The 70903-nt window shown below is 35.0% G+C and overlaps 6 protein-coding genes and 1 pseudogene across 7 annotated transcripts in view; 2 read left to right on the top strand and 5 right to left on the bottom strand.

Moving 5' to 3' along the window:
- The window catches only part of LOC132633467 (protein ROOT HAIR DEFECTIVE 3-like), a 12023-nt gene extending 2455 nt beyond the window's left edge, over positions 1-9568 (bottom strand). Inside the window, exons 1-18 of the mRNA XM_060349902.1 lie at positions 9409-9568; positions 8999-9065; positions 8820-8922; positions 8020-8090; positions 7855-7918; positions 7710-7775; positions 7561-7608; positions 7405-7467; positions 7257-7313; positions 6933-7091; positions 6778-6846; positions 6580-6671; positions 3252-3330; positions 2743-2908; positions 1940-2064; positions 517-779; positions 329-425; positions 96-245 (exon numbers count right to left, since the gene is read on the bottom strand). Coding sequence (XP_060205885.1) covers positions 96-245; positions 329-425; positions 517-779; positions 1940-2064; positions 2743-2908; positions 3252-3330; positions 6580-6671; positions 6778-6846; positions 6933-7091; positions 7257-7313; positions 7405-7467; positions 7561-7608; positions 7710-7775; positions 7855-7918; positions 8020-8090; positions 8820-8922; positions 8999-9065; positions 9409-9568 — 1899 coding nt within the window. The remainder of the gene's footprint in view (positions 1-95; positions 246-328; positions 426-516; positions 780-1939; positions 2065-2742; positions 2909-3251; positions 3331-6579; positions 6672-6777; positions 6847-6932; positions 7092-7256; positions 7314-7404; positions 7468-7560; positions 7609-7709; positions 7776-7854; positions 7919-8019; positions 8091-8819; positions 8923-8998; positions 9066-9408) is intronic.
- A 22228-nt stretch (positions 9569-31796) lies between these two features.
- Positions 31797-32408, bottom strand: LOC132631534 (uncharacterized). Its single transcript, XM_060347104.1, has one exon. The coding sequence runs from the start codon at positions 32406-32408 to the stop codon at positions 31797-31799; it is 612 nt and encodes a 203-aa protein (XP_060203087.1).
- A 2833-nt stretch (positions 32409-35241) lies between these two features.
- On the top strand, positions 35242-48102 carry LOC132633465 (WD-40 repeat-containing protein MSI4-like). Its single transcript, XM_060349901.1, has 15 exons — positions 35242-35615; positions 37662-37725; positions 38310-38396; positions 38494-38556; positions 39929-39994; positions 40150-40224; positions 40306-40381; positions 41136-41331; positions 41746-41827; positions 44191-44264; positions 44472-44583; positions 44701-44775; positions 45211-45290; positions 47188-47290; positions 47673-48102. Exons 1-15 carry the CDS (start codon positions 35488-35490, stop codon positions 47763-47765), a joined length of 1374 nt encoding a protein of 457 aa, XP_060205884.1. The 5' UTR covers positions 35242-35487; the 3' UTR covers positions 47766-48102.
- LOC132633466 (5-amino-6-(5-phospho-D-ribitylamino)uracil phosphatase, chloroplastic-like) lies at positions 45302-46638 on the bottom strand (annotated as a pseudogene).
- A 912-nt stretch (positions 48103-49014) lies between the features above and the next one.
- LOC132633464 (transmembrane 9 superfamily member 7-like) lies at positions 49015-53212 on the top strand. The gene is made up of 7 exons (XM_060349900.1): positions 49015-49257; positions 50248-50412; positions 50517-50626; positions 51158-51266; positions 51351-51463; positions 51536-51686; positions 51783-53212. The coding sequence occupies exons 1-7, from the start codon at positions 49150-49152 to the stop codon at positions 52938-52940; spliced, it is 1914 nt and encodes a 637-aa protein (XP_060205883.1). The 5' UTR covers positions 49015-49149; the 3' UTR covers positions 52941-53212.
- Positions 53213-54527: 1315 nt separating this feature from the next.
- LOC132633463 (uncharacterized) lies at positions 54528-59597 on the bottom strand. Of its 2 annotated transcripts, XM_060349897.1 has the most exons (7): positions 58848-59597; positions 56146-56198; positions 55433-55520; positions 55236-55334; positions 54922-55049; positions 54753-54833; positions 54528-54633 (listed from the first exon to the last, which is right to left on the bottom strand). In XM_060349897.1, exons 1-6 carry the CDS (start codon positions 59490-59492, stop codon positions 54797-54799), a joined length of 1050 nt encoding a protein of 349 aa, XP_060205880.1. In that variant the 5' UTR covers positions 59493-59597; the 3' UTR covers positions 54528-54633; positions 54753-54796. The 2 variants fall into 2 exon arrangements, with proteins under 2 accessions (XP_060205880.1, XP_060205879.1); XM_060349896.1 differs by having other exon boundaries at positions 54528-54833; positions 58848-59596.
- Positions 59598-61523: 1926 nt separating this feature from the next.
- On the bottom strand, positions 61524-68514 carry LOC132633462 (beta-galactosidase). The gene is made up of 19 exons (XM_060349895.1): positions 68126-68514; positions 67723-67818; positions 67528-67640; positions 67361-67427; positions 67155-67247; positions 66868-67011; positions 66229-66317; positions 65996-66101; positions 65816-65903; positions 65368-65486; positions 65116-65280; positions 64577-64749; positions 64344-64453; positions 64003-64112; positions 63800-63910; positions 63604-63714; positions 62901-63106; positions 62484-62820; positions 61524-62200 (listed from the first exon to the last, which is right to left on the bottom strand). The coding sequence occupies exons 1-19, from the start codon at positions 68288-68290 to the stop codon at positions 62090-62092; spliced, it is 2514 nt and encodes an 837-aa protein (XP_060205878.1). The 5' UTR covers positions 68291-68514; the 3' UTR covers positions 61524-62089.
- Positions 68515-70903: the final 2389 nt, after the last annotated feature.

Genomic DNA, 70903 nt, shown 5'->3' with positions numbered 1-70903 from the left:
TTCAATGGAAAGAATCTTGTCTTCCCCTTTTCATCGACCAAATCCTTTTGCTTGCAAATAGCTTCCAAGACAAACCACATAAGTAAATCAATTACCTCATCCCAAGTGCTAGACGCCAGAGGATCAACTGATGAAACGCTCTTTGCGGAGGAAGAATCCACAAGAGCAAGGATAAGTGTTTTGTCTATACTGTCACCCTCATCTTCCAAGCGAACTGCAGCCATAACTGATAGGAGCTTCAGAGACTGGGAGAAAATTGAGAGTAGTCAGTAATGAATTATTGAAACGTGAGATCACACCAAAAAAAGGGTTTTGCAGTCAATCATACAGCTGATCGTGCAGTTTTAGTAATTGCTCGAATATCTTCCTTGCCAGTCCAAATTCGTGGCATAGAATCCTGATCATGGCTGAACAATGTTGAAAACCTGCCAATAATTTTCAGGTCATCAGCATATTCTTTTGTATTATAAGCATTGTATGTCAGAGCTGTAGAACAAGATCAACTCATGTCCATACCTGTCCTTCATGCGACTTAACACCCTTCCAGCTTCTTCCTTTGTCTTTGCTTCAACTACTCCACGTGCATAATCTTTCAACCGCAAAACCATACTATCCCTACTTTCTTCATCCATTTCAAAACCAGAGAGTGCAGAAGCAAAACCAGAGACTGCTGTGTCAGTCTCACGCTGAAGCAGTTTTCTTATTGCTGGCCATGTATCATCACCCGCTCCATCTAAAAGGGCCTCAACTGGTCCAGCCAATGCCTCGTTCAGTTTTGTCTAAACAAAGAATTTCTCTTCAGTTCCAGCATAATTACATCTAAAATTAAAATCAAATGGTCCTCACACTTGTTTGATATCAAGCAGGAGTCACTACCAACAACAAATAGTTACTAATATATATGCATGTTGGACCAGCCATTCAGCTATCAGATGCAACCAAGTGATGGCATATTCCCTTAATTAGGGAGATAATATTAAACATCCCAAGTATGCCCAACGCACATTATTTTTACCTCAAAATCCTAGAACAAAACACTACAAAAAATTGAAGTACAACAACAACAACATACCCAGTGAAATCCCACAAAGTGGAGTCTGGGGAGGGTAGAGTGCACGCAAACCTTACCCCTACCTTGGGTGTACAGGCTGTTTCCGATAGACCCTCGGCATAAGAACAATCAAGTCAAAGCAGGATGAAAAAGAATTCTGAAAGTTAATATTAAGATAGTAAACTTTGGCCCTAACGCAACCTCAAAAGTTAAATGAGGAGGTGAGGATTATCTGAGACCCAAGTAAGGAGATGACATCCCATACACTTGCCCACTGTGGGACTCTTAACACCTCTAGCACAACCAGTCTGGACATTTGGAGGTGAATAACATAAGGGTCTATCATTGGATAACACAAACACGTGTAAAGGTTTGGTATGTCTTTGATATCGTGTTAAGAAAAACATACTAGGCATGTGGAGCTTAGGCCTTTTAGCGTTCAACTTTTGGTTTCAGGAATTGGTGTTGACCATCTCGAGGCACACGGTTAGGACTGCTCCACACGCCATTCAGTTGGATACTTTTGGTGAGACTCCACTTACTTTTCGTGGAGCTTGAATAGTTTTATTCTTTGAGTCACCGGAACCTGTTTCAGTTCACTAATCTATTCATTGTTGTAAGATTAATTATTTTCAGGTTGTAATCTATGACTACTCGTATGGCATGCATGAACGAAACTATATTACTTTATGAGATTTTCATTATAACGAAATATGTTGATTTAAAGGTTGTGAGTATGCATGGTTTTCATTATTGAAGTATTTATGTTGGACCTCGGGCCTTGTTCAATCTCAAAGGTAAGCATCCTCCAAAATGTAAGGAGACAACAGCTAGTCAGCTACAGCGTGAGACTTAATGGTAAACTATAAAGGCTGTCAAATTTCATACCTCGTAGAGGGTTGTCACTTCAGCAAGCTTGGCACTACGAACTTCAGCAATATGAGCATCTACATCACGCCTCAGCTTATCCCTCACTCTAGATGAGTCCCATTTTGCTTGGTCAATAATAGCATCTACAAAATGATGCATCAGCTGTCAGATTTCAAATAGCTAGCTGTCACGCTGCTGACACTACGCTCAACATTTTATGTCCCAAACAAAATATCACCTATTAAAGTTTTCCAGTCTAGGGGCATTTCATTAACTACAAGTGCAGCAAGATCTTGGAAGAAAAATATTAAGGAGCACTAATTTCCTACAAATGCTGAAAGTCAGCACGTGATACAGCAATCTCTTTGCGAAAATTCTTTTCTAATTTGGTATTTCCAGCTAGAAAAGTTGCTATTTTTCTAAGAGCAGTGAAGAAGAATATGACAACAGTTGTTGCAACTCTCATCACATGCATCCAAAAAGGCATAGAACTGGATACCCTATAGCAACCAAAAACATCAGAAATTTACCCTGCAAACTCAAGTGAACATTTCAAGAAATAATCATTAGTAATAAGCAACTACTTCAACTAACTGACATTTAATAGAAGCTTAGTCAGCTCTACAAGTTTATTCCCAGAGTAAGAACACTGTTTATAACTAGGCCCCTACATAGAGATAGGGTATCAATTCCTCGATCCTTTTTTTTTAAGACCTGGGGAATAAGGGTTGCTCATGAAGGATAATATGCCCTTGTCAGAAGAAAAGATATAAATCAAGTGCGGTAAACCAGTAACAGAAATGGCAGATTGCATCCTGTACCTGTGCTTTCTTCGTCAAAATGGGACATAAAAGACTCAGTACATTCACGAGCGGCCAGAGCAAACCCTTTACCCCCCTTCAATGCCTTCTCAAATGCTTCTTTGAATCTTTCAAAAGTATCAGATCGAATGTGTCCCAGCATAGATTGGTAGGCTGGTTGGACAAGCTACAACAAAAGACGGGATAAATCAGAAGAGGATTGCAATAAAAAAATGGCCCTTCGTTTTGAGAAAAAAAAAGGGTAAAAAAGTAGTGTTTTACTAGTGGGAGAGAGAAAATGCATTTACATCATTGGTTGAAAGAGTGCCACTAAGATAGAAATTTTAGCATGTAAATTTATTTGGTTGACTGTAAAAAGGCCAAAGAGTTCTCATTAAGACACACAGGAACCCAGCAAGTTTGGTTGGTCAATCATCAAAACTAGAATTGGTTAATGCAGGGAATATAACAAAAGGATTCTGTGTATGCAGTAAAACAGGTTTAGGAGAGAGCGGAGCCTAGCCCGTTACCTGAAGCAATTTCTCTTCCAACTGTTTTCGCTTTGAGGATCTAACCCCTTCGTCAAAGAAGGTAGCCTCGGCATCATACCTGAGAACAAAAAATCTTATTATCCATGTGCACCCTTCTTATAATGTATACATGCATAAATGAAAACAATAATTACATACCATGGAGCAAAATGGTAAGAAGAAATGAATCCAACAGAAAATAAAAATAAAAAGAATCTCCAGTTCAAACTATATGATACTTTCTATTTCGGGACATCAGGAACTTCCCTGCTAATCTTATACATAAAGCTTATTAAAAGTTTTAAAAGATCACATTCATTTAACTGATCAAAGTTACATATTAGAAATGATCACATCTGATAAAATATGCCATCCGTAGGTGTGACTATGATGAATAAAGGTGCTAAAATAGAAAGACATACAACCTAAAATCACATGGAGAGAAGTCTCAAAACAGCTATATTCTCATGGAATCAATGGAGATTTAGCAAAAAACAAATACAATAGATGCAAAGTACTAATATAATAGATACCAACTAGTTGTGGTTAAGGCTCAGTAGTTGTTATATCTATGAGCCTGTTTGGATGGGCTTATGCCTATAAGCTGAAAACAGCTTATAAGCTAAAAAAAATAAGTTGGGGTAGTCTAACTTATTTTTTTTGGCTTATAAGCTGTATTCAGCTTATAAGCTGCTTTAGATAAGTTAAGTCAAATGGGCCCAATTATTTTTTTGAGCTTATTTTAAGCACAAAATGACTTTAAGCTGGCCAACTAAACACTCAAAAAAGCTGAAAACAGCTTATAAGCATCTTATAAGCAACTTATAAGCGAATCCAAACGGGCTCTATATCAGATCTGGTGTTTGCCAGTAGTGTTTCTAGCCTTACTAGAGACTTGTCTATCAGTACAGCGATAAAAGTGCAACTCAGAAAATTCCTAATTTTCCTTTTAAAAAAAATATTTTTTATAACCGTGGTGTCCGAGCCTGATTGTGCACACTTCAACTAATTCCACAGGATACCTGCCACCTCCCACTAGCAACAGGTACCAGGTAACTCAGTCCACCAAGACTAAAACAGATGGGAAGAAATTTTTTGTCCCTATTTGGATTTGAACCTAAGACCTCAGTGTTCACAATCCACTTCACTAACCACTAGGCCACACCCTTGGAGTCTTAAAATCACATTATTATTATTATTATTATTATTATTATTATTATTACTACTTATTAGAATAAGAAGAGCCTAATCAAAGGGATGGATACAAAGAGTTCGAATGGCAGGACACCAACAAATTAATATTTTATTTTTTTTTTGTATAAGGTAACATTTTCACCAATAAATTAAGAATTGCAGAATAGTTGATTGATTGTTTAGAAATAGAAAAGCAAGGAAGAAAGCACAACATGAAAAGAACAAGAGAAAAAAAGGTGGACCAGCGCAACGGCAGGTAGGGCAGCAGCGGTATTACTTAGCCATCATGATTAGTCTAGGGGTACAATGGAAGAAAAAAGGTAGAAAATTCAACAAATTAGGGGGACACAAAGTGGAGACTTTTTGGGTTTGAGATTTAGAAGAGGTTTTCAAGATTGGAAGTGAGTGAGTTTCAAATATTGATAGACTTACTTTCTAGGCAAGTCAATCCGGTGGATAATCCCGACGTGCGGTGGTGGGGCCTGGGAAATAATGGAGTGTTCTTTGTGAAGTCTTTTTATGAGAAACTTTTGGTTAGGGAGGAGGTTGATTTCCCATGAATGCAATATGGATTCCAAGTGTGCCGAAGGAGATGTGTTTCTTCACCTGCCTAGCCACGGGGGGTGATTTTGACAGCGAAAAATCTTAGAAAGTGGAAGATTGTCTGTGTCAGTTGGTGTTACATGTGCAAGGAGGCGGGCAAGGACGTGGACCGTCTTCTTCTACATTGCGGGTTTACCATGAGATTATGGTGGGGTATGTTTAAGTGGTTTCAAACTCCTTGGGCAATGCCAAGAAGTGTGAAAGAGTTGATGTTCAGTTGGAAGAGTGGAGGAGGAGGAGGAGAAGAAGAAGGGCTTGGAACGTGGTTCCGCTTGCATTAATGTGGGGTGGTTTGGAGAGAGAGAAACAGGAAAGCTTTTGACATAGTAGAGTCGAGTTTCTCTCAGTTGAGGAGTAGTCTCCGCTCCCTTATTTTCTTTTGGTGCGAACAGAAAGTTCCTTGTAGCGTAGATGACTAGGCGGAGCTTGTAGAGAGTCATGTTGTGTAGATGCTTTACCTTTTAGTATATCCCTTGTATACGGCTAGTTTGGCCATGTTTATTATGAATGAAAATACCTTTACTTGGTAAAAAAAGAAAGGAAAAACAGTAGAGGAGTTTTTTTTTTTTTTTGGGGAGGGGGGGGGGGGGGGGAGGGGGGTTGTGGGAGGTTAAGTTGGGTGTGAGGGAGAAGAAAAAGAAAGACTAGTTTTTCCGAAACTCGAGAACAATGAGCCCGACCTTCCACCCTTCTCCACTTAAATATCAAAGTTAGTTCGCTTGGCGGAAGGCTGGAACGGCCAAACCTATGACCAAAGGCACAAATTCCTCAGCTAGCCCTCGAGGGCGAAAAGAACTAGTTTAAGGACAAGAAGATGGATGGAAGGAGGAATGCTGAGAGAAGGGTTTGCTTCCTTTATTTGTACCCTAGTAATCATTTTTGTTAAAATATCCAGAGGGATATTAGGCACACAAATTCCATTCCACTCAAAGAGTAAATCCAGAGACAAAAACACAGTGAGAAGGTGGATCATCCACAGTGGGCCACAACAACCACATACCTAATACTGTAACACCCTATCTTTTATCACTTTAGCAAGATATAGAGAAGATTTTTTTATTTTTTTTTTGATAAGGTAGCAGGATATAGAGAAGATACTGTACAGAGTAGCCATATAAATCTCTTTGCTTTCCTACATTGATGCTAAACCAAAATAAGGTCCGACCCACGCTCAACCATAGTTCTTGTGTATCATCATCCTAAACACCATGCTCCACCAGCATTTCTGACACTGTTAAAATTCAGAGAAACCAGTCAGCCTTTCCTTTGTCCTCAAGGCTCAACTCTCTTTATGTTATACTCTTCTAGCAGCGTTCATAATACCATAAGCTTTATCAAATATAATGAAAACGCAGTGATTAATTATATTCCTCTGTTCTCCTTGCTCTAACCACAAGAAAGGCAAGAAACATCACATTAAGAACATCCGCAACAGATGAGTTTCACACAAGAAAATTACTAGCTTTCCAACATTCTTTGTGTGTTACTAGAAGCACACCCATGCTATACCGCATGAAAGTTGTGTTCTTACTCTGATAAACAAGCGTCCAAAATTGAGCTGAGCTTCCTTCCAAAGCCCCGTACAGAATGAGAATTAACTGCCTCTTCTAATTGACGCCATTCCTACAAGAAGGTCAATCAATTTAAAATTAATTGTGATATTTAAGATAGTAGATAAAACAGAACAACGTATAACTTCTTAAATAAACCTCCAAACAATTCTATGTACCTCATTTTCAGTGAAAGCAACATATTTTTCATTGGCAATCTCTTCACAGCGCACCGTAGCTACCATAACCTGTAATTATATCAAAATAGAGTATGTCAAAAATACATGGATAACTAACTGATAATTTCAAATGCAGTAGATATTTAGGTTATAACCTTATGGGCAGGCAGGTCAAGGTCCTTGTTCTCCTTTATAACCCTCCATATCTCTTGTGAACTAAATGAAAAGCCTGAAGCAGGAACAACAGCCCGCCTATCTCCAGCAAGCCCACCAGGTGCAATAGAATGAAAGAACCGCTGTCTTAGACTAGCCACCTTAACAAAGAAACGAACACAAAAAATTAAACCAGAGTCAACTAAGCAAAAAAGTAGCTTTTCTGAGCTGATCATTGGCTACAACATATACAAGACAACCATATATGATAGGAGTAGATAGGAACATATAACCAACGAATGCTCAAAAAAATATTTCTCGCGTACCTGCTCTTTGAATTGTTCTTCCTTCTCCTCGAAACTAGAAAGAGCCACGACCTCGACCTGGACATTCAATCAATTTCACTAAATCTGTGAGCACAGATATAAACAGACAACAAGAAAGTAAAGCAGATCAAACTTTACTGTGACTCACATTAAAAAACTCACTTAACGGTGTTTCCTTGTGAGCTTGTGGCTTTGGGACAGAATCCCATATCTACAAAGCCCAGAACAGGTATGATAAATTCAATAATATAGAGTTTAGAAGGGAACATAAAATAAGAAAACTCAAAAACCATGAACATGTTACCTTCTGAATGTCTTCCCTTAGAACAGGTTCCAAATTTTCAAGGGGAGTCTACAAATGAAAGTGAAAAAACAACCTGCTCAAACATTGTTTTCACAGGACATGCAGATATTATAAATGGCAGAAAAACACTCGTGAGAGAAGGCACCTACCCTTGTTTTGTCACGAATAACAAACATCAATGTCGTTTTACGTGGACTAAATAAACGCATCATAACCTGTTCAAAATAAAGTAAGTCGTAAAATATCCGGAAGGAATATTCCAACAAACAAAAAAAAGGCCTCTATGTACTTTACCTGGAAGACAGTCTTCAAAAGAGGCTTATTGGCAGCCTGCTCACGACCAATATCATGACACCACCTGAATAGTTAAACTTTTGAGCCACTCATACATAAATTTTTTTTAATTTCAATTTATTAGAAGTTCATGTACTATATGTTTCACATAATAGAGGAACTTACATGTTGATAAGCACTATATCAGAAACAGCAAGTGCGAATAGAGCACTTTGCTTTTCAAACGCGGTGTCATCCTAAAAAAAACAAAAAAACAAAAAAAGCAAATCCTGAATGAGAAACAATCTGCTCAATTACTAGTTATCCCACCTCAACAACAACATACCCAGTGTAATCCGACAAGTGGGGTCTGTGGAGGGTAGAGTGTACACAGACCTTACCCCTACCTTAAGAGGTAGAGAGGCTGTTTCCGATAAACCCTCAGCTCAAGGAAAAGCATTTTAAAACTAGTTATCCCACCTCATGACCAAGTATAGGCAAGGATCACCTCAAATTGTTAGCTCCAAATTAATCACAGAATAGATTATGGTTCCCAGTATATCTAGCAGAAATATCCATAGACATCTTTTGACACAGTGCAACTACATTAACACAAAGAACAGTGAGGTAAAAGATATCAGAGACCGGGAATCTACTAAAATCTGTTCAAAAATTATTCAGTGAGCTCATCATAGGATTACAATTTGCAAAGGATTACTATTTGCAAAGAGGAAGCTACAACGATTTTGAAATTATTTTTTATGGGCAAAAAGTAGGGATGTGAAATAACTAATGATCCATACTTTATTTTTCAACAAAGTAACAAACAGCTGTCCATGATGGTATCTGTCATTTGCACCCTTATCAAAGGGGTACAGCACTTGGGGAAAATGCATTAAGGATAACGTGCATCTGGTCACGCGAAAATAAATTATGCAACAGCAAAAGGAAAGTACATTGTCATCTAAAAAGTACTTTCAACACACCTCTCCTCGTTCTCTACCATCTGTGCCTTCTAAATCCATGACTAGGGTGCAAGGCTCAATCCCAGCACATCGAGCCATCCAAATACCTTTTGTGGTTTGTGACCTAGAAAATACTTAATTCTATCAGCTCACCTACAATGAAACAGCAGACATCTGGCAAATAAAACATTCATACATACCTTCCCTTGTAGGCATCCATCTCTCTGAAGTTAGTATGAAAAAGATGATTTAACAGTGTACTCTTCCCTGCATTATCACACAATTAAATTTAGCCACTATTGGAAAACAATATAATAGCATTGGTTTCACAAAGAGCATTAGGATGATTTGTGTAGTCAAGCAGCAAGGATGCAATAAGGAAACGCTGACAAAAAGGAGGCGATAAGACTTGACGCCTTCAAAGACATGGACATAAAGATCTTAATCAGCTCCAGTGTTCGTCAACAACATGAGCCATTCACAGACGAGGACATAAAGATATGACAAGGACCTACTATTCGTCAAGCTTCACCAAACTAATATGAAGTCATGATATTCCAAAGTGGTAAATGAATGATCGCTGTTATCATTTTTGAGAGAGAATTCATACCGCTACTTTGCGGGCCCATAATGGACACTACGGCATATGAAAGACCACATTCCGCCAGTTTAACTTCCTTCATAAAGTTCTCGACTCCGACAACATTGAACACCCCATCGCCGTCAATGAGGTGAGTTGAACAACACTCATCCTTATTATCTGAAAGCATTAGCATATACAGTTAACAAAAACCCAACTTCCGTACATGAACAGAACTAACAACCTTCAATAAACTATCATAATAATTCATAATTAGATGGAAAAAAGGAGAAGCTACACTTGACCCAGAAAAGCTGAAAGTCCCACGGTCAGGCTATTAAGTGGGTAAAATCTACTCCTATTACTGCACTCAGCACATTTACAGTGTGCACTAATCTGATTCAGGCCAAGAACAACCAAAAATACAAAAAACACTTCTAAGAAAATTATTCCTAGAGTACCTTTTTTTTTTCAGCAACCACACTAATCCAACTTGAAAAACATGTGTTAGGAGAAAACACAATTACATAGACTAAATCACCAAATCAAAGGTAACTCAATTTCAGTCCATCTCTTAGCCAAACAGCAGTATTAATCAAATGCAATCAACAAGGACCAATGAATCAAGATCAGTAATTAGGAAGAACTCACAGACCCAAGAAACAAATACTAACCAATCTTAATTACCTTACTTAAAAAAACAATCTTTCTGAATAAACCCCAAGAAAAGGGCTAAACCGTGAAAACCCCATTAATGAATACCATTCGATTATACAAAATCAGTAAATGAATCATTAAATTTGGGGTTGGGATTATACATATGCTCAAGTACTCCTAAAGTACTTTAACTTCAGCAACCAAACTATTCCAACTTGTAAACATGCATTAGCTGCAAAGCCAGTTACATCTACTAAATCCTCAAATCAAAGGTAATTCAATTTCAGTGCATCTCTTAGCCAAACAGCAGCATTAATCAAATGCAATCAACAAGGACCAATAAATCAAGATCAAGATTTAGAAGAACTCAAAGACCCAAGAGTCAAAAAAAAAAAAAACAATCTTTCTGAATAAACCCCAAGAGAAAAGGGCTAAACCGTGAAACCCCATTAATAAATATCATTCGGTTATACAAAATCATTAAATTTTGGGGGGGTTTAAGATCAAGAAGAGTAGTAATAAGATTGAAAATGGATCGGAAAATAAGAAAGTAAAACATACCCATCTGAGAAGTAGAGAGTTAAATCAAAGGACCCAATCGAAGATCGCCAAGACTTGTTGAAACTTGAAAAGGTTGAACGAATGAATGAATATTAGACAAAGTGCGATCTAGCAGAGTAGTAGTCCCTTTTTTTTGTGTCTTAAAAAGTGCGCTGGTACTATCCGATGATCAGGAGGACACCACAGGTGAAATATAAAGGAAAAACAAAAAGAACCCAATTGCAATACCACTAGTATTTTTTAAATTTTTACACAGACGTGAAAGAAATCAAATGGTGTTTTTAAGGTTTTTTTGCTTTTTCAGGGTTGAAAATTCAAGTATAGATAAGAACATTAATGTACTGCTACTCTAAAGAAAGAGTAATTTCTTTCTTTTTGGGTTTAGTTTTTTTTGACAAGATAAAAAGAAAGAAGGAATTTAAAGGCATAGGAGTTTTTGAGGCTAAAAATATGTCATGGATGAGATAATGAAGATTAAATTTTAAAAATTTGAGCAATTATCACATTATTTTCTTCTTAGTTTGTTGTAGGTATTTATGGACGTGTTAAGACGATAACGATATAAATTCAAATGTGATATGCGTGCATAATATGCAACTCTTTTAAATAAAGTATGTGTATTACTGTTGAATTTAAGTAAAATATTTGATAAGTAATACGAGAAAAAAAACAGTCTGGTGCACTCAGTTCTCTCACGAGGTCTTATTTCTGAAGAAGGGTCCGGCCATAAAGGACTATAAGTAATACGAAATATAATAAAATTAGTGTACTATTATATAAAATTATTCATAATCTAACAATTTACGTGCCTTTAAAAGTCAAAGTCAATAATCATAAGCGTGGTAAATAGCTTAAATCTTTTTTTTATGAATATGATTATCATCGAAATTTCTAATAAATTATACATTTATGAATTTTAATAAGATTGCCTATTATTTCTGAGTTCAATCTCTGCTAACAATTTCTTTTACTCGTGGAATCGTGGACTCAAAAATGATTTTTCTTAGAACAGGAAAAAAAAACAATGTTACATTTATAGCAAACACAAGTAGTGAATTTTCCTGAAATGTATTACTATTTCGATTTTCAGGTCAATCATGAGAATCGAATTTGTTCATCATTTCACTTATTGGGAAAGCTGAAGAACTGAAAAAAAAAAAAAAACGAATCGGTGACAGCTTTTACCGCCACGTACTAATTACCATGCCTTACTGTATCATAATACTAATTTGAATACCTTGAAGAGTATACTCTATAATATAAGAATATTATAGTACTATAGTTTAAGAATTAAAAAGACAACAAAAAAAAACGAAATTAGCATGATTCAGTCTAAAAACAATGACCGACATGTGGCCCACCAACCGCCCATCTAAGCTTTTTAGAAAAAGAACGACGCCGTCCAATGGCGCGTGTGGGCGCACGCCACTTAATGATTCGGAAAATGCTGTCACACTTTTTTTACGTCCCGCGTGGATCCGACGTATAATATATAAAATCAACTTTTTAAAAGTTTGGACCAAAACATTCCCTCAATTTTGTAAAGATTTGAGTAATATAAAAGTTTTATATTTTCTCAATGACTTGTTAATCTGTACTTGTTATCTCCCTTTGATTTTAAATGGTTCGATCGAAAGTGATTAACTCAAATTAGACCTCTATGACCCCACTTTATTCATTTATTTAATTAAAAGGCTCGTAAGAAAAAGAATTAAGCGCATATATGTAAAGAAGCGTGTTAAAAATATAATTAAATTTCTTTTTCTAACAACTTATGTTTTAAAATGAAATCGCTAAATCCTTCAACAATATCCTCATTTTCTTAAAAAATCTCAAAATAGCTTATAGTTTTGATAAACTTTAGAGAGTCACCTTCTCAAGTTATCACTCTACAACTTTTGTACACAATTAGTTCATATAGTCAAAATGAAAAAATTAGGATGTCAATTCTTCTTTTCGTGAACCAAATAAGCTTAAAAGATTGTGACGTGCATTAGTGATACAGCGCAATTAGTTTAGACTTTAGATGATTAGCAGTGACTAGTTGGCTTGGTAACAACTAACAACAGTGATAGTGATAGTTCATAATCATCACCTCAATCAAAACAACCAACTATAACACTTGGAAATCTACAGTCCATGGCGAACCAAAATTCAATGGATTTGCCGCAAGGAATCAGGTGGCAATGTTTGTTTCAATAAACTGGCAATGTCTATAATTAGGAATATTTGATCTTCTCCATCTTAGCGCACATTAGATTAAACATCAAGGCCCCTTGGATTATGAATGTCGTTGAAGGTGGGTAGACAAAAACACATTAATGATACAGTTGAGCTACAGACAAATTAATCAAGAATATGCTAAAGAGGCTCGTTAGACGTTGAAAAAACTACAACATGTTCAGAATATTTATGAAGGAATTCGGTCCATAATATTAATAATAAATTTTTTTATGTGACAGATAATTTACCTGAAAGTGAAAATCCTAAATTTAATAGAGTATATTATGCTATAAGTGAGAGGATTAATAGTGTAAGATGGTACTTTGGCAATTATGGAGGTTCCAAATGCACAAGTCTTTTATTTTATTTTTTTAATTTTTCATCAGGTGTCTGGTATGTACATTAGAGCCCGATTAAATCTGAATTCGCACAGCGTAGGATCCACTCGAGGGACCCTCGATGGTAAAACAAGTCCAAGGATTGTCAAATCAAGTCCTAGCTAGATTGTTTTGGAGCCAACAAGTAAAGGAAGAACTCAAACAAGCATAAAAGGTCCAACCTCAATTTTGTTAGTATATTTGAGTTCAAAAACCAGAAAGTAAAAACTAGAAAAACAATTAAATGCAGAAAATGACAAAAATCCGAGACCACGGAATTCAAGGTATGTCCTTAAGGAATTTAATCGTTTTTCTAGTTTTTACTTGCTGTTTTTTGAACACATATATACTAACAGGCTTAAGAAATTTAATCCCCTCATTGGTACTCGAGGTTATGAATTACTTCCTTCCAAAATAAAACGGATATATCTGTTGATGGCGCAGCGATAACTCAAACCTCACCACGACAGACGCAAATTCGGAAACAAATAACACAAAACTCGATATTTAGTTTGTAAAAAAGTATGTAGATATCCAACACTAACTTTGGGATTAATTTTGTATCATGTTTGGTATAAGGTATAAAATTATCTCAGGATAAATATCTTCTACCAAATAGAGTATAAAATGAAGCCCATAGTTGAGATGGGATATCCTACCTTATCTCATTAACTTTGAGATTATTTTATGGGAATTCTACATAGCATAACAAACTCTATTACATATTTATATATAGTAGCTATAGTTTAAAATAATTACATCACATAGCTAAAAGTTGTATGTTAATGACACTTATTAGCTATTAAGGTAAAAAATACAGAACTTTCTCCTCCTCCTCCTCTCTCCTCTCTCTAACGTCTACAACTCTCTCTCTGTCTCTCTCTCTCTCTCTCTCTCTCTAACGTCCCTTCTGCTCTCTCTTCCATTTTCTCTCTCCTTACCGCCACCACCATGGCCGACGTCACCACCATCTTCAGCTCCTTCCCCTTCTTATCGATCTCAAGAAATAAGGATGGAGGAAAAAGAAACAGCAGTTGGGGAAGCTTACCAGAACATGGAGAAGAGCAAAATGAGTCATTATGTATCAATTAAAAAGGGTCGAATTAAGACACACCACCTAATTTTTCCTCCAGATCTGTCACCACCATCGGCACTACTCCTTCCCCTTCTTTCTTCGGTCATCATCTTCTCCAGATCTGTTGAATTTTATTTTTTGTATTCAGTATTTGAGTGTATTCGTTAGTTGTTGTTGAGTGTATTCGTTAGGTGTTGTTGAATACAGTGAATTTTGAAGTGGATACAAATGAATATAGTGAAATTTATTTCTTTGTATTCAGTTTTTTAGTGTATTCATTAATTTTTTTAGTGCAAAATTCTGTGTTTTGGGGTGTATTTTGAAGGGGTTTTTTTTTTTTTTTGTATACAATCGGTTTTAAATACAATGTAAAAGTAGCTATAGATGAATACATTTGACATGAATACAGTTGAGTTGAATACATATGACTTGAATACAGTGAAAAGAATTTTTGAAATTTTTTTATTCGCTGTATTCATGAATACAGCTACGAAATGTAAATATTAAAATTGTAGCTATGGCAAAATTTAAACCCCCAAAGTGTAGTCATTTATGTAAAATTCTCTTATTTTATCCCACCTTTTAGATGGAATAAATTAGTCTCATGATTATAATCCTGAAATTATAATACCAAAATAATTTTGTAACTGTATAAATATAACTTGTTCCTCTTGTTGCTAATGTTACTATATCTTTTTTATTTCATTTCTAAAAAAAATCTAATTTTGACTTCATATTCTTATCTTTGAAATAAGAAAGAAGAGATATTTTCGAACTTTAATCTTTTGTTTTCGAATTTAAATAATGTCAAAATGGAATGTAAGTACGCGAGGGGCACCCAACCACCACTTAAAGCCCAACAAATTTGTGGTACGACGTCTTGGCTCATAAATGCCAATGTGGGTCCTGAAGGTAGGGCCATCTTCATTGAAAATTGTTACGACCACATGTAATTCTCCAACACAAAATGCTACTCCCTCGAATCCATATTATATAACGTTTTTAGTTTTTAATATTTGGCTCAAAATAAATACTTTTTTACATAAGTAATAAAGTATTGATTTTTTCTCTCAAATTGATTCTTAATTAGATAATTGAATTTTTATGTAACTAATAAATCATTTAAATAGGTATATTGCTTAATTAAGTGTAATTTAGTGAAAATACATTTTACTTTTGTAGAGGTGAGTGAACTATTTAAGAGGCGTGTCCAAATTAACACCACCATATAAGATGGATCGGAGGGAGTATAGTTATTATGCAAAACGTTGAGAAGTAAACAAAGAACCTCATATTACTGTCATTTAAATAAGTTGTTATATGAGGTTTTTTTTTTTTTTCTTGTTTCACAAGTTAGTGGATCCATATCTTTCATTTTTTTATCCACAAACTTTAAGTCCCCTCTTTTGTGAGGCAAAAAAATGTCTCATAAACTAGCCACAGCTGTATGAGTCACAAAATAAAAAACTTCGGATGAAGATTACTAAGGTGAGAAATAGTTGCCGACCTATCGTATTTGCTAACGTGGTCATGATGGAATTAGAGGTGTACAAAGAATATCGATAAACGCACCAAATCAGTAATTTGAGAACCCGGAAAAAAATTGACTATGGTTTGCTATAAAGAAAACTGATCAATTATGATTTTGTTTAACTAAAAAAATCAAACCGAGACTAAACCAATCAGATAACATATATACACGTTTTTTTAAGGAAATCACGCATAAAGATATTTATTATAATGTAATTTATAGTATTTCTTAAACTTTTTCATAGTTTTTGTCTCTTAACATATTATTTCACGCTTGTACTTGGATTTTTTGGATGGTCTGATAAGTTTATAGCCCATAAATGTTAGTAATTAATAAAGCTCAAACCAAACTAAATCAATGTTAATGCTAGCAAAAAGAAGTTCAATTCGACGCTAAGAATGGCAAAAGTATTGTATATCTATTTTTTTTTAGTTTAACATTGGTTTAGACTGTTACACCCCGTATCTTAGAACTAAGGTTATATCTGTAGTATTAAAGTTTTAGCAGAAAATTTGAAAGTTTGTGTGTATTGTGAAAATGGTTGACAAGTCTACTTCGGGCACCCGTAACCCCTTGGTTCGTTCAGAATTTAGGAAAGGTTCCTAAATGAAAGTTGTAGTACATGGAAATACCTTTCCATACATATATGGTGGAGTTCAAATGGAGCTCTATGCTAGGAGTTATACCCATTTAACTAAATGTTGTTGACGAGCAGAGAAACATGAAACTTTGACTAAGTGTAAAATGGACAGGGGAGCTCGCTGAGCTCGCCCCAAAGCGAGGCAGGGGCTGGCCATAGACCGCGCTCGGCGAGGTAGGGGTCCAAAAAGTGAAAAAAATGAGAAAAATCGTCTAAGTCCAAAATGTCAAGGGAGCTCGCTGAGCTCGCCCCAAAGCGAGACAGGGGCTCACCTTAGATCGCGCTGGGGGAGCCTTGGGGGAACAAAATGTCTGTGCTATAAATTCAACACTTAACTCAAAAATTCATTTATCAAACATTCTAATTTCGTTCTAAAGCCCTAAGCAGTCGTTTTCCTCCTCTCCCCATCCTCCCACATCAAGGTAAGATCGCTCTAACGATTCCTAAATAATTCTAACATTAATTCATGATTCTTCAACCAAAACATAGGATTTCCAAGGTAAATCCTTCTCAAGCGATTCAAAACTACGGTTTTGGTGTTCTTCGTCAGAGAAGCAGTTTAGTTCGTTAGATTTGAGCGATTACAGGTATGCAGGGTTTCTATCTACGTATGAGAACATCATTCTTTTCCACGCCACGTTCTTCCATGATTATATGAAAATTTACCAAAACTAGGGTTCTAGACATGTTCATGATAACCCTAAGTACATGTACCATGATATACCATATTTATATGATTACTTCGTTATTGTGTCCTTAATATTCCATTCCGGTTATTGAAAATCTGTCTGTAATCCATGAAAACCCATACTTTGCATTCTATGGGTTCTTAAATGTAAGATATGAACTTTTATGTTTATTTTCATGAACTTCTACATGTTTCCATGTTTTCATAAAAGTTATATTATATATCTATCTGCATATTATAATACAATCACGAATCATGTTTATATACTTCATGGGCTACTAAGCCAAATATATTTATGTTAGTGTTTTGAGAGTTGCACATATTACCGAGAAGGCTCAGACAGCCTGAAACTACGTATGCTAGCGTAGGATAAGGATCGCGCCGCTCAGTTAGGATGATACCTTCATGTTTACCCATTGCAGGTTATTGGATCCATTCATGTTCATGTCTTGTACCCCGGCAAGGTACAAAATGGCTTAGCTGGTGGGAGAGATTAGACGCCACGTACTTATGTGGTGGTTACATGTCGGTTATACTAAGGCTCTCTCGCTTAAAATGTTTTACTCATGTTATATATACATGTCAGATGATACTCATGTTCATGTTCAGCTTGTAGAAACAGTCTCAGTTTTAGTTCTATTATTTCATGTGTTATGCTTATTTCATTCAATCGCTTTACATACCAGTACAATTCGAATGTACTGACGTCCCCTTTTATTTGCCCGGGGGCCTGCATTTCACGATGCAGATTTACAGGACGATGGATCAGCTCGTATCAGCTATTGATGAGTCCCATTCCATTCGGTGTGTTATCATTTCTTTAATTTTATGTTAGTTATGCAGTTAAAGTATGCCGGAGACCTTGTCCTGATAAACAATTTAACAGTCAGACTCATGTCAGAGGTTTCATAGACTAGTCAGTTATGTCATGTCAGATGTTCAGAGTCGTATAGCCAGTATTGACTCATTACTTACTATGTTTTCAGACTATTCCGCATTCATGATATATTATTATTTTCCGACTTATGATTATTGATTCCCATGTCATGCGTGTTTATATTATATTTCGCATTAGCTCATGCCCCATGTTGAGTCAGCAAGCCATGTGGTTCGCTCGGTCACATACAACAAGATATCGAGTGTCGTGTTACGCCCAGGCCTTGGTTCAGGGCGTGACATAGACAATAAAAAATGTATAACTTAGTTTTCTTTTTTTTCTAAGTCTTTATCCATGTAGGTACTAGTACTTGTTAGTCATACTTATTTATGCATGACTTTGTACTTTTAGATTATATTCGTTTTCTTTATGGCTTAACAATTAGCAATATTTATTTTATGCGATATCATTATCTTTGTTCATATTTTAGTACAACATCATGATTTTTGTGTTATTTTCTTCGGAAACACCTTAAATAGTCGTATCATATTAGGACTAAATAAATATTTGAAGCATTAGCGGAGCCACATATAACCAAGGGATGTCAATTCGGAAACACCGCTTAGTAGCTTTTATTTTATTAATAAATAAATAAAGAGTATCTTTTACATCAAAACAATCAGAAAAAAGGAAATTTCTACACAAAACTTGAATAAGAAACTATATATGATGGGTTTTCCTCTTCAAGTTCATCACTCTAGAAGTTGAACCCCGAATTCGCAACTTCAATTGAGTTTCATCAAATCTCACATCTTCTTCGATCTGCTGGTTTCTAACCCAGGTAAATACATTGTGTACCTAGGTAATCTTTTTTAAATTGATGCATATATATTTATACGAGTTGCATGAGGCCCGGGCACCATGTTACAACTTAATTAAAAAATATAACGTATGTCACATTTTTTATTGCATAATTAAGTTAATTTAATGTCACCTTAATCATGTCTCATGGTAAATCTTCATAATTATTAAAGTATTTTAGTCATATAATTGAATAAGTTTTAAAGAACAAATTATTTATGAGAAAGGAAGCGTGGAAGGAGAACTAGCAAATACAAAGGGACACAAGATTTGACATTCACCAAAGAAGCAAAATATTGGAGGTTTAAAAAAAATAAAGGGTGCGTTTGGTATGGAGTTTTCAATTTTCTCGTGTTTGGTTGGTTAAAATTTCGGAAAATATTTTTTCTAAAAAAATAAGTTCCTTAAAAATGAGGAAATCACTTCCCTAGTGGAAGTAGGAAAATAAAGTTCCACAAGTGGCCTGACATTTCCACATTCATTATGTAGGGATCCAGTAGCTCAGTTGCTTGGCTACTTGAACTTCACCTTGTTGGTGAGAGTTCGAATCCCCTCTTCCCTTTCCCTACCTCCTATGTAATAAAAATAAAAATGAAAAATTCCACATTCATTATGTCCCCCTTGCCGTTCAATACAACTCATCTTCATCCCGACTTTCGTAGCCCCCATCCCTACCATCCACCCCCCCACATCCCACGCCCCACCTCCACCCCCATCTTCACCTCCACCTCTCGCAGTAGTTGTCTAGATTATATACAAGTGATTTTAAGAAAATAAGTAAGAAACACACTTATTTTCTTGAAAAGTATTTTTAAAATAATATTTTCTATAAAAAACATTTTCCTTCATACCAAACACAGACAAAGAGAAGGATATGGGGTACTAATTAGTACTATCTCCGGTCCAAAATAAGTGTCTTACTTAGCCTTTTGCACACCCTTTTAAGAAAATTCTAACTACTAGAAGGAAATAAGTATATTGACTAAGCTAGCCTTAATTAAATACTACCTAATGAATATACTTTCTTGATTACATGAAAATTCACTTATCTAAATATGCTAAATTTGGAAGAAAATAATTAATTCCTTACTGATTGTGTGAGTGGACACTTATTTTGAACCAAAATAAAAAGGCTACCTAAACACTTATTTTGAACTGGAGAGAGTAAGACCTAATAAATGCTTTGATTGGAAATGAAAGTGTGACTCGAAAGTGCATAAATTTTACCAAAATGTTTAATGAATAAGAATGTAAAAGACACTCCCTCGATTCTTTTTTACTTATCTCTTGTTGACTCGGTACTTCCCTTACGAAATTATTTATTAGGAGTTAAATATTCTAAATTACCCTTATTTGTTGTGCTTTGGTAATTTAAATATGACTACTAATACTCCATGTAGTTACTTAATGATAAAGGATAATATAAAAAGAAATTAATAAATCTTTCGTGATTTGCTAAAATAGACAAGGAAAATAAAAAATTATCTAATAAAGGAACAAGAAGAATGAATGGAAAGAATAATTTAATAGGTACTAAAAGAGATCCACAAAAAATTAATACTTCCTTTGTCTCAATTCACGTGGCACAAAATTTCGAAAGTGAAACAGTTTATTTTTTACCTATAATTCATGCATAAAATCTTTAAGTTTTTCTAAATAAAATTTAAATATTTGAAAGCTGCGTAAAAAGTACTATAAGTCACAGGAATTGATAAATTAAAATATTTAAAATATGTAAGAAAAAATATGGTAAAAAAAAGACTTGTTTGAATTTTGAAATTTGAAACATATCACATAAAACCGGAATGAAGAGAGTATATAGTTCAATATTAGTCCAGTTACAAAGGCCAATATATATATATATATATATATATATATATATATATATATATATATATATATATATATATATATATATATATTGAAACCACTAAGTTAAACTTAGTGGAGGATATCTTATTAATTACTACTTAATATAAGAGTCGATCGGCTCTTTTGGTCGTCCTCACAAGGACTAAATCGGAATTACAGTGACGAATTTGAATTATCTTATTTATTACACGTGGCTGCTATTGTAATTAGCTTTGTTGTCATCATTCATTTTCTGAGTACTACTCTTGGGTGGGCTTTTGTTATGGGCCCTTTATCAGGTTTCTTTCTAGGGAAAGTTTCATAAATGACTAACTTGGAAGGCCTTATTTATGCATTTTAGCTACATTTTACCTATTTACATGACGTAGCAAACCTATAGCAAAACTCAGCACTTGTTACTTATTGTATTCGCGTCGCTGTATTCATGAATACAGTCATTAAAATTTGCTGAATTTTGTATTCAATTTAAATGTATTCAAACTCAATTGTATTCATTGTAGCTACTTTTATATTGTATTCACTTTATTATATTTAATCGGTTGTATACAAAACACATAATTTTGCACTAAAAAAAGTTAACGAATACACTCAAAAACTGAATACAAAGAAATAAAATTCACTCTATTCATTTATATACACTTCAAAATTCAATGTATTCATTTGTATATAAGAAATAAAATTAACGAATATACTCAAATACAGAATACAAGAAATAAAATACACCCAAACACTAAATTGTATGCTAAAAATTTAAAGAATACATTGAATTGTATGCTAAAAAAATAATAAATACATTGAAAAAGAAACACGATTTTTCAAATCCGGCACCGAAATCTGACTGGAAAAAGCCACCGTCGGCCAAACTCCGACAAAGCAACATTTGTCGACGGTGAAGATTTCATGTATATCCAGTCAGATCCGGCCAAGATCTGGCTGGATCTGACCGTCAAAGTTCGCCGGAGAAGGATGGAAAGCCAATAATTGAAGATCTGATGTATATCCATCAGATCCGGTAAGATCTTAACCGAATCTACACATCAAAGTTCGCCGGAGAAGGATGAAAGGCCAATCGGTGAAGATCTGATGTATATCCGATCAGATCCGGCCAAGATATGACCGGATCTGACCGTCAAAATTCGCCGGAGAAAGGTCGTGGTGGCCGGCGACAGAGCATTGGGGCGGAGATGGGAGAGAGAGAGAGAGAGAGAGAGAGAGAGAGAGAGAGAGAGAGATGGAAGGGTTGGGTTGGAAGTGAATAATGTGATGATGGGGTATTCTACTTTGTATATATATATATATATATATATATATATATAGCTATAAGTTGTATTTAACATATTATTATTAGCTATGAGATGTAATTATTTTAAACTATAGCTACTATATATAAATATGTAGTAGAGTTAGTTATGTTATGTAGAATTCCCTTCTTTCTAAGGTATATTGGGTAGGGCTGTTCAAAACCGAACTGCCACCGATAACCCAACCGTAAAATTGGCTTATTGGCTTATTGGTAGTGGACTATCGGATTAGCGATTGGGGAATGAATTAAAATCTTGTAGTTAACAGCTTATCGGTGCGGGGGCGGATTACACAATTTTCTTATTGGGCAAACCGTTAACCCGTTAGGAATTTATCATATTTATATTTTTACCCCTAAACATATAAACTATGTATTGTAAACCTAAAACACTAAAATCTAAAGCTAAAGCACTAAAGTGAAAAGTCTGAAGCATCAGTAATTATCTTCGGTAAACTCTCCCATTAACCATTTATTATTATTATTATTATTATTATTATTATTATTATTATTATTATTATTCTGTGTTGGAAGTTACTATTGCAATAATTGTGGTTCCAGAGAAAGGTGGTGAAGTGATCACCATCGGAAGGGTTGAGATTAAACTTGTGAATTCTTAACTGTTAAGTCCTGCCCTGTGGCTATGGGGCTTAATTGACTCCTAGTTGCTAAATTATGAATAAAATGTTTGTCTTTCAAGACAAAAAAATAGATAGTAGTTACGTAATTTAACCGATACACCGCCCGATAACCGTCCGATAATTGCTAACCCGATATCGAACTAACCGATATCTTATCGGTTGGCTAGCGGATTAGTACTTTTAAAAGCCGATAACCGTTAATCCAAACCGTTAAGCATAGTTATCCGCCCAATCCGCCCGATAAGCAGCCCTAATATTGGGCCTTTTCCCAATACTCCTTCCGTTCTAATTTATGCGGCATCTTTTGAATTTTGAGATTCAAACGATCTTTTTGTTGATCATATTTTTTCATATATTCTTTTAAATGTATTAAATTATAAATTATTGTGACTTATAGTACTTTTTACGTATTTTTCAAATATGTAAATTTTATTTAAAAAAAACTTAAAAATTTCATGTCCGAATTTATGATCAAACTAAAAAGATTTAACTCTCGAAATTCTAACCATGCCGCGTAAATTTGGATAAAGGGAGTAGTGTATTTAAAAGTTACATTTACTCTAAAATATATAGTAATATTTTTACATAATCAAGAAGTTATTAATTTTCTTCTCTAAATTTACTCTTATTTTAATAATGAGTTTTTACATATTCAAGAAATCATATTAAATAGGTACTATTTAATTAAAAGTAGTTTAGTGAAAGCCCTTCTTATTTTTTAGGGGTGAGTGGATTTCTTAATAGGTATGCCCAAACTAAAAACACCATATAATATAGACGGGAGTGAGTACCTTTTGGACTATTTTTTCCTCATACATTTTGGTAAAACTTAGACATCTTGGAGCCAATATTTTTTTCCAAGTGAAGCATTTATTAGGTCATGCTTTACATTTAAATATGTCTCACGTCATATGTTTCTTTCCATATTTTTTTCTCTTTATTTGTGTTAAACTTCCAAAATCTTACTTTTATAGTGACCATATATGCTTAGATCAGTTATAGAATTATTTTCAGGTATAATTTAAATATTTTGTTACTTTATTAGAAAACTTGAATTATTATTTATTACCACCAAGGATATGGTGCAGTGGATGGGTTGTTTTGCCCTTAACTAGATGTCTTGGGTTAGAGCCCCTGGGTATAGAAAAATCCTCGGTAGGGGAGCTCCCCCCGAATGGATCCTACAGCGCGAATCTGTTATAGTCGGGCTCTAACGTGTGTTACCGAACGCCGGATGGGAAACCAATTTTTTATTTATTAATGTTTTATAAGTTCATTAGGTCAATCTGTGTGTGTAAAGATTCTAAACTAAGGTTATTTAAATTGATTCTAGAAGATGAAAATATGAATCTTTTGCTAATACATGTGAAAATAAAATACATTATTAAAATCTTAAATGAGTTCAAGATAAACATAAATGAGTTTGAAGTAATAATTCCATAAACCGTGAGAGCTAAAATATTAAAAGAGTAAAATGAAGTTTTCATTTCATATATGGGAAACATATATACTTATCTGAAATTTTAATTATTATGTGAGATTGTTACTTTATATGTTTTGTAGCGTGTATTTTATATACCACTAATTTTTTATGTACCTTATTTTAGGGATTTCTTTAAAGATCAAAATCTACTCTTTTATCGGTCTAATAAAAAAATTAGTACATATTTGAAATTACTTAGGATATTTTTCATGAATAAGTGGTTATTTTTGCTGAGTTGGATTGCCATGTAGATATTTTTTTAACGCTGGGGTGTTTTTTGTTATGCCTTAACGCACCTCCCAGCGGTGTAGTCACCTTCTTGGACAGGTCAACTTTTAAGGGTGAGAATATTTCACTTTTAAAATTTTTAGTAGGGTAATAGGACTCTCGCAGAGGTTTGATATGTAGTTGGAATATCGGTCAAATGTTGGGGGCTCATTTGGCCATTTTCTCACACAAAAATTCTTTCTTTTCGTAGAATTTGTATTAAACTTTTTTCCGTATGAAAAGGTTAGTACAACAACTTTTAGTAGATTAAGAGTGTATAGAATGCTTCAATAATTAATTAAATAAGCATCTTTTGAAAAAAGAAGACAAGAACCTTTTAAGTTTTATTTTAAATTCTTTCAATTATATTTGGGATAAAGAAGAGGAAAAAGGAGAAGAGGTTAAAACCTTCTAGAAATTTGGTGATTCTACGGATTATATTTTCATCATGAACCAAGTATGATTCTTATATAATTAGTTCTTTTATTCTAACTATCTTTTTCTGAATTGAACAATAAAAAATTTAGGGACAATTTTATATGTCGCCTTTGAAATATCTATAATGTCTTACAAATATTAAAAATAAAAATTATTGAATGGCGTCATATACTATTGAAAACAAAAATAATGTTATTAGTCATGCTCAGATTGTCTTCAAAATCTCTTGTTTGATTAGCTAAAATTATTTTTTAAATAATAAAGTATATACAAAAAACTAAATTACATTGATTAGTGAGGTACATTTTAATGAATAAAGGTTACTTCTTGAATTTCATCTAAAACTAAGATTAAAAATTATACTTAACTAGCACAAATTCTAGACACATAAAATAATGAGTGAAATTAGTAAACATCAAAAGAGATCTATTTTATATTTAAATAAAACTCACACGCTCACAAATTCATAAAAGTACGAAAATATTTTTCAACTTATGATCTTCGCCAAGTTGTTAATTATCATACTAAATCATGTTAGTTTATCGAATATCGAATCACTTGTGTCCATTTGGAATTTGCTAATTTTCCTACTTTAGTTTCTTCCTCATAAGTAAAATTTTCTTTAAAAACTATCCAATTGTATGACGGAGAAACATTAATAATTATAAAAACTTATCAATAAGATATGATTTACTTGCAATTACATTAAATAAATTATATGGTAAACAAAATATGACACATATTATAGTTATCTAATGAAATTTACTATTTTTATATTCAGAATTTGGACCTGGACTTATCACGGGCCTTCCGTAACTAGTAATAATAAAGAAAAACAAACAACAAAAGTAAATGAAAGAAAATCAAAAGGTCCAAAAACAAAACCAAAAAACTCAAATAGGCCCAAATGAGAAATGAATGAGGGCAATATGCAGGGAAAAAGCAACACATGTGTAGTAGCCTGATAGGACCAAACCATAATGTGAGAACGACAAAACCTCATGGTTCACGCTTATATATAGTTAAAATGTTGAATCCCCTGGATTTTTTTTTTAAATATTTAATTTTTATGTTTTGACACCCCTTAATGAAAATCTTAACCCTGCCACTGATTTGGACCACAAGTTATATGTATTGTGCTATGAAAACTTTACAAAAAAAAAAAACCAAAAAATCGACCAAATCGAGATTGAAAAAACAGGACAAAATATTCAGGAGTTTGGACAAAACAAGAGATCAACAACAAAACATATCAGCTAAACCGACAAACCCTAACCCTTCGAAAAACATTCAGCTCATCTTCTTCAATCTTGCTTCAAGGGATTCAACTTGTCAAGCTCGCAAACAAACAAGTGCGCAAAGATTTCTGATTTTGTCTTCTCTTTGTTGAAATGATGATTAAAATTTGCATTTCACTTAATCGAAGCCCTAAATTGAACAAAGAATCTCGATTTTGTATCAGATCTTGATGATAACACCTGCTATTGATCTTATTTTGATTTCAGCTCTGTTTGATGTTACATCTTCTTGCTTTGTATTTGGTAAATCCTTGCTTCATAGTTAGCATCTCAGTCGTGTGAGCTGAAATACAAGTTTTCTCATCTGGAAGCTTATAAAGATTGCTAGCACTTTTTTTTTTTTCAGAAACCATCACCATCGTAGTGATGGGGGGGGGGGGGGGGGGGGTTGGCAGACCCCTAGCATGTCGATTGAACCAAAAATAGTTACATTGGAGGGGGACATGGCACCTTACCTCCATACTTAAGATTACATATATATACTATTCAATATACTAATGCATTGAAACTTAAGAAGTTAATGCATAACATCTACGTTGCCTCAAGGTGGTTCAAAGCACCAGCCTGAGTTCTCTTTAACTCTTCTCCAAAAGGAGGGGAAGTCAAGTTAATTCATTCTGAGCGGTCCTCTAACCTCCGTTGGCAGGTCACCTTCATTCAAAAAAATTCTAGGGACTTGAATTTGGGTTGCATATTTTGCTAGTGCATCCACCACCTCATTCCCTTCTCTAAAGCAATGCTTTATCGAGATGTTTCTGTGAGCCATCTTTGCCTTAGTGTTTTCTATAATGTCCAATAACCTCCAAGGAGGTTTTAAGGAACCATCTATCATTTGTACCACCATCTTGGAGTCCAATTCTACCTCAAGGGCCTCGAAAGGATGATTGACACACCAAGAAATTCCAACTAGAGCTGCATATGCTTCACTATAATTGTTAGTGTAGAATTGGGTTGGATATGCAAATGCCATGACCATATTCCCAATTCTATTCCTAACAATACCACCAGCTCCCGCTTTGTTTTGATTTTTCATGTAACTTCCATCTGTGTTGAGCTTCCAAGTGTTGCCTGTAGGTTTGATCCATTTGATCATCTTACTGGTTATCACAGCTTTGAAATTTTCCGCTTCAAAACAAACTTTGCTCCAGTTCCAGGTGTAGTCTATGGATTTGAATTTCTGTCTTATAGCCACCTTGATCTGAAAAACAGATTGAAAGCATATATTAGAAGCAGTAATATTTTTTTGTTCAAATTTCTTAGTGCACCTTGCTCTCCAAATTTCCCAACATACTATCATTGGAGTGATAAGTAGAAGGAATTTGTGAACAATATTTGTTGGTTTTTGTCTCCACCATTGCCAGAGAATTGTTTGAACAATGGAACCAGTAATGCTGATCCCCAGTGGTCTGGTCATGATTTGCCATGTTTGTTTTGCAAGCTCACTTTGTGCAAAAACATGATTCCCAGTTTCTATGCATGCAGTCCTGCAACAACAACAACTAGCACCTTTGTCAATATTAAATCTTGTAAGATTAGCATCTAGAGGAAGATTTTTCTTTAAAAGCTTCCACATGAAAAAGGAAACCTTGAAAGGAATTTCTTTTATCCAGATGAAATTATAAATGTGAGGGGAAACTTCCTTCTTCCTAAGGAATTCGAAAGCACTGGAACATGTAAATAAGCCATTACTATTCAGATTCCAGATAGGCTGATCTTTTTCATCATCCTTACCGATAGGGATACTCTTGATTAGATTCAGAGTGTCCCTTGGTAAGGAAAAAGGATTATCATCAATCTGCCATTGCTGATTCAATAGGAAATGGTTAACTTTCACATTACCGGGCTTGGCCGAAGGGTTTAAAATATGATAGAGCGACCCATGATGGGTCCACTTATCCCACCAAAACAGACTGTTATCGGAATTAATTTTCCAACTGATGTTGGCTTCAATATTATCTCTAATATGAAGCAATTGTTTCCAAGCAGCTCAATCTTTTGGAGCAATGGTCTTAGAGTTGAGGTTGCTTCTTTGGCAATACTTTGATTTAATGAAATGTGCCCACAAAGAAGGCTCTGTTCTCAATCTCCACCATCTTTTAGCAGCAAATGTGTGACAGATATCAAGAAGACTCCTGAAACCCAAGCCCCCTTCTATGGTAGGGTAACTCATGTTATCCCAAGAGGACCAATGATAACTGTTTTTACCATCTTTCTCTCCCCAGAAGAAGTTAGCAAATTGCATTTCAATCTCATATAGAGAGTAACCGGTGGCATTAAGGCAGCAAATATATGAAGAGCTTGAGATTGAAGAACATGCTTAATAATGGTAGCCTTACCACTTGGAGATAAGAATCTTCCTTGCCAACCTGCAATCTTATTAAGGATCTTTTTGGAAATGTCAGAAAAATAAGAGATTCTCTTCTTACCACAGTATATGGGACAACCAAAGTATGTGAAAGGGAAGGAAGACTGTTTGTAACCAGTCCACCTTCTTATCCTCCTATTATAAATCCTGTCCGTCTTACTATGGGTGAGAAAGAAAGTCTTATCATTATTAATCTCCTGACCAGAAGCCTTTTGATACAACCTTAGCAAATTCATCATGAGCTTAATAGAAAACTTATTGGCAGAAGTGAAAAGCACAAGGTCATCAGCATAACTAAGGTGATTAATCTGGGGCCCTTTTTTATGCATAGAGAGATTAATGAACCTATCATTCTGATTAAGATGATTCAAAGCTCTTGAAAGAGTTTCGACTGCAAAAATAAAAAGAGCAGGAGATAGAGGGTCTCCCTGTTTTAAGCCTCTAGAAGATTTAAAAAACCCATATCTAACACCATTAATAATTAAAGAATACCAGTTGTTAGAGATCAACCTATAAACTAGATTGATAAAAATAACATCAAAACCCATCTTTCTAAGAACAGAAATTCAGAAATTCCAATCCAATTTATCATAAGCTTTAGACATATCTAATTTAAAAACAACATTGCAACTGTCTGAGTTAGGTCTAATACCATGAATAATCTCTTGTGTTAAAAGAATATTCTCGGTGATTTGCCTACCTTTAACGAAACCAGATTGATTCTCAGAAATGATCTTAGGCAAAATATTGTTAATCCTTAAAGCAAGAATTTTAGACAGTATTTTGTTTGAAAATTTACTAAAACTGATAGGTCTAAGCTTAGAAAAATAATCAGGTGAGGTGACCTTAGGAATCAGTGTTAAACAAGAATGAGTATAGTACTTTGTAAGGTCAGACCGATGAAAGAAGGAGAGAACAAAGGAAATTACCTCTCTTTTGATGATGTCCCAGCAGTATTGGAAAAAAAAACCATTAAATCCGTCAGGCCCTGCACAGCTGTTAGGGTCCATAGAATCTATTGTCGTCTTAATCTCTTCTGTTGTGGGATATTTTGCTAATAGGGTGTTGTCCTCAGTACTGATCAGATTGTCGCAACCTCTGATAAAGTTCAAATTCCTATCCCTTGGTTTTTCACTGAATAAGTCGCTGAAATGATCGATGGAAGCTTTGGAAATATTTAAATTCCCTTCGACCCATTGACCATTCTGATCTTTAATTTTATAGATTTGAGCTCTTCTTCTCCTAGCCTTGATGGTACTGTGGAAGTACTTCGTATTTGAGTCCCCTTCTTCTGCCCATTTGATTCTAGTTTTTTGTCTTAAAATAGACTCTTCCATTTTCAACCACTTGATGTATTCAACTTTAGCCTTATTAAGCAGCATTCTATCAGTATCAGAATCGGAATTTAAGTAAGCAGTTTCTGCGTCTGAAACTTCCTTCTCAAATTTCTTGACATTTTCAAAAACGTCCCCAGTACTGTTTCTAGACCACTTACTAAGTTCCTTAGCCAAAGTTTTCAGCTTTTGTTGTAATCTCCACATAGGATTGCCATATACTTTTGTATCCCAGACTTTTTTAACTAAAGGAAGAAACTCTTTTTGATCAGTCCAAAAATTAAGAAATTTGAAGTATTTGATTACCTGTTGGTTGTCGGCGGAGCAATTGGCGAGGAGTAGATTGTGATCAGAACCTGTTTTGGATAAATGCTCCACATTGATATTTGGGAAGTTAGCACTCCATTCTTCATTATGTAGCAACCTGTCTAATCTCATATGGATCCTCTCGGTCCCTCCTCTCCCATTACACCATGTATGTATATTACTTACAAAACCAGCATCAGTCATACCACAATCATCCATACAGTTTATAAAATCAAAACATGTATTTAATCTAAAAGGAACACCCATTTCTTTTCCTCGGCTTCCATTATAGAGTTAAAATCCCCTCCGATGGCCCATGGGCCATCGATGATAGAATTCAAATCTCTTAACTTCTACCAAAGATACTTCCTTTTGTTTGCTTTAAATCTGGCGTAGACAGTTGTTATCCAGAAATTATCAGTGCTTCCCTGCAAGTGTACCTGCAAAGTCACCTGTTGTCTGGTTTTGGAAACTACTGAACAAACATAGTTAGAATTCCAGAAAATCCAAATTTTACTATGAGAGTTGGAGATGGCATGATCGAAACCCATCCTTCTCATAAACTTCTCTATTTTGTTACTATTATGAAAAGGTTCTTGTAAAGTTATAAAATCAATTTTATGAAGTCTGACAACCTTAGTGAGTCTGTCCAGAGCACCCTTGGAGGTTATCCCTCTAATCTTCCATATTATGTATTTAATCATAAAGGAATTTCAGGGGAAAAGACAACCTTATCGGATTGTTCCGGTTTTTCTAGGAAATTATTGTTGTTTCCCTTTTTGTTCTTTCTACCTTTCTTGTTTTTGTTACCTCTTGGTGACAAACCTTGTCGTAAGATAGCTTCTTTTTTTCTTGTGTGATCGGGTCCTTGATTTCTTTTGAAGTTGGAGCAAATACTTCGATTAGACTATCGAGGATTTGTGCTTCTTCCTCTTCAGAGACCTCTAGAAAACTATCAGGAACCTTCTCGTCTGAGGATATTCCTGCTATTTGTTCTTCACTGGTGTCGTAACAATATTCCTGATCGGAGTTATTACCTAAATCAGAACCATGTTTTTCAGGAGGAATGTACTCTATGCTACCCAGATCAATCTCTATTCTGCCTCCTTTTAATTGTAAACACTCAGTATCAGCTGTAGCAGGGGACATGTGATCTTTTTGTTTTCCTTTAGAGCTGCTGCATTGGTTATCAACTGTTTTGTTCTCTTCCCGACCTTGATTGACTTCCACATTGTTCTGGCGTTGCTCTTTTGTCGACTTGTCTCCATCTAAGGCTTTATCAGGTTTTTCGGTGTGTTCTTGTTCGTTACCAGCTTTTGGTTTCTGTTTTTCCCACAGCATATTCTTGAGAAATCTGGCAGCGGTAAACCTTTTTTTTCTTCTTTTTTTGTTTCAGTTTTTGGCTTTTGGCTCCTGCTGCTTTGACTTCTCGTTCTTTGTTGTCTTTTTGAGTTTGCTGCAAACCATGGATATGATTCCTTTGCTTGCCAACTCCAGGTGCTTCCAAATTAACAGGTTCCTCTCCAGCCACTGCCTTCTGTTTTTCTCGATTCTTTGTTGCTGTAGTCCATTGCCCCTCGGTCTGAAAATTAGTTTCTTGTTCCCTCTGCTTTGTTCTCTGTTTCTAGTGCCTCGTTTGTTCAGTAGTTTTTATTTGCTTGGCATTTTCATGGTCCTCTTTTGTATCATTGCTACTCTTGTCATTTTTGGTCTGAATAACCATTTTCCCGGTCGCTCTTGTGTGATCTTTTCCATCCTGAATCTTGTTCGTCTTTAAAATCTTCTTATTCCTCTTCCTAGTGACTTCGATAAAGCCATCATCTTCCTGATCAGTTCTGGTTCCAGCCACAGTTGACGTATTTGGTGCATTTTCACCTGTGATGTTGTCTTGTACATCATTGCTCTGCTGAATCTGTTCTGTGTTCAATTTTTGTAAGTGTGTTTCTCCTTTTTCGTCCTGATTCTGCCTGGTCTGAACTTCCGCAGCAACCATCTGATTCCCTTCCTTTTTCTTTCCAACTCTTCTACATTGGATTGTTGAGTGACCCAACATCCTACAATGAGTACAGAATTTGGGGGCATTCTCGTATTCCAGCTTTTGATAGAACCCTTTATGAGGGCAGTTCTCATTTTCAGTACCAATGAAGATAAAGTTGATTTGAGTCTTAGTAAGGTTCACCTCGACTCTCACTTTCGCCATACTTGGCCTGGTTCGATTCTCAGTGGCAACATCCATAATAAGAGGGGTTCCTATCGGGGCAACTATTTGTTTTACATAATTCTAAGTATGTAAATGAAAAGGCAAGCCTGGTAATAGAACCCAAACTGGAACTACCGGAGAATCCTCATCGAGTTTGAACTCCGGTGTCCATTTTTCTAACCACATAATTTGTTCATCAATTTCAATTGAACGTCTATATCAAACTGTCTTAAAATCATCCTCATTGGAAAATTCGACAAAGACAGTACGATAATCATAAACACCAATTGTAACTTTACCTCTAATGGTAATTATCTCTACAAATCTTGCTCGTAGCTTTTCTATTTGAGGTCTGGCTCGAATAAATTTCCCGACCAGAGTGAATTTACATTCTTCGGACATAACCCCATAATATTCCTCGTTGTTGAATAGCACAACCGGTACTCCATTATGAGTGGTGTATTTGGCGGTGACATCCGGGTTCCCTAATCAGATTTCTTTCAAGATAGGAGTTTTAGGGATTTGAATTACCTTTGCATAAGTGGAGTTAGAGAGATTTTGGCCCGTAGGTGTAGTCGTAGTAGGATTATTAGCGGCAATTTCATTGCCACGCGCCGGTTCCGGCATCTCCGACGTCCCGGGGGACGGCGAGTGGGTTGCAGACGCGCAGATGGGGCTTTTTACCGTTGTCGGTGGTAGAGAGAGAAAGTCTCGTTTTTTCAAAACTGTATGTCTAAGTAGCACTTAGTAGCCTTTGATTGACCCCATTTATATGCCTCTTAAAGCTCTCACTAGGGATATGGTTAACAACCACAAGGAGTATGCCTCCAGGCTCTAAGGTGGACTAAATACAATAAAATTTAGCAATCACTATGTACTTTCCGGAATAGACATCATAAGCTCATGGAATCCCAAATTTCCTTTTATTACTTTCACTTGCAGAGGGGGATTAGAACATGCTACTAGTTGCTCATGTCCAAACAACTACGGAATATCCTAAATTCATGTCCAAAACAGTTTCTTAACAAAATCAAAATCTAAAGGTCTGTCCGGCTATACAATTTGGACTTCAAATTCAAATTTTTGATTTGAAATTTATATTTGTTTATGACATTTGAACAAAAATTTAACTTCAATTTAAATATAAGCTGAAGTAGTAAAAACATCCCTAAACTTGGCACAGATTCGTAGTTTAGTCCCTGAACTATTGCCAAACTTAAAAACACCCCTAATATTGGCTAACTGAATTTTAATTCACCCCCGAATTGACATGCCACAGCTAGTGGAATGCACTCGCTGTCCACTTGGCATTTTCTTCCTATGTGTTCTGAAACAATGGATTTTTTTTTTTTAAATCTGGAAAATTTAATTTAAAAAAAAATCTGGAAAACTAGATTTTTAATTAAAATATCTTTAAAAAATTGATTTTAAAAAAAATAAATTGAAAACTTGATATTTTTTTAAAAAGTGTCCTAAAAATCCAGATTTTCATGATTGTTTTAGGACACTTCTTTAAAAAAGAACTAGAAAACAGTGGATTGAATCTGGAGTTTTATACAAATATGGAAAAACTATTTTTTTAAAAAAATGTGGAAAACCCATTTAAAAAAAATCCCGATAAATTATATTATTTTTTAAATCTAGAAAAAAATTATCAGTTTTTCACTTTATTCTTTTAAAAAATTAGTATTCCAGGTTTTTAATTAAAAATTCAATTTTCCAGATTATTTTTTAGAAAAACAGGTTTATTTTGTTTTCCAGATTTTAAAAAAGTCCAAGTTTTTTAATATTTTTTTTTCCATATTTAAAAAAAAGGGTTTTGCACTTTTTTTTTTAAATTCAGTTTTTCAGATTTTTTAACAAAAAATCCAGTCCACATTTATTTTTAAAAAATGGGTTTTCCACATTTTTTAAAAAATTAGTTTTTTCTGTTTTAAAAAAATCTACTTTTTAATGGAGGGGATGATTTAGATGTTGGAATAGGAAAAAAAATTAAAGGTAAAAGTTAAAAAAAATCGATTCTTCTTGCTTTTTTTTTTAAAAAAAGCTGATGTGGAAGCTTCTCACGCACGTGTAGGAGTTTGGGCACACTTGTTGTGCCATGTGTCAATTTGGGGGTGAATTAAAATATAGTTAGCCAAGATTAGGGGTGTTTTTAAGTGTGACAATAGTTCAGGGACTAAACTACGAATTCGTGCCAAGTTTAGGGATGTTTTCACCACTTTAACCTATTTTAATTTCTAATATCAAATTCACCACCTAAAAAGTAGGATTTCAATTCCAAGTTTGTGCTTAAAGAATGTGGGAGAATTATATTAAATAATAGTCAGTTACTACTATTGATTATTTATTGGACCAATGAATATTCATAAAGTATGTGCATTTCAAAGTTTGTAATAACATGTAATCGCAAGCATTCATTATTTATAAAAGAAACACGGAGATGTGCGACTTGCTAATGCAACAACTTAGGATATTCTGATAATTTGTTTATGAACTATAATTTGTTCATTTCGTAAAATTGTATAAAAGTTAAGAAAATTTTAATAATTTTCACAAATTATAGGATTTTCATGTTTTCACAGTTGTTACAAAAAATAAATAAAAAAAATATAACTTTTGAAATTCAAATGATACGTCCGAACAAAATTTCAACTTCAAATCAACATTTGCCCAAATTATGATTTCAAGTTCATACTAAATATGTTAGAATTTCAAATTAATGTCCAAACAAAATTTTAACTTTAAATCAACCTCTACCCAAATTAATTAAGATTTCAAAATCATGCTAAATATGTCAGAATTTCAAATTCATATCCAGACACAATTTGAACTTCAAATAAACCTCTACCCATATGATATCATGATTTCAAATTCATCCTAAAATATGTCATAATTTCAAAATCATATCCAAAAGCCTACTAGAGCCGAGGATGAATAGGAAAACCTAGGTACAATTTTCTTTTTGTTCTTCCTAAATGAAGCTACAAAATTTAAGTGGAATCTAAGACACTGTTCCGCGTGTTGTCGTTTCTCATTCTACTAAATAAACTAATAAATATATATAGCAGTACTAAACAAGAGCAGAGGCGGGAAAAAGGTGAGTAGAGAGGAGATGAAGGAGAAAGGCGTTGGAGAAGAGGCGTCAGTGGACGAGCGGTACACGCAATGGAAGTCACTTGTTCCTGTTCTTTACGACTGGCTTGCTAACCACAACCTCGTTTGGCCTTCCCTCTCTTGTCGGTCAGTATATCACTCTCTAGGGTTTTATTTAACTGTTTTTGTTCCCTATTCTTCCCTGCATTTAGCGTTTTCAGCTGCACATTTGTTTATACTCTTGCTCTGTGAGGAGAATAGACAGGGGATACACTGTCCTTCCCTCTCTTGTCTATATTTTTATTGTTCGGTGCATTTAGGTTTTTGAACTTCTCATTGTTAGTTAGCGCAGTTGTTTATACTCTTGCTCTGTAGTGAAATTATCGTGTTCTTTTTTCTGATGAAGTAATTGGTTTCATTAAGGCCATCTATACAAATATGTTCCTCCATTCGTTTCAATTTGTTTGTCTTACTTCGCTTTTTAGTACGTTTAAAAAGAATGTCTCTTTCCTAGTTTGGCAACTCTTTAGTTCTAACTTTCCACATGGCATGTTTAAACACACAAGACTAAAGGGCATTTTTGTAGATTCTACATATCTTTAGTTTAAGAACACAAGATTCAAAAGTCTACTTTACTTTCTTAAACTCCGTGCCAAGTCAAAACCAGACAAACAAATTGAAACGGAGGGAGTACCATGGAGTACCAAGTATAGAAGCAAAAAGCAAAATACTACCTGTTAGCTCATTTTACAAAAGGATATCTTAAGACTCAGGAGCTATCAAAGTTCAAAAACTTGTGAGGAGAATCTACATTGGCCGAAATATATAGAAACAAGAGGCATTTAGCTTTAAGAAAGTGGTTTTGAGTTGATAGTACATCAAAATGTCTTCTAATCCTTTCATTCCACATGCTCCATAAAATACCAGTAGGTATTGACTTCCAGATTTTCTTGATGGTACTGTCAACTTTCCAGCTGCTCCAACTCTGTTGCAACTGAACAGTGCAGAGATAAGTGACTATTGGTTTCTGCATCCTTATGGCACATATATGTTAACTATCTGAAAGTTTGTTTCAGTAAGGTTGTCCAGGGTTAGGCATGCCTCATAGAGTGCACTCCAGCTGAAGCAGATGATTGTAGCTAGGTCTTCCAGAATAATTTCCAGGGCCAGTGATAAGTGATTTTAATGTGAGCTCTTGATAGCTTGTATCTTGCCCAGACTGAATACATCCCGCACTGCCCCATTGAACTTCTCTGCTGCCAGTTCAGTCAGTGAGAAGCCATTTAGTGAACTAGCAGCCTGACCAAGTCGTCAAACTCCCAATCCTGTCCAAGTCATCAGGCATAATCTTTTTTTTTTCTTTTTTTTTCCTTGAATATCTTGAGTGGCTGTATGACAATTTTACTTGGGAATATTAAGCTGTGAAAAAATTCTTTAAAGAGATTGACTAGCGAAAGGTTGAAGTTTAATTCGGTGGGGTTGTTTTCTCAACTTATATCGGTTTCTTTTTTCTTCTTGAATTGCACCTTCTCTTTCCACCATTATTGTTTTCAGAAGTAGTTTTTGAGCGATGTACATGCATGATTATTTGTATGTTGTTACGATCTGGAGTTTCTGCTTTGCCCCCTCTTTCCATTTACGGGTGTTTTAGGTGTGTGTGAGTGCATGGAGGGAAGTAGTGCTTCGTGAAGCTACTTCTTGAGAAACTCGAGTTTAAAGATGTCCGGTCAACCTAGACATCCATGTGAAAATCATAATTAAGGGTCTACAAATTATACACTTGGATTTTACTAACTTATCCACGTAGTCTTCTCTACATCTGTTTTGTGCGAGGACAGCAGCGTATGTGCGTAGACACCAGTGAGTATTTTCACATTGTTTGTTAAGTGACATATCAAATTAATCAAACTCAGCCAACAATTATGTTACTAAGTTTGACAGTGGAGGGTACTCGCAGAATATTGGTTCATCTATTGTTGGGGGATGCAGGTTGTCTGGCGTATTTGATTGCAGATTCTTTGGCCATTGGTTTATAGTTTTATATTTTTCTCTTTATTTATGTGTCCGGTTTGGTCTCTTTAGAGATTCAACTGTTTTATTGACGCGGCAGCCCCTTCATGTTGATGATATTGCTTCTTTGCTTGTTTATCTATGGATACTAATCAATGAAAATTACTGATTTCTCTCTTTCAGATGGGGGCCCCAGTTTGAGCAAGCAACTTACAAAAACCGCCAGCGCCTCTACCTTTCCGAGCAGGCAAGATGATCATTTCATGTGTTTTAATTTTAGAATTGCTTTCAGTTTGTATCCACTATGCACCGATAGGCTTCTTTCTTTGGGTATGGGATTGAAGTGCATAATGATCTTTCAGTGGCAAAAGTTTGCTAGTGTGTCAAAATATGTTTCACTACCATGAGGGAAATTTTTCCATGTTGATGGTAGTTCATAGAACATTGGAGAGAAGGACTGATTAGTCTTATTCACGCCAAAAATTTGAAGAAAACTCAGCAAATTTGAACAAGAACTTGGAAGTCAAGACGTAGTCATGCCTGAAAAAATGTGAATCAAACAGGGCAGTTTCTATTTGACATTTATATGTTACGTTTTTATGATGGTAAACATGTTAGATTAGCGTTGATAAATGTTCTTTTAAGGTTGCTAGTAAAGAGCTTGGAAGTATCAAGAATATTTGTTTGTTCAGTTTTTGTAAATTCCTTAGTGATTGGTAGTTATTGTTATCATCCTTTCAGTTCAGTCATCTCATTATTCTCTTACTTCACTGCTAAATCAACTTTCTCAGAATTCTTTTTTTTTTTTAATCTTTTTTCCCCACCCTACAGACTGACGGCAGCGTTCCAAATACGCTCGTCATAGCTAATTGTGAAGTTGTAAAACCTAGGGTTGCAGCAGCACAACACATATCTCAGGTGTTCTCTATGTGCATAGCTGCAAGCTTTTTCCTATGTCTTCCTGTTGTTCTTTCCACTTTTTCACTTTTTATGATATTGGTTCCCTATTTTTCAGTTCAACGAGGAAGCACGTTCGCCTTTTGTAAAGAAGTTCAAAACTATTATTCATCCAGGCGAGGTACATCTTTCTTTGCCATATCTTACTATAGGATCCAAACATGACTTTTTCTCTTTTTGGTTTCTTTCATAATTGGAGCATCTTGTTGAGATTTTGTGTTACTTTAGAATACAGGCGATGCATTAGTGTTCAGTTAGTAGAATTTCCTGAATGGTTATTTTCAACCGGTAGCTTGTCTCATCACTAATGCACCTGGAGCGTTTAATGCATTTTGTTTTGTCATCTAAAATCACAGTTTAACCCTCTATAACAGCCTAGTTTGTCCGGAACATTTTTGCCTGTTATAGTGATTGGCTGTTATACACCTATAACATCATTACATTTAGATCTTATTTGGTTGTTATAGACAAAATACTCAAAACTCATACCTTTCAACAATTGTATCTTATAAAACATTAGAAAAATCATTTAAATCTAAAATTTCAGAAGATATTCAAGTTCACAAGAGGGAATTACAAAATTAATTGTCTCCAATAAAAATAGAATATAATTTATAGATTATCTTTTGTTATTATTAAATAATAAATATAATATATAAATATGGGAGTAAGGATGCTATAGAGAGGTAGTTTTTCAAAGGGTGTACTGTTATAATGATGGATGTTACTGTTATACGTAATAAGCTGTTATAGAGGTAAAATATAACATAAAATTTCAGATCCAAAGAGAACCTACGTGTTATAGTGAAGCGTTGTAATATAGGGTGGTTGTTATAGGGAGGTTTGACTTTACCAGAATATTTGAATTGATCTTTAGGTGCTTATATTGAATTTTCACATGGTTTCATGCTTAAATTCCTGCTCTAGGCTCTGCATAATGGCTTTATTTGGTTAATGTTGTGGAACTGTGAATTACTCACTCTTGCATAGTTATCTTTGGAGGAAAAATAGATGAAACATATTGTATAAAGCCAAATAAAATAGCAACATATTTTATAAAGCCAAACCAGGTGTCATTTCCCAATAGGGATTTGGACTTGGAAGAGATTCAATAGGGAGTATTGGGCTTATAAGGCCCAATTTCTGGTTACATTAATTAAACTTCTACCAGTACCTTTTTTCCATCATTTAGTGGGAAAATAATTTTCCATATAGATTGTTTCCAATGTACTTGCAGCTGTTTCATTCTTCATCATTCTTTCGGTGTCAGTGGAACTTTCTCCTGTGAAGATGAATTGATTCATTCAATCTGGCTGAATCCTTCCAATTATACTAATTGTTCTCCTTCCTTATTCTCACTATACGAATTGGAAGTGCTGGACCTGTGTTGCTCAAGAACATCAATTACAGAAGCACTCATAACATGGAATATGTACTTGAAAGACTATAATCTGCTGTAACAGATCTACTGTCATTCTACAATATGATTTCAGGTGAATCGAATTAGGGAACTGCCTCAGGATAGCAAGATAGTGGCCACACACACTGACAGTCCTGATGTAAGCGTCTGCTTCTAAATATTCCATTTTCCTTTAGTAGCCCTATCATACACATTTGTTTCCTCCCTGGTGGCTGCTGTTTCTTTTTGGCGTCCGTATCAGTATTTAGTTCCCATTGAAATCTTTAAGGTGACCTTGGAAAATTTTGGAATCAGGTTCTTATTTGGAATGTTGAGTCTCAGCCTAATCGTCAGGTTGCCTTGGGAGCAAATAATTCTCGACCAGACTTGGTGGGTTTCTAAACAACAGGTTCAGTTTGCCAACTTTTGTATTCTTGTAAGTAGTAACTGATAGTCTATATTTACTTGCAGATATTGACTGGACATCAAGACAATGCTGAATTTGCGCTCGCAATGTGCCCGTCTGAGCCTTTTGTGCTCTCTGGAGGTTGACCAACCAGTCATTGAATGTTCTCTTCTTTCAAGGATTTTGTGATTACTTTAATTCCAATTAGCAGCTCATGGTTAACTGTACGTTTATTAATGGATGATGTATCACTTCATAACTGGTAACCAGTTGATCACACTTACCACGGAATCTTCAGAAAATTTCTAGTTCTTTTTAGCTTTTCCCCCTTAGTGACATGTTCTGATCGTTGGCGGCGGGTGGTGTTATATGTTTTTGCAGCTTATTCCTTGGATAACTATTTTCAGCTAACTGGGTTAACCATATTATTCATTACAAAACAATTCCTTCTTTTTGGCGCCTGACTGGATTTAGTGTTGTATTCCTTCTGCTAGGTAAAATGAGACCAGTTATAATGAACACTTTCAACCCCATAATGGTTTCAAAAGTAACAATATATGGCACAACCTAGCTGGCACAAAATCTAATCAGGGTAGTTGTTGATAAGTTAGTTTGACGAAGAACATCACACTATGGTTTAAAGTCGAATTATTAAATGAAATTCTGTAGTTTCTGAAGATTTTAGGAGTTATATGGTATATATTTCCTTCTAGAAGTGTGTCGCATGAACTGTGTGTTGGAGGGTAACTTTTGGAACACATCAGAGTCCAGCCTCTTACTATCGCTATGCCTGCAGTCAATTATTATTACCTGCTTTAGTTCTTACCTCAGATATGTTAACTTTTCCGAGCTTCTGTACAATAAAGTTAATGCAATCATGGATTAATTCTTGCAGGGAAGGACAAATCGGTTGTTCTGTGGAGCATTCATGATCACATGTCTACTTTGGCAGCAGATCAGGGAGATACAAAGTCTCCTGGATCTGGAGGAAGTAATCCGAAACCTTCTGCAGAAGGCCCTACTGTTCAAGCTCGAGGTACTTTCCAAGGACACGATGATACTGTAGAAGATGTTCAGTTTTGCCCTTCCAGGTAGCTTTCACATCTCCCCCATTGTATAAGATGTTGAGTTTAGTCCTTCAATTGTTTTTAGGAGTTGTGATACTTGATGCTGTTTGGGGTTAACACTGTCAAAACCTTCGTGTAACGTGAGCTTGATTGAAGATGATTGAAGATGAGCTAATGCTTGTATGAGCTGTCCTGTTGCATGTCAAACTTCTTATTTTCTGAATTATATCTTAGAAATGTCAATGTGAAGCCACTCTATTCCTTTTGCCCTCTTTTTTTGCCTGGATGAAGTAGCTTTCTGATCACTTTTCAAATAAAAGATAAAGAGAAAAAAAATGAAGTAGACAGAAGAAAGAAGGAAAAGTAATTTGTTCATCACTAATCCTGGCGTAACATGTCCTTACTGGATTACTTTTTTTTTTTTTTTTTTGGATAAAGTGCACAGGAGTTTTGCAGTGTTGGAGATGATTCTTGCCTAATACTGTGGGATGCAAGAACTGGTTCTTCTCCTGCTGTCAAGGTTGTATATATTTCTTTTAATCAAGCACTTGATAACTTATCTTGTTTTCTACCTTTTCTCTTTGTGTATAAGTGGAGGACTTATCTTGATTTGCGCTTATATAAAAAAGACCTCTCCTTATTTATAGTGAAATCTGGCCTCTGTGTGTGTGTGGAGGTCCGGAGGGGCTTTTCTGTCATATTGCCTGTTCTTCATATTGTAGTTTGTATATCAGGTACATAAGTAGTAAATGTTTTAGTTTGCAACACATACACTTATTGAAATATTAGAGGTGGGGAGAGAATGAGGAAATTTGACCTCCGATGTATTTTCTTCAACTGGAAAATCAGCAATCCTATCTGCTTGCTATGACGAAATGCTTTTGTAATTTCTTGTCTTTGAAGTTATAGTTTGTTTGCTTCTGGTCATTTTTCCTTTGATATTTTTGTGGCACATTTATGAGAAAAAACTTGTTTTCTGAACCATCTTCTTGAGTTTATTAAGCTTGAGTAGGGTATACTTGGAGATATATGGTAGTGAATAAAAGCAGGATTTAGGAAAAATGGTGATGGATAATTGTTAATTATGAGGGGTGGTGATAATTCTCAGATACACTTTTTGTGTATTGCTCTTCCAGAAGAAAACCATATACTGCCAAAGCAAGGCACTTGTTGCCTTCTGATATTGGCTTTTCTTACAAAAGAAAAAAAAAAGACACTTGTTGCCTTCTGGATTCTACTCCATCCATCCCAATGTAATAGTTAGTTTGACTTCGCACACTTGTCAAGAGAAGAGTTGAAAGTACGAGTTTAGTATTTGATAGGAGAACATGTTGGCCTATACATTAGAGTTTGGTCTTTTTGGAGAGTATTGAATAGAGAAAATGTCATATTGCAAACAATGCAAAGACTATAATTGGACCCGCCTAACTTTTTTGGTATAGAAAAGGTATTAAATCTTAAGGAGAGAGAATACCAATTCGGGAAGATTAAAATGGCCCCCTAGCTTTTTGGTATAAAAATGTAGGGCTGTTCATGGGTCGGTTTGGGTTGGTTTTAGGTTAAAACCAAAACCAAACCAATCTAATCGGTTTTTAAAATTATTAAAACCAAACCAAACCAAATATAATATATATCCATCGGTTTGGTTGTAGTCGGTTTGGTTCGGTTTGGGTTGGTTTTTCGGTTTTTAAGAAAATTAACGGTATTTCTCTCTTTCATGTTTTTTTCCTACAATTAAGAGAGAATTTTCTATCATTTTTCAATTTATAATCCGTTATTACCCTTTTATTATGGTAGCTATAGTTTCTTGCATTATGGAGAAAATATTTTAATTAAGTGAATAAAGTTTATAAGAAATGCAAAAAATAAATCTAGCTAGGTAAATCTCATATAATTGTTTCTTTGAATAAATGAGTTTGAATTCATGGATTTCTTTTTTTAAAATCTTTTTTTTGTGCGGATTGTCCTTCATTTGGGGTGGTCTTTAATTTTTGCCCTTCAAATTGGTGGTCTTTAAGTTTTACCCCTCGCCTAACACCCCGAGGTTGTGGGTTCGAACCTCAGCTCAGTAAAAAAAAATAAAAAAAATCGCAAGGTAGACTTTGCAGAATTTTGCAAATCTGGCCAGCAAAATTCTGCCTGAAGGGCAAAATTTAAAGACCACCATTTTGAGGGGTAAAAATTAAAGACCACCATTTTGAGGGGTAAAAATTAAAGACCACCCCAGCGAAGGGCAATCCTGCAAATTGCCCTTTTAAAATCGACTTACAGTCTAAAGTTCATTAGCCTATTAGATATAAATAAAATTTTGCTTAAAAAGTATATAAATTAAAAGTATTTATAAAAACTAATATATTGTATATATATAATTATAAAAATAATGTATAAAATTTGTCGGTTCGGTTTTTTATTCGGCTTGCTTTTACTAAAACCAAAACCAAACCAAATATTATTGGTTTTTAAAATTCAAAACCTAACCCAAGTAAATATCGGTTTGGTTTTGGTTTTCGGTTTGGATCGGTTTTTAACGAAACCGCGAACACCCCTATAAAAATGTATGAAAACTTTAGCTATTATGAAGACAGCCCACTCTGGGGCTATCTTTCTGTGACTGAAGGATTGTTAACTTTTGTAATAGATAAATGAAGTCTTAGCCGGAAAAAAACTCTCCAAAGTAGATGCATAGCATGTAGTTCTTGACTCTGTCACTTGTCATCCCTCTTTTCATTAATTATGTATCTATTTGTCATGCATTCCTTGAAATATCTCCTTTCTTTTTCTCACCCTTTCTATTTCTACAATCACTACTATATTATTTGCTGTTTCTTTTGGTCATAGTCATGTCTCTGATTGGACTTTGCGATCTGATAATTTTCCCTGCAGGTAGAAAAGGCTCATAAAGCTGATCTTCATTGTGTTGATTGGAATCCTCACGATGTAAATTATATTTTGACTGGGTAATTTATTGTAACTGTTCATCCTGTTGAACTCAATAAAGATGTTTAAGTAGGTTGATCCTTGGACAGTGCATTAAGCTTTCTGTAATATTCATGTGGTGTTTATCCTTAGTCTTTTTCCCTTTCTGTGAATGCCTGGTTCCATGATTCCATGGATGCTTTTCAATTTTTGTGGAAGCCTTATGATTATGGCTATGCCTCCTTCAGGTCGGCAGACAACACTGTTCGCATGTTTGATCGACGAAACCTTACTTCTGGGGGAGTGGGATCGCCTGTACATATCTTTGAGGGCCATAGTGCTGCTGTGCTTTGTGTGCAGGTCTGGGAGTTACTGACATGTTTACTTGTTTTTGCTGTCTACCCTTCTTTATGCTGATAAGGGTAACCTATTTGCATGAGACCTGCACCGGTGTTTGATAAAAATTGTCTGTTCCAGTGGTCCCCAGATAAATCATCAGTATTTGGAAGTTCGGCAGAAGATGGTATCCTAAACATCTGGGATCATGAAAAGGTTAGAGATCCTTATCTTGTTATTTCTTTCTTGTTTTTCCTTTCCTCATGGACCATATGCTGAGGAAGTTCTTCTAATTGACGATGAAAATTAAGTTGTTGACTCTTTAAAAGATCACTTTCATGACTTGCTGAAAGTAATATATTTATATTATCCTATGATTTAGATAATAGAGTAACCAGATTTTTTATTCATAAAACCAAGAGGCTCTAAGTTGATTGCTATTTTGTGGTACTATTGTTGTTCCAAGTAAGGCATCATTATTTGTTAGGCTTCACGATATTAGTAAGCCCTTTCTTTGATCTATCTATTGACTGACATTGTTAACAAGGTTATAGCTTATCATTTGCTTCACTCAGGTGGTGACATTGTTATGCTGTAATTTTTTCGTTCTTATTTAACAGTTAGTAGGTTCAATGAATTATTTTCTCCCAGGTTGGTAAGATGGCGGACTCTGCTGGTAGAAAAGCTCCAAAATCTCCTCCTGGCTTATTCTTTCGTCACGCTGGACATAGGTATAATTGCAGTTTGATTATTTTATACTAAATTTTGTTTGCATGGTTCTAGTTCTCCTTTTCTTCTGGCTTTTATGCGTTAGCGGAGATGCTTCTGACTGATTTATTATTAAAGCCCCCACCCTGTGCCTCCAAAGATAACCAAAAAGAGAAATGGGTCCAGAATAAAGAAAATAAAAGAGTAACATCCACGCCAATGATTTTTTCTGTTGTTGTATCTGTCATCAGATCGTTTCATTGGTGTCAAATTTTTATGGCTGTATATGTAGTATAGAACTATAGATGATGTGCTGCATAAACAAGCATCTCCAGATCAGGATTTCCACCATTAACATCCTCTGTAGCTACTATGACACAAAATCTCTTCCATGCCAATAGTATCAATGGCATCCTCGACGTATTTTCTCGGTGTAGACATTAAAGCCATTGGCACTGTATAGAGCATCAGGGTATTGACAAACTCCTGCGATCCAAGTTGGAAGCTATAAGTCCCTCCGCAAGGCTCGATAAATCTCCCCCTTCCAAGAAATTATTCTGTTCACTTGAAAGGATCTCTTGACCAGAAGTTCGTAACTTGCTCATTCTTCATTCGTTCAATTCTTTTCAAAATAAAAGCTGGAGCAGTTGATTTTCCTCCTCCTTGGGACAGAGCTAACACCTTCTCACGATCGCGATTTGTCTTCAATCAACGCACCTTCCTATTCAAATATAACTGCTAACCATTGACCACCAATCCTTGCTTGTCTAGGGAATGGATTATGAGGAGCTTTCCACATCAGTCTCAATAGATAATTGGAAATCCTGAGGTAGTCTTGCCTCGTATCTATATGAATATGCCTCTTTGGTCAATTCCACAGCCTGGCCACTAATTAATGAAATCCTTACACAATCAGCTCTTAATCACAACCAGAAACAAGCTTTTAGCCGAGAAAATCAGCATAGGGCAACTGACATACATCATTGATCATTTTGCTCCCGTTTATTCAACATATATTTGCTATAATAGCCTCCCAATACCAGCATACACCATAAAAAAGTGATGTTCCTACCAATTGATTCAATTAATCCGACAAATCCAACAAATCCAGTTGAACTTTTGAAGTTTCCCTAAATCACTACAGAAGTAAAGAGACAAAGGGAACAAAGAGGCAACACATTTTTCAACTGTGGAATATGGATCTGTAGCATTAGAATTGGCTGGCAATTAGGCTGACTGGTTAACAAATGTCTTGACAGTTATTCTATTAGGAATAAAACCAACACCTTCTGCAGCTATACATTGTGATTACCAAACTTCAAATAGCCGTTGTAAAAAAATAAAGCCTTCAGTGGTATAATTAGACACATTTGATGCATAATGGGATAAATCAGCTGTTTAGATATAGAATCATTTCCGTAATTTATGTATAGTACGTAAATATGGCCGCTTTGGTTGAACATTTGCGAAGGTCTAAAACATCGAGGGGTGAAACTTTTGTCTGTCTGAGTCTATGAGATATCAATAATGATAGTTACCTGCCTATGCGAATGGCGACTCATGACTTAGGTTCATATGGCTAAATAATTGGCCATTAGTTGATATGTTGTGCACTATTAAGTTATATTCCTTTTGTTGAGGGGTGCGAAACCTTTGTCGGTTTGAGATATCAATAATGATGGTTGCCAAAATTATGTGATTGGCGATCCCATGACTTACGTTCATATGGGTAATAACTAATAACAAGTCATTAGTTGATCTTTTCCGCACCACTAAATCATATTCTTCATGTGGTGTGTATAGTGTCTGCTTATTAAAAAAGGAAAAGCACGTATATTTATGCCTTGGAAGTTAAGCAGAGAGCATCTAGATCTCACTTGTCCCATGTATCGAGTACTGAATTTGTGTGGATGAAAATAGGGATAAGGTGGTTGACTTCCACTGGAATGCAGCAGATCCATGGACTATTGTTAGTGTCTCAGATGACGGTAGTGAAAATACTGGCGGAGGCGGTACATTACAGGTAACATCCAAATTCTTATATTATGCTGGTTTCTTTCTTTATTCACCATACTAAATCCACCTACAGATACATTAAAAAATGCTCTGTATCTGATTAAACTAAAATTTTAATTACACTGTTCCCAGTTCACCTAGAATTCTATGTTGTGTTTGCTAAACTATAAGCCTGATAAAGTTGGGATGACGCTGAAAAATGTGTTACTACGATTTTTGATCTTTTCTTCACCTAAAGGCCCTTCATGAGTTCACAGTTACTACTGAAAGGCCTTGATTTTACCCCATTGTTGATTTTTCCTACTATGTAAAGCCCAAACATAATATGTGCTAGTGCATTAACATCTTTAGTTGACATTTCTTAAACCTCATGGTCCAATCTTTTGCAGATATGGCGAATGATTGATCTCATTTACAGACCAGATGATGAGGTACTAAATGAACTGGAGAAGTTCAAGTCTCACCTGCTTACTTGTTCTTAATGTCTCCACATAGGTGACGGCACTGATGTTCAAGCCATGTTATGAATTTGCTGACTCGATCAAATGGCTGGCTTTTGATGTTTATGTATTGAATCCCAAATTTAATCTTTTCATAGACTTTAAAGCTTCTAGGGTGTAACATATTAAGGGACTTTTAGGGGTTTATTTGGTGCTTGCTTGAAAGAGAATGCCATGTATCTATCTTTCCACTGTTTCAATCCAAAAAGTTAAGGCCTAAGAGGTAGAAGTGTGGGATTTCAATGGCTAAAAAAACATTGGAAACTAGTTACCTTATCTCAGAGAAACAGAGTTGAAGCTGTTAGCGTTTTCGACCTAATTCTTATCTCTTCAATCCTTTTACTAGATTTTCCGAAAAGAGCATATATCTTGGTAAAACCTCGTAAAATTATGTGGTATTGTCGATATTAGATTTGATGTTGCATACATCTTAAGCTTTTTAATTGCATAAACTCTTGTAACGATTACTGACTTTTTTTTTTCTCAACAAAAGGGCATTTGACTGCATTCAGTTGCCCAAAATTAAGATATGACAAATATGCCAAAGATCTGCATAGGAACTTTTTGCTTCTGTAGAAAGAAGATCAAACTGGTAAAAATGTTTCTATTTACGCTCGACAGTTATTGACTTAGTATAATGTCTTTTAAAGATAGCTGCTGCACTAGGCCTGCTTAGCTGGGTTAAAATTCAGTGTACACCTTTCCCTGATTTGGGAACTCGGATTAGAAGTTATTATCAACATATCTTGCAAGATTTAATAATGCAAATGCCAAATGTGGTTGCTAAAAAGTTTCACATAGCAATGTTGAATATGCTAATTTAATTCGTATATATTATACTCCCTCTGTTTACTTTTACGTCACGTTTCGCTTTTCGAGAGTCAATGTAACCGATCTTCATAGCTAAATTGAATTAGATTAATTTAATATTTTAAAATTAAAATTTAGATGTTAAAAAATTATACAAAAAATACTATAAGTTTCAATTCTTCTTATTTTAATATGATGAAAAAAAAATCTTAAAATATTGGTCAAAGTTCATGTAGTTTGACTCTGAACGGAGAGGGAGTATTACTTTAAATATTAAAGATATGATAAAAAAAAAAGTTACTCCATTTTAATGAGAAGACGTCATATTAAAGTTTAAGATGTAATTTAAATAGTCAACAGACTTTTATTTATTTGTAGAAGTTACAGGAGGCGTATAAAATAAATCTGTTAATAGAAAAATGTTAAACTATCTGGTGACACATGGAAATGGAGAGAGTGAGATAAAGAAATAGAGAAAAAAGGGAATTGGAAAAAAGAAGAAAGCGTTTTGGGGCATAATAAAAGGGTGCACTGCATTGTTGAGTGGAATTGGAAGATGGATAGAGGAAGATGGGTCATTGGCATCTTCATTTCTCTTGTATTATCATCCACTACTGCTCATTCATTCTATCTTCCTGGTGTTGCTCCTCGCGATTTTCAAACTGTATGCTCCCCTTCCTCTTTCTTCCTATACTTTAATGGATTCCTCATTTCTTTGAATGATTTAGACCCTTTGGGTTTTTGCTAATTTCTGTAGTCTGACTGACAAGGGTTTGGATCTGTTGATTTTGACCAACTGGTCAAATTTTGAGAGAGATAGCATATACCCTTTTTTTGTTTTTTTTTCCCACTTGGTAATGGGTATGTATCTATTTTTGTTGATGGACCAATCCTATTTCGGCAATCAAAGTGATTTGACTGAATACATTAAGCATGAATGATACCTAATATGTGTTTTCCAGCTTAGCTGAACTAAACAGAGCACATGTAGTGTATGTTTATCTCTGAATTGTCATTTCTACAGAGGATCTTATTCTTAAGAAATTGATCATCCCTAGTGTTGACTCCAAGACTTAAGTTGTTTGACCAAATTTTCTGTTTTGATTCTATAAAAATTCAAGTTTCATTTTCAGTTTCAAAAACAAAAAAAAAGAGTTCGAGTTTCATTTTTGAATCAAGTTAGACGATACGATTCTAATTAGTAGTTTAATAGTTTAGACAAGAGTTACTAGTCCGACCACAATGACCGAATTTATTACGTACATGCATAGGGATACTAGACTACCTAGTAGACTAGGTTGAAAAATCATCACAAACCTCCATTATTTCTTTTCTATTGCAATTTCTGGATTACTATATTATGGTTTAAGCATAGAATGTTATGGAAATCGTATATAAGTAATTATTGTGCTATCTCTTTCTTAACACTTTGGACTGGTTGCATGGGGTAGAAAAATCAGAAAAGAGTATCAGTTGAAATATACAATTTTGCTACGTTTGATTATCTCTCTTTCGGATTTCTATCTACTGTTTGATTGTCCCCCCTTCTTAAGAGAAAAAAAATAAAAAATCTTTTCTGCTGGTGCTTCCTCTGTCATGTTTGATTGTTTCTCGCTAGCTTTCTTTTTTGACCTTTTTCTTCTTTTTCTAACAGGGCGATCCTCTTAATATCAAAGTGAACAAGCTGTCATCTACAAAAACACAACTTCCCTATGACTACTACTTCTTGAAGTACTGCAGACCTACCAAGATTTTAAACAGTGCAGAGAATTTGGGGGAGGTTCTTCGAGGTGACCGCATAGAGAATTCAGTTTTTACTGTAAGGATATTTTTCCTTCTAACTAGTCTGAAAGTCTTTTTTCGTCTAATATGTGCTTAGTGTAAACTTGCTGAGTGAATCTATATTTGTGAATTATTTTACAGTTCCAAATGAGACAAGAAATACCATGCCAAGTGGTTTGTAAGCAAAAACTCGATGCTGAATCTGCAAAGAATTTCAAGGAAAAGATTGATGATGAATACAGAGTTAACATGTAAGATCAAATTTAGTTTGCTCTTGTCCCTTAAATTTAATTTAATCCTCCTGATCATGATATTTGACTCATATTTTATCAATCAATTAAGGCACAAGTTGATACGTAAGACTAAATTTAGTTTTACTTTTGTCCCCTGAGAATTTAGGGGTCGTTTGGTTGCTAGTTAGAGTTATGTAGGTATTAGTAATGCAGGGATTAGTTATGTAGGGTTTAGTTATTGATGTATTAGTTACTCCATCTTCTACCCTCCATAAATAATACATAGATTCCATCATAACTTATACATGTATTAGTTAGGTGGGATTGTAAGCTGGTAACCTAATGCCGTACTTGGTGTGCTGTATTTATACATAGCAACTAAAATGCTAACAAACGTGGTACTAGTTATGCTGGTTTTAATACATGAATAATTCACTTCCTAACCAGCAACAAACGACGCCTTAGTTTAGTCCTACCATGCATGATTTCTTCCTCATGCTTTCACACCTGAATTAGAATTCAACGTTGAATGTTCATCTGATGATGCAGGATTCTGGATAACCTTCCGGTTGCAGTTCTTAGACAAAGGCGGGATGGAATTCAATCAACTACTTACGAGCATGGTTTCCGTGTTGGGTTCAAGGGAAACTATGCTGGGGTTTGTGCTGTGCTTGAATTTCTAAACTGATGGCTTAGTCCTCACAATTTTAGTCTAACTGTTTTTGCATTCACTTTATGATAGAGCAAAGAGGAGAAATATTTCATCAACAACCACTTGAGCTTCCGAGTCATGTACCACAAGGATCCTGAAACTGATACTGCTTGCATCGTTGGGTTTGAAGTGACACCAATCAGGTTTCATTGCTTTACACCTATGCCTTGTGCCTTTCTTTTCCTTTCCTTTTTCTGACGTGATTTTATTGATAGCATCAATCATGAGTACAAGGAGTGGGACGACAAGAACCCTCAGGTGACCACGTGCAACGAGAATACAAAAAAATTAGTTCCAGGTAGCACTGTTCCCCAAGAAGTAGATACAGATAAGGAGGTTGTATTCACCTATGACGTATCGTTCCAGGTATTCTCTTATTGAACTCTTTTCCTTCTAACGTCAGGCTTGAAGCAGTTATTCTTTGTCTGCAGATATCTTAGTTACTTTATTTTTCTTCCTTAGGAAAGCAATGTAAAATGGGCTTCTCGTTGGGATACATACCTGCTCATGAATGATGATCAGATTCACTGGTTTTCCATCATAAATTCCCTTATGATTGTCCTATTCCTTTCTGGTATGGTTGCGATGATCATGATGAGAACTTTGTACAGAGATATTGCAAACTATAATCAATTGGAAACGCAAGATGAGGCTCAGGAAGAAACGGGATGGAAGCTTGTTCATGGGGATGTTTTCCGCACTCCAACTAATTCCGGGTTACTGTGTGTTTATGTCGGAACTGGTGTCCAAATATTTGGAATGACACTCGTGACGATGATTTTTGCTCTGCTTGGTTTCTTATCACCTTCGAACCGTGGTGGGCTTATGACTGCTATGGTTCTACTATGGGTTTTCATGGGCTTGTCAGCTGGTTATTCTTCCGCTCGTTTCTACAAAATGTTTAAAGGAACAGAGTGGAAAAGGATTACCTTGAAAACTGCTTTCATGTTCCCCGGAATACTTTTTGCCATCTTCTTCGTGCTGAATGCTCTTATCTGGGAAGAGCATTCTTCTGGAGCATTGCCATTTGGAACTATGTTGGCTCTAGTGTGCTTATGGTTCGGGATTTCAGTACCTTTAGTATTTGTTGGAAGCTACCTTGGTTACAAAAAACCAGCCATTGAAGACCCTGTCAAGACAAACAAAATTCCTAGGCAAGTACCAGAACAAGCATGGTACATGAAACCGGCGTTTTCAATACTTATCGGAGGCATTCTCCCATTTGGAGCTGTTTTCATCGAGCTGTTCTTCATCTTGACATCGATATGGCTGAACCAGTTCTACTACATCTTTGGCTTTCTCTTCATAGTTTTCCTGATCTTGATAATCACATGTGCAGAGATAACTGTTGTGCTCTGCTACTTCCAGTTGTGCAGTGAAGACTATAATTGGTGGTGGAGAGCTTATTTGACTGCTGGATCCTCCGCGTTATACCTGTTTCTCTACTCCATTTTCTATTTCTTCACCAAGTTGGAGATCACCAAGATGGTTTCGGGCATATTGTATTTTGGTTATATGTTGATCGCATCATATGCCTTCTTTGTGTTAACAGGAACAATTGGCTTCTATGCTTCCTTCTGGTTTGTTAGGAAGATCTACTCCTCAGTGAAGATTGATTGATCAAACGAGAGAGCCCATAGTTTGTTATATTAGTTATAGTGAAAAGGGTCTGTATTCTGAGTTCTGATGATGCTGAGATTAGGAAAAAAGCAGTAAAAGATCAATTGCCAAAGAGTAAGTTTAGGGGTTGGCTTGTAACTTCTTATCTTTTTTTCCTTTTACACTGTTGTTATATTTCTAGTTGTACTTTTTAGAAATGCATGTGGTAGATCCTGGTTAAAGCAGTTTTACTCAGTTTTAAGATCATAGATTGATAAGTTTTCTCAACAAAATCTCATATTACACTTGTCTTTTCATGGTAGAGAGAAGCTAATATAAGGTCAGAGACATTTTCACTATGTAAAATTTTGCAACGGACCACACATAAAACTTTGATCAACTTAGAAGGTTAATTAATATGCGAGAACATTTATAACACAATTCAATTCTCATGTTTTGATTTTGAACAACTTAAACACGTTCATATTAACATTTAAAAGAAAAAATATTTTCTATAAATTTTTCAGTAATATTCTATTGTCAGAAGCTACTTTGGAAGCCACTCCTATTTTAAACAATGCTCGAAATTGTCAAGAGGTTAGCTCTCTAATTCAATTCTAGTAAAATAATGCTCTCTATGCCAATAAGTACATCCTGTTAGATATGCTCCGTTATTGAGTCAATTAATTCCAAAAGATATAAGTATTATTTTGAGTTTGGTAAAAAGTAGTTACAACTATGGTTTTAAATGGGGGAAAAATAAAATCAAATTGTCTGTTGGTCAGATACCAGATCAAGTTTGAAATTGTGTATAGTAGTCACTTCAGAATAATTTGGGATTTAAGTCTTTTAGGACTGAAACAAAAGTAGTATCCAAACTAAATTCAACTCCTATATAAAGTTTTATTTATCATGTGAGAGATGTCTTCCTGATGCAAAACCTTTAGTATTTGTTAATAGCAGATTTTTATAGGGACCACTTCCAATAACATGTTGGTTTCAAACTTGATGGCATTCAACGTTAGAACCAAACCTGGGCCAGGGTTTAGTGATGGGCTGGAATCCTAATTTACTACTAGCATAATTCACAGATATGCAACTGGCACCTAAATGACTGGGGGATACACATCCGTATTTACACCAATTCAATAAAGATCCAAATCTACCTCTAAATTATCAAATTGGTATATGTATACATAAATAATTTGAAATATGGCCCTGCAAATTTGAGAAGGTCCAAATAAACCCCTAAATACTTAAAAAGATCCAAATATACCTGTGTTACTTGACCAAAAATTTTCACGCTGAAACTGTTACTGAGGGGGCATATTTGAAACAAAAGATAACAATAAAAGCTCCTATGAGCCGAAAGGTGAAGAGCATATATAAGACAAATCATAAGTGTTTGGGACATACTTTGACCTTTTCCCTCCGATAAATATATAATATGTGCCCTTTACATACACTTTATCATTAAACCTCATTACTTAACATATATTTCATGTCAATTTGTCACTGACCATTATAAAATTAATAAACTGTGGAGTAAACACGAGTATGGATATGTTTTTTTCTTCTCATAACTAGGAAAGGGAAAGAAGAAAGATGAGCTATAACTGTCGTTAGCATATATTAGACCCTCAAAGGCCATAAGTACTGCATACGACCCAGATATTTACCATATGCAGGGCGCATTAGTTTCCATGGAGAGTACCTAGAAATAACACAAAATGTTAATGGCTATTATTCGACCCAAAATCAACCCAACAAGCACAGGCACCTAATAAAAAAATTCCTGTAGTAGGTATGACTTTGGTATCAAGATGTACATACTGCCATTAGTCAAAATCCACCAACTAAAGCTAAAAAATAAATCCTCAGCCGGAGTATATTTTCCTTCTCCCATTCCTCTGCCTGCAATTCAAAATGATATATATCTAGTTAGCAGTCTTCAAGAAAATGAAATGTAGGGAACAGTTGATGAAGAGAAGGTAGCACTGACCAAAAAGCATCTTTCTTTTCTTGTGCTAATAACTCTTCAAAGGAAATATCGGGCAATTCAGGATCTGTGTTTTCGACTAGTTCACTGGATTTTGCTTTTATTTCCATATCAGCACCAATTTCAAGCATCTTCAAGAAGGAAAGAAAAGGTCAATACAAAGTGGAAAGTACATACTCAAGGAATGAACTTTGCAAGAAGAGATTCTAAGACGACGCAAGGGGAAAAAGAACAAAATGGAGATCGAAAGTTTGTCAATTATAAGGATAGAATTTTCATGTTGAATTCGCAACGTGACGTATAGTATGATGTTATACCTTCTTGTATGCTGGTGAGAGCTTCAGCTGTTGTTGTAGCCAATTGTATACAAAAGCATCCTCTTCCAATCGCTTCTGTTCCAATTCTAGCTTGTATATCTTGAAGTCATAAAATTCAGTTATTATTTCTTATTGGGAATCAGTGAATAACAAATTTCCAACTCAAGCAAAATCGATAAAGGGGAGATGTCCACTACCTGCTGCCGCAGGCGAACAAAGGAAGACCTGTCAGCCTTAAAGAGTAGGGCCTTTGTTATTGTGAATCTTCGTTGAATGACCTCAGACCTGTTGAGGAAGAATTTTAATTACTAGTACAGAGGAGCGTTTCACTCACTCTCTCTCTATTCCTTTTTTTTTTTTTTTTTGTGGAGGAAGTTTTTTGTGTGGGGGGGTGGGGTGGGGGGTGAGGGTTGGGGGGAGCAGGAATGTGATAAGAAAGTTTAGGATGAGAAGGCAAAGAAGTCCAAAATATTGAATACAAGCACATTTCTTTCCTGCACAAGGGAAAGTACAAATATGACATAAAACTCATAGCAAGACTCTTCATCCAAGTGACAATGTTGTCTAGAGGACCAATGGACACATTAAAAGTAGGTGCTTTGGAAGGTCAGGACTCATTTGATATAATTTGAAATCATTGAATTACAACCCAATAGGAAACAAAAGGCCTGGAATAGAAAGGGCGAGGGTGGCAAAATAAGATATCGTCAACAAAGGTAGAAGATGCATGTGTGACTGTAAAGGCCAATTCAGAACTGGAAAACACTCCAGGAAAAGTTACAAATTCATTAGTTACACCTTATAAGAGAATCATGCTATTGATTCTGGTAACAATCATGTTGAAAAGGAACTATCCAACATATTTGTACTTATCCAAGGAAAAAAAAAATGAAAGAAATAGTCAACATACTTGTGCTGTAGCTCATTCCTTGCTTCAACCAAACAATTAACAAATTGACCAACCTGCATCATAGTACAACAATTTATGAATCTCAAAAATCTGCACGAGAAAAGCCAATCCAGATATTAAACGAAAGAATGAAAATCCTAAAATGAGTTGGGAGAATGACACTCACTTAATAAAGCTTGATTATATTCCATTATTTGTTTCTTAATGAAATAAATTTTTAACTTTGCATTTGAATTGATAGAAGTAGGAGATCAATGATAAATAAAGTTATGTCCTTCAATATATAACTGTACAAAATCCCAAATGGAAACTTCTTCCTCAAGATGTACACATCATATTATTAGAATGCCAGGATAGCTATGCCAATAGATTCCTCATGAGTTGCAACTTTAATGCACTAACTACTATGAAGTTCTATCTTCTCAGGAGCGTTCATGGCATAGACAGATTTAGGCAGAATACGCCACAAGAAGGTTTGACGCCACAGAATATCTTTCTCTCTCATTTACTTGGAACAAAAAGGGAGCAGACTGCCAAGTCTAAACCGACCCATTTTGTCTACCTTGATGGTGTCACTGTGGTCAAAAGATGTTTGACTCCAGTAATCCATCCAATGGAAAAATCAGATGATTGACCAAAGTTACATCTCAGAAACTTCATCTAATGAATGTTTCTCTGTTTTTTTTTTTTTTTTTTCTTTTTCTTTTTTTATCAAGGTCTAATGAATGTTTTTTAAGCCAGCCTGTTAAGCAATTACCCTACTGTGCATACGGTAAATCAGTTAAGAGAGAAGCATGGATCATCAGTGCCACCCATAAATATGATCACATGCAACCAAGGAGCCTTGACTGAAGTTTATACTTCCAGATCAGTTAACTAACTACATAATTTATCTTCTGCTTCATTGATCACCTCCAAGAATAATTTTCCTCCATGTGCTGATATGTCTTGGATCGAACACAACATATTTTACTAGCTGATAGTTGATAAAAGTGTGGGCAAAATAAAAGTGTTCTTGCCGAGCACTTGCTGCATATCGTAAATTCCTAATAAACCAGTGAAAAGCTAATACTCAACAAAGTTTCAAGTAGTCAATTTCTTGAATCCTACTTAAAGTGGATACTCACTCAATGCATAGACACAGGAAAATATTGAGGTAATTTTATTAATAATCAACACCAAGGCAGTACTGACAGATAACCCAAAAAGTGTGGATCTGCCCCCTTTTATAGGTTAGGTATGATCGGGGATTTGCACACTTTGTAATTTTTAATGCATTGCCTTAGTGATGTCATACCATTTATAAAATATCATTTACTTAAAAAAAAAAAAAAAAAAAAAAAGACTATTATATGTGTTACATCATCTTAAACTTCGTTTCTGACCAAAATTGTCCAGATGATAAATAATGGAATCGTCCTCAAGCTTTGACTCTGGATCTTATATATTCTGTGTCTTTTTCAGCTGTCGATTTGTTATTTCAAGTCTACTGGTTTGGAACACTTGAGTCCAAAAATACTCATAAACATTGACCAAATTTTTTGAATCAATATTCTTTTCCAACTAATTAATTGACTCAGTACACCTAAACAACTCCTTTCATCTACTTCCTCAAATTAATATTTTCCTTCCAACTAATTATGTCAGACGTGTCTTAAGGAAAACAAACTGATCAGCCCAAAATTATTATTCTTGAAACAGGCTGGAGTAGCTTCAAACAACATATACTACCCTGGATAATCTTTAGTTCCTGTCTTAAGAACAAGACAAAGAAATGGTTAAAAAGGAGAGGAAGCCTACTACCTAATTGTTATGGAGGCAAACAATTTTCAGAAAATGTTTTCCAATTTTCCATGTTCAGTTGGTCAAATTTTTTGAAAAATATTTTCCGATGCAAAATGGCTTCCCCCGTGGAAGTAGAGAAAACAAGTTCTACAAGTGTCATTTCATATTGATTGTGTCCTTCCCACCCTCCAACACATCTCATCTTCACCTTCACACCCCCACCTCCCATAGTATTTGTCTAGATTATATACAAATGGTTGTAGAATAATATTTTTTGCTTATGTATCGAACACAAAAATAAGTAAGAAACCCACTTATTTTCCCAGAAAACATTTCCTTCATACCGAACACACCCTGAATCATTTTACACTTTTACCTAGTCCACAATGTATGACAAGATTTAGCCCTATGGAGAGTTAAAATTAAGCCGAACCGATTGTCCAGCTCTGCCGCTCATGCAACCTTAAGGAAAATGCTACTCATGTTAAAAGTTTGAAGTGCAGATTTTCTTCATGCTGGAGGTTGAACTTGAACATAGAACAAAGGCACAATACATCGATAGTCCATTAAACTTGCCAATCAATCTCATTTAGACACTCGAACTACTACTTGTTTCAATTGAACACCCGAACACATGATAAATTAGACGCGATTCAAATTTTGGAACGTGTTCTCAAGCATCTGTTAGGTTGTTAAGTTAACCACAGTAAATATGTGATTTCCTTTAATTATAATCAGAATCTCAGTACAAACATCACAGGCAGATAAGTATGTACCTTTTAGTCATACATACAAAGGAAAGCCTTGTAATTCAACAAACACCACATCAAGACTCAACCTTTACTAAACTCAAACATTGGATATATGTTATACACAATTATAATCAACAAAAAAGAGAAAAGAATAGAAAGAAAAACCTGAGCCAAAGTCAATCCATTAGACTCATGAGACTTAACAAGCTCATCGTAATGTTGTTTAATTTTCCTTTGAGTTGCACTTGACGACTTAGTAAAAGGATATAAACAAACCAACTCCTCTTTTTCCTTGACAACCCCACAATCTTTTTTCCCTTCTTCTTCACTATTCGAATCGGGTCTTTTCTTCTTGACCCGTTTCTTTTTCTTCACCTTTTCCTTAACCGTTTCCTCATCAAGACCCGATTCAATCTTATTCGGGTCATTAGCAAACAGTTTAGCCCATTCAGGTGAATTAGAAGGTAAGATCTCAAGAAGAATAGAATGAGTCAAATGGGTCGGGTTCGGGTCAGATTGATGTTGTTTAATCTCTTCAACAAGTTGTTCATCATTAGACAAGTCTTGTTGAACTTTAATTACGTGTTGATGGTTGTTGTTAATTTTCTTTTTAGTGAGTTTAGAGTACAGAGAAAAAATGAGAATGGTGAGTGAACAAAAAGAGAAAGTGAAGAAGAAAAGTAAAAAAGGAGATAACACTGATTCTTGATGTTGTTGTTGTTGATGAATGTGACAACATGGTGGAGAAAATGGATTATTAGAATGAGAGAAAAAGAAGAAAGAAAAGAGAAAATTACAAGTGGCCGCCATGGGAATGCATTTACAGAAGTAAAACAACACAGTAGTACCTGAGAGTTTTGGATATATAGGGAAAGACTAACAACAGTTTCTTCTAAACAAAACTGACTCCATACTTTTTACTCCATCTGTCTATTCTATTCTATCTGTTTTGTTATTATTACCACTTTTACTTATTCTATTCTTATTTTTATCTTTTTAAATTTAAAAGCATTGTTTGTAATTTTTTATTTCCAGTACCTTTGGGACTCAATTAATTCGGATAATCAGAGGCGAATCTAGATTTTTTTAGAATATAAGTGTACTATTAAAGAAATGAAAAAAAAAATATGCTTAAGTGAGAATTGATCCTTATTCTCTTGATAAGCAACTAAAATTTTAACCAAGTGTACAATAAGTCTTTTTGGAAAATGAGTTCCATTAGGTAATATTAGATTAATTCTAAAAAAAATAAAAATAAAAAATAAAAATATATATAATATTTAATTTTACAGAAAGACCATTGGTTCACGTGTCCCAAAATTAACACTTACAAATGCCCCTGCTGAAAAGTCCCAATTAAGCTCCCTAACAAAATCAATTTCATACCTAGAACTCGAATCAAAGACCTTTGGAATAGAGAAACTTAATCACCTCGCCACAATCTTTGTTGGTAAAGCATGGTTTGTAATTCTGTGACTACAAAAACCAACAAAAAAAAAATACCTGCAGCTTTTGTTTTTAGTTCTGAGGTCTTCTTTTTTATTTAATTTAAGGTTCTTTTTTTGTTTGGGACGTATTATTATTAGCACATTCACTAATTCTACTCTACGGCATTACTTTTTATCTTTTTAATTCAAAGGTATTGTTTGTAATTCGGTAACTACTTGACAACCCAAAGAAAAGGTTTTGGTTCTGCAGCTTTTGTTTTTTAGTTCTGAGGTTTTCTTTTTATTTAATTTAAGTGAAGTCCTTTTTTTAAATAGGAGAGGTAATTGGCCAATTGGGGATCTAGGTAAGATGTTATGTTAACATAATGGGAAAATAAAGATACTCAACTTACAATGCACTTATTAATGTGACTTTAATTAGTAAAAAGGTTAATTGACTTCTGACTTGTGATATTACTCAACAGACTTTCTTAAATTTTAAAGAAAATTAATCATAAGAGAGGAGATTAAACTTTAAATAAAAAAGAAGAAAGAATAAAGAGATTTTTAAACTTCAAAAGGACGATTTTCTTTTACAGAAAAAAGCAAGACAAAACCCTCTTTGACCGCAACGTATTCAAATTCTTTATCATTTGAAATCACTCAATAGATTACAAAACAATTTTTTTGAAAAATTAGGTGAGGGCAGTAAATGTTCAGTTCCCTACAATTGTTAAATTTAAAACATGTCAGCAGAAAAGGGTGAATTCAATGCCCTTTAATGTAATCTTGTCGATGTGAATATGACATGGAGTATTTAAAAAGAAGTAAAGCTTCCTAGGAGTATTTATTTCAAGATCATCTTTAGTGAAAATTGAGAAAAGGCCAAATTAACACATTAATGTATCAACAGTTAATTGTTCTAACGGGTTATTTCACATATGATTATTGAACGTATCCAATATACTACCTCCTCATTTTAACTATCGTTTTAGCTTAAAAAACAAAAAACTGTCCAAATAATTGTTACTTTAAGAATTCAAGATTAAATTGACAATTATTTCCAACCATACTCTTAACATTAATAAAGTAGTTTTTTTAATACTACTTAACTCTCAAAAAGCATATAATAAATAGGGACAAAGAGCTAAAACGTTAAAAAAGGACGGAGGGAGTAACAAATAAAATCACAAAAATATTATTTATTACATTAAAGTAATATAAGATTAACCACTATAACAGTAAAGTCACAATTATATTGTCACATTTAAAGTAGTTTAACTTTACCCATTTAGCAGCATGGTCATAAAAACCTGGCAATGTAATAGTTGAGTAGTTGTGGTCATAGTTAATGATTTTTGCAACATGTCAGCAAAAGAATGTCAGACAAGAAAACTAAATCAGACAGCAACGCTGAAGAACAAGATCTAGAAAACATCTATTAAAGAGACTTTGATGTTATTTCACATCATCATAGTAGCATTTTTTGCAGATACAAAGCAATGGAAAGATTGCTATTTTTACATAGATGGAGTAATAAAATACTGATAAGACTTGAAACCTCTTAACAGTAAGAATAACTGCACATGGACTAATCAAGAATCAATCTCGATGTGCTTTATTGTTACAACAGTGGTATCTAGGCCAGCTTGCGCAGACCTCGACTATTTCTCCAGAACCTGCTACCTCCAACCAACAGAGTCTCTATGCACTTGAACCATACTATTGTTTTACAGTTGCAAACCAACACCAACTTGATAGTAACCAACATATGTACAGAATCTTGGGCCATTGAAATTCATATGGGCTTCAAATGAAAAGGTGTGTTGCATATCTGTACAACTTCGCCCCCCTCCAAAGCCAACTTTTTGATATATAGTGGCTCTTCAAAAATATCTTCAGAAAGTGAACACTTAAATTCCTATACAGTACTTGAGACAACTAACTGAAAACCACTTTATTTGTTTATCCTTAGTGTCATCAACTGCAAATAACCTCAACTGAGAGTTTCTTCATAACATGTGGACATGGATCGCCTCCAAATATCTCGGGTGTCACAGGTACTGCGCATGAATTTTGCCCGATGCAATACTGGAAAAATAAAAAAGAGAGTAGTTCAATCAGGTCTCTACAGAAACATGAAACACATTCGTCTAACAGGATAAGAAGACGGAATTATTTCATTTTTGGACTATCGGCTGAAATTAATTATGGGTGCTAGCCGGAATGTACAAAACCTATACATTGATTATGTATATTTATATTTTTAATATAAAAACCTATACATTTGGCAGCTATTTTGTAAATTAGATCAACAAAAGGTCTATTCTACTAGAAATATGGTGGCGTAATGAAGAGTAAGATTTGTACATACCCTTTGAAAAGCATCATATGAGTGGAAGGCGTGGCAGCTTCCTTCCCGGAAGCTTCCACAGACACCCTGTGGTGTTCCAAAGCTTGCAAATTTGATTGAAATAATCTTCTGACCAGCAGCACACGAGAGGTGAGCTTTAGGCCTGAGTGGTCTGTCGACTTTACCAGATGCTTGCATTTGCCAATTCACCAACTGTGGTTGCCATTCGTTTATATCTGCACAAACACTTGCGACTTCTCTTTTTACCAAAGAGATTCCATGAGGTTCTCCTCCCGATTCCTCAAATAGAACTAACAAATTTCCAGTAGGATGCAGCCAAGACCGTGGAACATGATACCTGAATTATAATTCCCAGCTAAATTAGCTCGAGATTCTTGTTACAACAGAGAAAACACCACGAGGTTTCCAATTACTTACCATCTTTGTGAGGCCTCTCCACAGTTACTTAGGCATTTTTTCTCATCAAACAAGCCTGCATAGTTACAGGCACCGCAGTTACCAGATGCTTTATATCCAGGCCAGTAGCGTCCGAGGCTTTGACCGTTTATCCACACTTGGCCTTTGCCCATGGTATTCATGTCTAAAGCCAAAGGCTCATTTCCAGCTGGAGCATTGAAAGTGCTCTGTGTACACAACACGATGATTCAATATTAATTTTAGTCTTTTTAAGCCCACAAACTCAAATTACTTGATAAAATTGTGTTTAGGTGAAGAACACCTCACAACACGGAGCTTGTTTGGCCAACCTTCTGGGAAGCAAAAAGTGCTTATTTTAGAAAATTGAGGTGTTTGGCCAAGCTTTTGGGGAAAAAATAAGTGTTTTTGAGCAGTAGCAAAAGCAGAAGCAGTTTTTACAAGGCTAGAAAAAGTAGCTTTTCCCCGGAAGCACTATTGGAACATTGGCCAAGCACAAAGTACTGCTCTAATATTGACAAGAGTTTTTCAAATTGATTAGCCAAACACCAACTGTTATTCTCCAAAATCACTTTTTCGAAAAGCACTTATGACAAAAAGCACTTTTCGAAATAAGTTGGCTTTGGAAGCTTGGCCTAACAGACTATTAATGTCAAAATATACAGCTAAGTTGGTACAGACGAAGGTTTAAGTATGAGGTACGCACCTTGTACCATGTGAGTGGCTGTCTCTGAGCCACAAAAGAGCCCTCGACCCACTCAACCGATGAGCTACCACTGAGTGAATGAAGACCCAAGGCTTCTCCTTTCATACCAACCTGGTAAAACAAAAAAGTGAAATCTTAGATAACCATGCAATGAAGCATCCGGGTTCTATTTTTGGAACATTTTATAAAGACAAACCTTGTAAGACCATTTCTGCCATGTTAAATCTCTTTTCCCCTCGTCAAGACCACTAAGTGAAACTGGACCAAGAACACCAGCATTCCATGTCTCAAAATGTGGACCAATATTCTGCAGTTGAGCACACGAGGAAGGAGGCCAAGTAAGCACATATCAATATGCGTATATAATAAAGTAAGAGGCGACAGTGAGAGAGAACACACCGGAAGTCCAACAGCAATACTCAGCAGAGAAATCTTGTTGACACCAGCTCTCAGATTTACAGCTTTACTGAAAGTCAGTTTCGGTTTTTCTAAACTTCCATATGCAGTTCCTGCATGAAATTTGAACAAAGAGAGATGTAAATAACAAAACCGCCACCATGCGTCAGGGTGATGGGGGCTTTAGTTTTTTATTATTACACAAACTGTTTCACTTCATTGTATTTGCTTGATAAGACCAGATAACCTTCAGCTTTTGATTTTTTTATAAGAAAGAAAAACATATAAGAAGGAACTTAAACTGAAATCATGTCACGTCAAATACAAATAATTATGTCACGTACCGGCTAATTGACCATTCACAAAAACATGCAATGCATGGCCAGCTGACATGATTGTAAGCCAAGGCCATTTTCCGCCATTCAAAAACTTTTCTCTTGAATCAATCTTGACTCTGAGGATAAACAAAAAATCATAAACATGCGGCGGATCCAACGTAATTCAAGTGTGTGTGTGTGTTTTTCTAAATCTAATATGTGAAGAGGCTGGCAGAAGCTACATAGGCATAGGCACTTACTCAGTTGAATACCACAAATAATCAGACGCATCTCTTGTGGTATTTATCTGCTCCAATAACCCAACCACTGTAAAACTACTGTCTTCATAAGATGCTGTCTCTTCATTGAATGACTGCCAGGCAAATCCTCTGCTCACTGGAGTCATCTTCATCTGAGCGCTTTGAGCACCAATCTTCACATAGAATCGAGAATGCTATCAGTATATTGTTTGGGTTGTTAGGTAAGAGGCAAATTAAAAGACTAAAAGTCATGAATGTTTTCTTTGAACCATGAGGGAATTTCTCTTTGTTATGCCCTAAACAGCATAATTATTTGGGTTTTGTCCTTTTATGACCCGTCGGCTGAAATTCTTTACTGGCGCTAGCCAAAATATACCAAACATATACACTGATTATGTATATTATATGCATATTTATACTTAAATATGCAAAACCGATACATTTGCTGGCTATTTTGTAAATTAGATCAACGAAAGGCATTGGACTGTAATTATCTCTAATTATTTATTTCAGGTAGAAAGTGTATCCTTTCTTCTTACCCTTGCTGTATTAAATACAGTGTTCTTGCAGTTGGGAAGAATGCTGATTGACCATGGTGGCAAGTTGTAATGCCTGTTTGCAAATGCGACGGTAGCAAAAGAGTGTTGGTTGTAGTTTGCAAGGAATGCAGCACAAGAGCCAGACTTCGACCTAAAGACATGGGCCTGTATAAGAAACAATGAAGATCCAGTTACTTTCATTGCGAACTTTGAAATGGTGACTGATTAAAGAAGAATTCAGTTAAATCTCACCTCCTGCTGGTGTCCAAGTGCTGTCACAGTTGGATCTCCAGAAACTAAAGCTGGCTCACAAAGCTTTATTGCTCTATGCAGATCTTTCAGGTGACCCCATTTAGGTTGTCGCAATAAACCTAAAGACCAGATGGAAATTTTTTAAACTAGGCTAAACACAATACGTTTCTTCAGCCGCAGTTTTTTAGTAAGGGAATTCTTTAAGAGATACATTTCTACCAAGTTTAAGTGTCTATCTAGTGACTAAGTTTTAGTGACTAATGACCATCTTACAAAACGTGCTTGACAAACAACCAAACAAGGAGTTGACCAATAAATTTCTGCTTTGGCGCTTCTCACTTTTCAAATTCAAGTGGTTATAGGAAATAAAAATGGGATTCTCATTTTTAACCTTCTGCTAGCATGAAGAAACTCAATCTAAACCAGATTTCAAGAAAAAGGTGTATACCATATTCATCAAGAGGTGCATCATAGTCATAACTAGTAGCAATAAATGGGCCACCAGCAGTCCTTCCAAAGTTTGTTCCTCCGTGATACTACAGCAAAAGGAAATGAAACTCATAAACAACATAATTTTCTTGGCATCAGAAGAAGCACTAACTCTTGAATATCAGAGACGATAAAATACCATGTAATAATTGATGAAGGAACCTCCCTTCTGTATAAATTTTGCAACAGCAAATGCTAAGTCCTCAGCAGGACGGTAAGGAACTGGATTCCCAAAACCAGTAAACCTGCAAAAAAAATTACAACAGAAATTTATCCCAACATGTACTCTAGTTTATCCCAACATTTACTCTAGTTTATCATAAAACTAGAAATTTTATTTATTTAATGCTTTGGAAAGATATATGTACTTACCATGCAGTCCAAGCTTCAGTCCATATCTTTGGTTTGTAATTCTTATTTGGAGAAAAGTAGTCACAGTAGAAACCATTGCAAGCATTAATCTGAATAGGTGAAAACGTATATCAAAGTAGGAAACTGAAAGGAAATGATAAGGAATAAGAAAAAAGTTAACCACCTAGATATTTTAACAACATTGACAAAATAGAGAATTCAGAGACAAATATCTCAATGTACTGAGCAAGATTAAACATATCAAGACTATTATAATTATGCTCCAAAGAGTGATGAATAATACATTATTTTGCAGAACACTAGCAGGGGAAATTTGGCAGGGTGCATTAGAGATCAAGAGAAAAGAAGATCATTAGTGGGTGATTAATTACAAGAGTCAAACTCCATTTAATACTTGATGAAAAGTCAGGAAACAGATAGTAGTTGGAAAAAAAAGTAACCCATATGCAGAGTAACTGAGTAAGCCTTGCAATTCTTGACCATCAAGGGGGACGACGATTAACCCCACTAGGAACGGAAACATAGCATGAAAGCCATCAACAACTACGACTCAATCCACACATTTCACTCCAATTAAGCTCATCTCAGACCAATATTATACAAAATAAAATATGACAATGTTTAGAGAAAAATACTTACAATAGGATCAGGGGCATCGTCTTGCTTGCACATGATCCATGGGACACCAGTGTTAAGACCCACAGCCATTTTGGCTGCCCACTGTGCATAAGATTTACCGGGTGCTCCCAATTCCCACTCCATGGGTCCATATTCATTCTCAATCTGTCAAAAAGTTTCAAATAAAGAAACTTTCATCAATTCCCCCTAAGTTTTTTGGAAAATCCTAACCTCTAAACAACCAACAAACGCGACAAGATTACTGAAATGAAGCAACCAGAAAAGGAGAGTGAGCATATTTGAACAACCTGAGATAGAATTATTGGGCCGCCTTGAGTTTCATACAAACGTTCTGCTTTCATCATATTGACAATCTTGGTAGTGAATTTTTGCATTGCAGCCTAAGGTACAATATTTTGAACATGAAAGTGCACAGTAAAAAGATTAGAAACCAATCACATAAAAGAAAGAAACTTTTTTGATAAAACATCAAAGAAAGAAACTTTTGTCTAACCTTGAAAGGCCCATTATCTGTTCTGAAACTGATACCTTTTACAAATTTGAGCCACACAGGAAACCCTCTGGAATTGAAACAGGTAAGGTGAGCAAGAAAGAACTTAACGTAATGCTAAAATTGGTATCATTCTTTTTGCAGATAAAAAATGTAATTTTGAGGAATACCCAAAATTCCATTCAGCACAAGCATACGGTCCAACTCTGAGATGGACATAAAGTCCTGCTTGATGCACCAGCTTAATGAACTTCACTAAATCATATCTCCCTTCAAAATAATACTGGCAACAGAAAGCAAAAATCAACAAAATATCCAGAACTGATATAAAATATAATAAAAAAAAAGAGTCTAATTTAACTCACTTTTCCTTGTTGAGGCTCATGCCCATTCCAGAAAACATAAGTCTGAATAACATCCACACCTCCTTCTTTGGCCTTTTGTATAATACCTGGCCACATCTGTATAACCAAAAAACAAAGGAGCAACCATAAATTCGGAAAAAAACCATTTTGCTTAAAAAGACTCAATTTTTAATATTTAACACTCATTTATGCAAGGAAAAAGTTTTTCAAGAAAACATGGGACATCTCTGTAGCCCCAAATGAAGGAGCAAGAACATCACCTTTAGAAGGAAAACAAAACATTTTGCTAAAAAAGACTCAATTTTAACATTTAACACACCCATTTTGCAGAAGAAAAACAGAATTTTTTGAAACATGGGACATAACATATTAAACTTGTGAAGTACATTTGACATGAACATACCTCAGGAGTGCTTCTTGGATAATGAACAGAACCAGAAATAAGAATTCTCCTTTGTCCATTTACAATGATAGCCTTATGGTCATATGAAACTGAAGCTGTTCCACAAAAAACCCATGAACCCAATAACAACAATAATACATTCAACATTATTAGCTTCGAACCCATGTTGTAATTTTAGCTCAAGATTGTGCCTTTTCAAGGCAGAATGAACTTTATTTCCACTAACTGTTTTCCCTTTCTTTCAAATTGCACTTTATTCTATACTTGATTCTTTTACCATTTGTGTTGTAGTACAAAAAATATAGAGAAAAAAAATGATGAAATTAGAAAGAATACTGAGAGTGAAGTAATAAGTGTGAATATATGTGTAATTGGGACTTGCAAAATATTGGTACTTTGCAGCTGCATTTAAATACACACGAGTATGGATTATTTGGAAGTGAGTGTGGGGTCCCTTTTTAGAAAGTGGGACCCATTCAGTTTTTCAAGAAAAAAGAAACTTTAATTAGAACAGTGCATTTAAAGTCCTGTTTGGCCATTGCTAGAAAAGTGAATTAGTATTTAATTAACGTGGGTTTTTTCTCGAGGCTGATGTACAAAGATTCTTTACGGTTTGGTTTCCTGTTTTTGGGCAATAGCGTTAAGGTTGTTATTCTCGTGGGTGAAACTAAAACCGCGTGTAGTGCATTCGCGAGAATATATCAGGCGTAATGGAAAGTGACGTTCACGTGCTTGGGTAGAGCGTAGAGTAGAACCTTTCTTGGTAATTACGGCCGTAATTGTGATTAAATTTTCTATTGGACCACTTTTTGATTGTGTTGTTTCTCTGCGCAGCCTAAGCCTCACGGGTTAGGTTTAGCGTAGCCTTAATTACCTCTTCAAAATTTCGAAGTTTTTCTATATTACTATTTCTCATTTTCTTTTCAGATTTTCCAATGTAAGAAAAGAAATTTAAAAAGAAAAAATCCTCACTTTAATGACCAAAATACCCCTATAATGATATAGTAACAAGTTTACCTCTTTTTATGGAATTCTGTGAAACTGAACTTAGAGGAATTCCGAATGCAAATCACATGGAATTAGTTCTTGAATTGTTTAGTTCAAACTACTTACCAGTTTTTTCTGGAAATAAGGGACATCGTTTACGGTGAAAAAAAAAAATCCTAATAATAAGGAATTAAATTAACAAATTTATGATACTGGCGTTAGTCGTGTTAGTATGGTTAATTTATCACGCACTGAATATCCTTTAACGTTCCCAAGTATATTGATTATATCGCATGATATTTATGTGATTTATAATTAAAGCGTGAAAAAAGAATTCCACTGAATTACAGTTTTACCAACATTAAATTTATATTCATCTCTGTATTTGTTATAATATGGTAGATTCGTTATCTGATTAAACTCGTTTAGTCTATTAGTCCTACTACAAGTATCTCAAAGTGAAATGGTTTATTCTTCTCTAATCTAATTAGACATTCTTTAAATCAAACATTATTAAGCTTAGTCCATGACCCAAAGGACAAAATTAGGAAACATTCGAAAAGTTGGGCTCTATTTACGTATAATGCTCTCAATTGTTTATAAAAATCAGTAGTAAAACAAGTAACTGACACTACTTTTTACGCGGAATCAGACTTCAACCACAAGAAAGGTTAAATGTTGATCTACTTCTTTATTTTGGGTACACAAATCTTAATCTAGTAAATATCATAAGTAGAACCTAAAACATAAATGTTCCCTATCTTTTTGCAGCATGGACATATTGATAAGTATTTGTCTGCACCGATGATTTACATCAAATCAAATAATTTTATTTAATACTTAATTAAGAATCAAAGTGACAAATGCATATGTGTATGCTTGAAAGACACAGGTTTTACAATTTACTATTGGTTTTGGTGCAAAAAAATTTATCAGGCATATCCTATATCCCTCTCTTCCTTTGCCAGCACAATTGATCATGTCACCTAGATTTTATTTATAGTTTAACTTTTTTATTAATTTATATTTGTTATCACCAAATAAGTAGCCAATATGGTTATACTTTATACCCCTGTTAACTTAAAATTCAAGTTCTTCCTCTGTTTTTCCTTTTGGTTTATATAATGCTTTTTGTACGTGACACACAATTATATTGTTGTTATCAATAAAATAAAGTACTTGAACTGTGCATGTTGAATGTTAGCGTGTGAAGGTAATCAAAGGAAAATGCGAAATCTTTCACTTTCAGTAATCAAAAAAAGAAAGAACTCTGTTATAGTTGTTTACTTGCCGGCAAGAGAAAGGAAAAGGGAAAACCAAATTAAGGGAAATCAGTTTTCCTTTCTGTTTTCCGTTAAACAAATTAAAGCAATGGGTTTGCATGCACTTCTCCACTACTCATTGCACACACCAAACACCATTCCATTTTCCCTTTAAATATTCCTTTTTCTGTTTGTTTCCTTCTTTTTAAAATGTTATCTATAAGAGTCGTTTAATTATGGTGTAAGTTTAAGTCAACAAAATCATGTGAAATCACTCGGTATATGGTGAATGGATGAAATTCCTTCACTCTTAAATAAATATTTTGTGTTTGAGCATTGGAAAAGTGAGAGTTCTCACAAAGAGCATTTCTTTTTTAATGTGTCATACGTGGCACAAATCCAAATTAATCGAACCAATAATGCTGAACACCAAATGATTTTAAAAAAGCAAAAAGAAAATTATGTGCAAACATTATTTCTTTTTCAATTAGGATCTTGTGATTTTGCCAGACGATTGTGTAAAGAATGG

This window comes from Lycium barbarum, chromosome 3 (assembly GCF_019175385.1).
Source record: "Lycium barbarum isolate Lr01 chromosome 3, ASM1917538v2, whole genome shotgun sequence".
Classification (NCBI taxonomy): domain Eukaryota; kingdom Viridiplantae; phylum Streptophyta; class Magnoliopsida; order Solanales; family Solanaceae; genus Lycium; species Lycium barbarum.
Note: the sequence above shows the minus strand (reverse complement) of the source record. Positions and strands in the feature narration are given on the sequence as shown.

Coding starts and splice junctions, on each gene's coding strand:
- LOC132633463 (XM_060349897.1), bottom strand. CDS start 59,492: ATGGCGGCCACTTGTAATTTTCTCTTTTCTTTCTTCTTTTTCTCTCAT. Junction 56,199..58,847: donor ATGGATTGACTTTGGCTCAG/GTTTTTCTTTCT, acceptor ACTATGATGCAG/GTTGGTCAATTTGTTAATTG. Junction 55,335..55,432: donor TTGTTCGCCTGCGGCAGCAG/GTAGTGGACATC, acceptor TATGACTTCAAG/ATATACAAGCTAGAATTGGA.
- LOC132633464 (XM_060349900.1), top strand. CDS start 49,150: ATGGATAGAGGAAGATGGGTCATTGGCATCTTCATTTCTCTTGTATTA. Junction 51,267..51,350: donor TCAAGGGAAACTATGCTGGG/GTTTGTGCTGTG, acceptor ACTTTATGATAG/AGCAAAGAGGAGAAATATTT. Junction 51,687..51,782: donor CCTATGACGTATCGTTCCAG/GTATTCTCTTAT, acceptor TTTCTTCCTTAG/GAAAGCAATGTAAAATGGGC.
- LOC132633462 (XM_060349895.1), bottom strand. CDS start 68,290: ATGGGTTCGAAGCTAATAATGTTGAATGTATTATTGTTGTTATTGGGT. Junction 67,012..67,154: donor GCCCAATAATTCTATCTCAG/GTTGTTCAAATA, acceptor ACTTTTTGACAG/ATTGAGAATGAATATGGACC. Junction 64,113..64,343: donor TGTGAATGGTCAATTAGCCG/GTACGTGACATA, acceptor AATTTCATGCAG/GAACTGCATATGGAAGTTTA.
- LOC132633465 (XM_060349901.1), top strand. CDS start 35,488: ATGAAGGAGAAAGGCGTTGGAGAAGAGGCGTCAGTGGACGAGCGGTAC. Junction 41,828..44,190: donor GTTCTTCTCCTGCTGTCAAG/GTTGTATATATT, acceptor TTTTCCCTGCAG/GTAGAAAAGGCTCATAAAGC. Junction 45,291..47,187: donor TTTCGTCACGCTGGACATAG/GTATAATTGCAG, acceptor GGATGAAAATAG/GGATAAGGTGGTTGACTTCC.
- LOC132631534 (XM_060347104.1), bottom strand. CDS start 32,408: ATGGATGTTGCCACTGAGAATCGAACCAGGCCAAGTATGGCGAAAGTG.